Below are 65,825 nucleotides of genomic sequence, written 5' to 3'. Positions count from 1 at the left end.
ACAAAGTTCTGTGTCCCAGTCCTCATCTACGACACCTAGAAGCTGACAATGTTCTGTGTTCCAGTCCTCATCTACGGATGTTCTGACCTAGAAGCTGACAAAGTTCTGCGTTCCAGTCCTCATCTCACGGACCACCTAGAAACTGATGAAGTTCTGTGTTTTGGTCCTCATCTACGGACCACCTAGAAGCTGACGAAGTTCTGTGTTCCAGTCTAATCTATGGACCACCAAGAAGCTGACGAAGTTCTGTGTTCCAGTCCTCATCTACGGACCACCTAGAAGTTGACAAAGTTCTGTATTCTAGTCCTCATCTACGGACCACCTAGAACCCGACGATGTTCCAGTCCTAATCTACGGACCACCTAGAAACCGATGATGTTCCAGTCCTCATCTACGGAACACCTAGAAGCTGACGAAGTTCTGTGTCCCAGTCCTCATCTACGGACCACCTAGAAGCTGACGATGTTCTGTGTTCCAGTCCTCATCTACGGACGACCTAGAAGCTGACGAAGTTCTGCGTTCCAGTCCTCATCTACGGACGACCTAGAAGCTGACGAAGTTCTGCGTTCCAGTCCTAATCTACGGACGACCTAGAAGCTGACAAAGTTCTGTGTTCCAGTCCTCATCTACGGACCACCTAGAAGCTGATGATGTTCTGTGTTCCAGTCCTCATCTACGGACCACCTAGAAGCTGACAAAGTTCTGTGTCCCAGTCCTCATCTACGAACCACCTAGAAGCTGACGATGTTCTGTGTTCCAGTCCTCATCTAAGGACGAACTAGAAGCTGACGAAGTTCTGTGTTCCAGTCCTCATCTACGGACGACCTAGAAGCTGGCCAATGTTCTCGTTCCAGTCCTCATCTACGGACCACCTAGAAACTGACGATTCTGTGTTCCAGTCCTCATCTACGGACCACCTAGAAACCGACGATGTTTCTAGTCCTCATCTACGGACCACCTAGAAACTGACGAAGTTCTGTGTTCCAGTCCTCATCTACGGACCACCTAGAAACCGACGATGTTCTAGTCCTCATCTACGAACCACCTAGAAGCTGACGATGTTCTGTGTTCCAGTCCTCATCTACGGACCACCTAGAAACCGACGATGTTCTAGTCCTCATCTACGAACCACCTAGAAGCTGACGATGTTCTGTGTTCCAGTCCTCATCTACGGACGACCTAGAAGCTGACGAAGTTCTGCGTTCCAGTCCTCATCTACGGACCACCTAGAAACTGACGAAGTTCTGTGTTCCAGTCCTCATCTACGGACCACCTAGAAGCTGACGAAGTTCTGTGTTCCAGTCCTCATCTACGGACCACCTAGAAGCTGACGAAGTTCTGTGTTCCAGTCCTCATCTACGGACCACCTAGAAGCTGACAATGTTCTACGCCTCATCTACGGACCACCTAGAGGCTGACGATGTTCTGTGTTCTTGTCCTCATCTATGGACCACCTAGAAGCTGACGATGTTCTAGTCCTCATCTACGGACCACCTAGAAACCGACGATGTTCCAGTCCTCATCTACGGACCACCTAGAAACCGACGATGTTCTAGTCCTCATCTACGGACCAACTAGAAACCGACAATGTTCCAGTCCTAATCTACGGACCACCTAGAAACCGACGATGTTCCAGTCCTCATCTACGGACCACCTAGAAGCTGACGAAGTTCTGTGTCCCAGTCCTCATCTACGGACCACCTAGAAGCTGACGAAGTTCTGCGTTCCAGTCCTAATCTACGGACGACCTAGAAGCTGACGAAGTTCTAGTCCTCATCTACGGACCAACTAGAAACCGACAATGTTCTAGTCCTCATCTACGGACCACCTAGAAGCTGACGATGTTCCAGTCCTCATCTACGGACCACCTAGAAGCTGACGATGTTCTAGTCCTCATCTATGAACCACCTAGAAACCGACGATGTTCTAGTCCTCATCTACGGACCACCTAGAAGCTGACGATTTTCCCGTCCTCATCTACGGACCACCTAGAAGCTGACGATGTTCTAGTCCTCATCTACGGACCACCTAGAGGCTGACGATGTTCTGTGCCTCATCTACGGACCACCTAGAAGCTGACAATGTTCTAGTCCTCATCTACGGACCACCTAGAAGCTGACGATGTTCTAGTCCTCATCTACGGACCACCTAGAAACCGACGATGTTCCAGTCCTCATCTACGGACCACCTAGAAACGGACAAAGTTCTGTGTTCCAGTCCTCATCTACGGACCACCTAGAAACCGACGATGTTCTAGTCCTCATCTACGGACCACCTAGAAACTGACAATGTTCTGTGTTCTTGTACTCATCTATGAACCACCTAGAAACCCTCAATGTTCCAGTCCTCATCTACGGACCACCTAGAAGCTGACGATGTTCCAGTCCTCATCTATGGACCACCTAGAAGCTGACGATGTTCCAGTCCTCATCTATGGACCACCTAGAAACCGACGATGTTCCAGTCCTCATCTATGGACCACCTAGAAGCTGACGATGTTCCAGTCCTCATCTATGGACAACCTAGAAACCAGCGATGTTCCAGTCCTCATCTACGGACCACCTAGAAACTGACGATGTTCCAGTCCTCATCTATGGACAACCTAGAAACCGACGATGTTCCAGTCCTCATCTATGGACCACCTAGAAGCTGACAATGTTCTGTTTTCTAGTCCTCATCTACGGACCACCTAGAAGCTGACAATGTTCTGTTTTCTAGTCCTCATCTATGGACCACCTAGAAACTGACAATGTTCTGTTTTCTAGTCCTCATCTACTTGGACCACCTGAGGCTGACGATGTTCTGTGTTCTTGTCCTCATCTATGGACCACCTAGAAACCGACAGATGTTCCAGTCCTCATCTAAAGGACCACCTAGAAACCGAGATGTTCTGAGTCCTCATCTACATAAGAGACCAACTAGAAACCGACAATGTTCTAGTCCTCATCTACGGACCACCTAGAAGCTGACGATGTTCCAGTCCTCATCTACGGACCACCTAGAAGCTGACGATGTTCCAGTCCTCATCTACGGACCACCTAGAAGCTGACGATGTTCTAGTCCTCATCTACGGACCACCTAGAGGCTGACGATGTTCTGTGCCTCATCTACGGACCACCTAGAAGCTGACGATGTTCTAGTCCTCATCTACGGACCACCTAGAAATAAAAACTGCAAGAAATCGGTAAATTATAATAAATGATTCAACAGCATGGTAGTGTTAAATGGAACTATTGAATTATATTTTATGTAATGTCTGAATCTGTATTCTCTGCTCTGGAATTGTTTTTGTGACAGGTACATTTTGTTTCAGCGTAGCCTATGCTACATTAATATTAGGACTGAATGCAGGTCTAATTTATTCCTACACATCCCAAATTGGCTTTCAACGTTAACCTTATTTTTTATTGTAAATTGAGGATTATCTTTAAATGGCGGCTGCAGGTTTTAGAAGGAAAAAAACAGAAGAAGAGATGTTCTGCCACTTCTGGTATACACACAGAACAGTGTGCCTGAATGTTCTGCTACTTCCCAATCCAGTATACACCCAGAAGAGAGATGTTCTGCTACTTCTTGAGTATACACACAGAACATAGATGTTCTGCTACTTCTAGTATACACCCAGAACATAGATGTTCTGCTAACCTCTTCAAGGTATAGCACACAGAGCAGAAATCACCCAAGATGTTCTGCTACTTCTATACACACAGAGCCTGTGTGTTTATTTCAGAGATGTTCTGCTGCTTCTGGTATACACACAGAGCAGAGATGTTCTGCTCCTTCTGGTATTAACACAGAACAGAGATGTTCTGCTCTTCCTGGTATTAACACAGAGCAGAGATGTTCTGCTGCTTTTGGTATTAACTGACAGAACAGAGATGTTCTGCTACTTCTGGTATTAACACAGAACAGAGATGTTCTGCTACTTCTGCCCAGTTTATTAACACAGAACAGAGATGTTCTGCTACTTCTGACGTATACACCCAGAACAGAGATGTTCTGCTGCTTCTGGTATACACAACAAACAGAGATGTACTGCTACTTCTGGTATTAACACAGAACAGAGATGTTCCAATCCCTTTTTAAAGGAAAAAAGAAAACGTTTCTTCCAGTTCAAGGTGAGTGATCGCTGTTCTGACGTCCAGAAGCTCTTTTCGGTCATAAGAGACAGTAGCAGCAACATTATATACATAACAAGTGTCACGCCTTGGTCAATATGTTTTGTGTTTTCGTTATATATTTTGGTCAGGCCAGGGTGTGACATGGGTTTATGTGTTGTGTTCGTATTGGGGTTTTATAGCATTGGGATTGTGAATGATTAGGGGTGTGTCTAGTTAGGCTTGGCTGCCTGAGGCGGTTCTCAATCAGAGTCAGGTGATTCTCGTTGTCACGGATTGGGAACCGTATTTAGGTAGCCTGAGTTTCACTTTGTAATTTGTGGGTGATTGTTCCTGTCTTTGTGTAGTATTCACCAGATGTGCTGTAATAGGTTTCACGTTCCGTTTGTTGTTTTTGTATTTATGAGTTATTCGTTCCGTTTTCCTTCATTAAAGTAACATGAGTAACCACCACGCTGCATTTTGTATTTATTACATTCCGTCTCTTTTCAACAACAGACAGAACGCCGTTACAAACAATGCAAAGAAACCGAACAAAAACAGCCACAGCTGGTTAGGAACCTGTAAAAACGTCAGCCGTCCTCTTCGGCACCACAAGAGCCCATGGTAGTGGACTGCAGGTAGCAGGATGCAGGGGTTGCCTTTCACCAACAGGACCCTTGACATTTTAAATGTTAAGAAGGTGGACGTTGTGGCATTGATAGCTATGGTAATTAATTAATGGCACTGCCAAGGTGGAGAGAAGGTCCAGGAAGATAGAGATCATAGTGATGGCAGCGAAGGAGTTCCTGAAAGATTTCTCAGCGAAGGAAGTACCATGGAATATTGGCACACGGTCCTAGAGCCTGAGAAGGGAGATATGGAGAACTACAAGAAGGAATAAGTGGGAGTTTGTACTATTTTAATTAGGGCGGATTAAGTTAGTTTCACTATTACCTGTATGGAGGATTTATTTATTTTATTATTATATTACTTATTTATTTTATTGGGTTATTATTTATTTTTATACCGTCCAGTTGGTGCCGGCAATAAACCTTTTGGACCTGCGTTGTCCGCCATAAAACCCACAGAAGAAGAAGACCATGTGCCACAAACCAACCATTCTGTTTGGATGATTTCCCAGCTGTCTATGATAGTGCACAGCCTTCTGGTTTCAAAACCAGTGTGCCTGAATGCACATTTTGACTCGGACCCTTCCCAATCCAGGTCAGTGTTTTTTAGTTGCACGGAAGAAGAAGATGTAAGTTCTGAGCCTTTTGGCAAGTTGAGTGTGTTTATTACCACACTACTGAAGATTATGTGTTGTGATAGGGTTTATTATCGGCCTGTGGAGTAAATGCTACGTAATGATGATCGACTGCAAACTGTTGACTTTTAGGCTGAATGTACTGTCCAGGCAAACCTCTTCAAGGTTAGGAGCGTTTGATCACAAATTAAGTTAAGACTGTCACCAAATCACCCAAGATTGAGAGTTATTTCAAACAGGACAGTACCTGTGTGTTTATTTCTCTGTCCTGGTCCACCCAGGCCGTAGGCGAGATCAAGGATAGCAGGGTTCAGGTGCCACAAATCCAGGTTCTTGGTAGGTCCATGTCCAAACGCCAACAGGTAAGTCCAAAACAATCCAGCCCATCTCTATTGTCTCTTTCTCTATTGTTCATAGATCCTTCCAGCACTCTCTCTCTTCCTGGTTTTTCTTGCCCCTTTATCTGTGGTCCAGGCTCCACCTTCTGAGGGTTCCCTTTGCTTCTGGGACTTGTAGTTTTGGCGGTCGGCCATTTTGTGATCTGTAGTTCTGACAGGGGTGGCCATTTTAGTGATCGGTAGAGCCCGTTTGATTAGTTCTGCTCTCACATATCTGCCACTTATCACAAAACGACCCCTTCTTTGCCACAGTACAGATTATGTACATTTCAGATACTCCATGTTGATTATAATAGTGCCTGTATTGCATTGAATGCCCAGTTTATTTTACCTTTATTTAACCAGGCAAGTCAAAAAAGAACACATTCTTATTATCAATGACGGCCTGGGAACAGTGGGGCAGTGCCTTGTTCAGGGGCAGACTACGACAGATTTGGTGCCACCTTGTCAGCTCGGGGTTTGAACTTGCAACCTTCCGGTTACTAGTCCAACGCTCTAACCACTAGATAGTGCTGTTAAGACTGCCACACCCAGTGGGGGCAAAACGACAGATTTGATACCTTGTCAGCTCCAGGTTTGAACTCGCAGGACCTTCCGGTTAGTGCTAGACTCCAACGCTCTAACGCAGTCCAGGTGCCATGTTATTGTTTAGAGACTGTTAAGACTGACCAGCCTGTACAGTATGTGCATGTTACCACTGTGTTTTCATAGTTTGCGCTACTGTTAATTAAGCCGTGGCGAGATTCTAGATAGTTTTCAGAGACTGTCCTCAGTTCTCATGCATGCACAGTACAATGTATGATCAGATAAGACCTACACTAGGCCAGAAATAAGACAATAAAAGTGCTAAGACTGTAAAACAAAGTTCTGCCACAAAACTCTCTCTCTCTGGGCGATATGTTTACAGTGCATTCCAGGAAAGTATTCAGACCCCTTGACTTTTCCCACATTTTGTTATGTGCCACAAAACAGCCTTTATTCTAAATATTGATTTCCCCTCATCAAGCTGCACAAAACAATAGGACCCCATAATGACATCACAATACCCCATAATGACATCACAATATCCCATAAAGACATCACAATATCCTGTAATGACATCACAATATCCCATAATGACATCACAATACCCCATAATGACATCACAATACCCCATAATGACAAAGCAAAAACAGTTTTTTTATAGATATTTTAGCAAATGTATAAAAATGTAAAAAACTAGACTGAAAAATGACATTTACATCAGTATTCAGACCCTTTACTCAGTATTTGTTGAAGCACTTTAGGACGACCACACCCTGATCATCGTTCCAGATCTTTCCACAACCACTCAGTGTGAAAGGCTGAAACTGGTCTGATCCAGTGGAAAGGTCATAAAACAGGCCTATCTGATTACTTCTAATCACAAATAGCAACAGGTCTGTCCCTGAGCTCACTGAGAGGGGAAACTGAGGGCCCAGAATATTTTATACGATGTTGTATGTTGATAGTTTATTACATTTTCCAGGTGCCACAAAACTAGAGTCTCTCTTTGATGGCACCTGACCACACTACTGAACAGTAGTCCAGGTGCCACAAAACTAGAGCCTGTAGGACCTGCCTTGATGATAGTGCTGTTAAGACTGACCACACTACTGAACAGTAGTCCAGGTGCCACAAAACTAGAGCCTGTAGGACCTGCCTTGATGATAGTGCTGTTAAGACTGACCACACTACTGAACAGTAGTCCAGGTGCCACAAAACTAGAGCCTGTAGGACCTGCCTTGATGATAGTGCTGTTAAGACTGACCACACTACTGAACAGTAGTCCAGGTGCCACAAAACTAGAGCCTGTAGGACCTGCCTTGATGATAGTGCTGTTAAGACTGACCACACTACTGAACAGTAGTCCAGGTGCCACAAAACTAGAGCCTGTAGGACCTGCCTTGATGATAGTGCTGTTAAGACTGACCACACTACTGAACAGTAGTCCAGGTGCCACAAAACTAGAGCCTGTAGGACCTGCCTTGATGATAGTGCTGTTAAGACTGCAGAGCAACACTTTTTTAATGTATAGACTTCTGCTGTTGTATCAACATGTTTTGACCATGACAGTTTACAGTCCAGGGTTACTCCAAGCAGTTTAGTCACCTCAACCTGTTACATTTTCACGTTATTTATTCCAAGATTTAGTTGAGGTATATGGTTTAGTGAATGTTTTGTCCCAAATACAATGCTTTTAAAATATTTAGGGCTAACTTATTCCTTGCCACCCATTCTGAAACTAACTGCAGTCATTTCAGTCACTGTAGTAGCTGACGTGTACAGTGTTGAGTCATCCGCATACGTAGACACTGGCTTTACTCAATGCCAGTGGCATGTCGTTAGTAAAACATTTAAAAAGTAAGGGACCTAAACAGCTGCCCTGGGGAATTCCTGATTCTACCTGGATTTTGTGTGAGAGGCTTCCATTAAAGAACACCCTCTGCTGTGTTAGACCGGTAACTCTTTATCCACAATATATAAAGTAAAGCCATAAAACATGTGTTTTTCATCGTCAACAGACTATGGTCGATAATGTCAAAAGCCGCACTTAAGTATGACAAAACAGCCTCCATAATCTTTTTATAATCAATTTCTCTCAGCGGATCATCAGTCATTTGTGTAAGTGCCATACATGTTGATCATTGTAAGCCATTTAAGTCTTTCGGATCCATTCAGATCAAGCATTCAGATCCCTTCACATTTTGTTATGTTACAGCCTTATTCTAAAATTGAATAAATTGTTATTTTCCTCGTAAATCTACACACAATACCCCATAATGACAAAGCAAAAACAGGTTTAGATATTTTTTGCAAATTTATTCAAAATAAAAAACCGAATTATCACATTTACATCAGACCCTTTACTCAGTATTTTTTTAAGCACCTTTGGCAGCGATTACAGCCTCGAGTCTTCTTTGGTATGACAATATAAGCTTGGCACACCTGTATTTGGGGAGTTTCTCCCATTCTTCTCTGCAGATCCTCTCCAGCTCTATCAGGTTGGATGGGAGCGTTGCTGCACAGCTATTTTCAGGTCTCTCCAGAGATGTTCGATCGGGTTCAAGTCCAGGCTCTGGCTGGGCCACTCAAGGACATTCAGAGACTTGTTCTGATACCACTCCTGTGTTGTTTTGTCTCTACCATATTGGCCTGATTGGTGGAGTGCTGCAGAGATGGTTGTCCTTCTGGAATGTTCTCCCATCTCCACAGAGGAACTCTGGAGCTCTGTCAGAGTAACCATGGGGCTCTTGGTCAACTCCTGACCAAAGCCCTTCTCCCCGATTGCTAAGTTTAGCTGGGTGGCCAGCTCTAGGAAGAGTCTTGGTGGTTCCAAACATCTTCCATTTAAGAATGATGGAGGCCACTGTGTTCTTGAGGACCTTCAATGCTGCAGAATTGTTTTGGTGCCCTTCCCCAGATCTGTGCCTCGGCACAATCCTGTCTTGGAGCTCTACAGACAATTCCTTAGACCTCATGGCTTGGTTTTTGCTCTGACATGTACTGTCAACTGTGGGACCTTATATAGACAGGTGTGTGCCCTTTCCAAATCATGTCCAATCAACTGAATTTACCACAGGTGGACTCCAATCAAGTTGTCGAAACATCTCAAGGATGATCAATGGAAACCGGACGCACCTGAGCAAAAATGTTGAGTCTTATAGCAAAAGGATCTGAATACTTATGTAAATAAGTTATTTCTGTTTTTTCTAAAAACCTGTTTTCGTTTTGTCATTATGGGGTATTGTGATATCATTATGGGGTAGTGTGATGTCATTATGGGTTATTGTGTGTAGATTGATGAGGAAAACATTATATTTAATTCATTTTAGAATAAGGCTGTAACATAAGAAAATGTGGAGAAAGGGAAGGGGTCTGAATACCTTCAGAATTAATAAAGATTCCATTAAAATACCCTCCCTTTGGAACCCTAGACAGGAGCCATGTGGGACTGTCAGTCGAAATATGTCTGCATCTTCCTCCTGCTGGCTCTGTCAGGCCTCTTCTTCCTGTTCCGTAACATCAACATTCTGGAGGTGAGGACCTTGCTTCTATCACTATCTACCTGCATCAGCCTACACACTCTCCCCTTTAGTGACCTCTAATCTCCTCCATAGTGGAAGCTCAACAGTACATTGGACTTAAGCAGCATCCGCTCCGAGGGCTCTCCTCCTGGCCTCGATCGCAAGCTGAGCTTCTTCTGTAGCCACCTGGTCCAGGAGCCCTCTATCGAGGAGGCTCTGGAAGATAGTTCCCTCCTGGAGTCCATCGCTGGGCCAGAGCCTCTGGCCGTGACGACACCCCTGGACCAGACCAGTGACCCTGCACACAGTCTGTTTGCAATCCTTCCAGCAGGGGAGGGAGAGAGAGGCACGTCGGGGACCAGCTAGAGGCTCTGGTCCTTATGAACGATTTCAGAGGCGTCCCAAGAGCCGTGGCGGGGACTTCCTGCTGGCCCGGCTGCACTCCCCAGAATTGGGTGCGGGCGTTGCAGGACAGGTACTAGACCACTTGAATGGGACCTACTCTGCTATTTTTCCATTACTCTGGGAAGGGTCTGTATGGGTGGAGGTGACACTGGTCCATCCTAGCGAGGCAGTTTATCTTCTACGACGCTTACAAGAGGAACGCTAAACTGGGTGCCTTCCAAGAGCCTGTTCCGTTCTGGATTATTGTCTGAGACCACCGAGTGTAACCTGTGTCTGCCGAACAACCAGCAGCCACTGTGCGATTACACAGACCCCGTGCGGGGAACCTTGGTTCTGCTATAAGCCCAAGCAGCTGGCTTGTGACACGCGGATCAACCACTTCAAGGCAAGCTCCCAGACATATCTGCAACATCTGACCAGCAAAGAAGCGCTGCTCTTCCAGAGGTTAGTAGGAGGTAAAACATAATGTGTGTGTGAATAAGGCCTCTATTCAATCCGTAAGGCTGAAGTTCAGCGTTGTAGCACGATTTGACATTGAAAGGCAATGTTACCGCGGTAGCGAAGACTGCATTCACGGCCAATATGTCGGCTCAATATGTCGGCTCAATGGGAAATTACCTTTTAATTTCACAGCTGTAGTGATGAACTTGGGAGATTGAATCGAGTCCAAAGTGCACTGTCTGTTTCATCTTACTGCTATGCAGTATTTATGCTTTTCTCCCCCCAGATTACACAGTGGTTCAGGTGAATGGTATAGCTTGCTACAGTTTTTTATCTAATCACGTAAAATTATTATTATTTTTTTAGTGGCATCAACATCAACGTGCATAGGGGTCTGACAGCGTCACTGTGCTGCCAAAGGAGAAAGGTGGGAATTTTGCAAAAATTATTGCAGAGTGTGAAGAAAAATGTGATTGTATCTGTAAAGTGATGGTAGCTTTGTGCATCACGGCAACTTCCGCATTTCAGACAAACCAGATGAGGAAAGCAGCAGTGTAGCGGCAGCACCTATCAGGACCCCTCCCTCCCCTCCAGGACCCCTCCCTCTGGGTATTACTACCAAGGGTCATGGCGGGCGCTGGATGGTGTCGTACGCCAGTTTAACGACCCCGCTGCCGTTATCCAGTGTCTGAAGGGCAAGCAGGTGTACATGTACGGAGACTCCACCGTTAGACAGTACTATGACTACCTCACCAGCTTTGTGCCAGGTGAGTGTTGTTTGCCAAACCTGTTACATCTTACACCCGACTTTGTCTCAGGTGTGTAAAAATGATCTCTCTTTCTCTCTCTCCTCTCTCTCTCCCTCTCTCTCTCTCTCTCTCTCTCAGAGCTGAAGAAGTTCAACCTTAGAAGTCATGTGAGAGCGGGGCCATTCATGGCAGTGAATATACCCAACAACATCCTGTTGAAGTACCGCTGCCACGGACCCCCATATTCTGGCCCCCTCTCAGTGTCAGTCAGCTGCACTATGTAGCTAATGAGCTGGACGGCCTGGCCGGTGGTTCAGACACTGTTGTCGTCATCAGCGTTTCGACCCATTTCAGCTTTTTCCCTCTGCAGGCCTACATTCGCCGACTACGACGTATTCGAAGGCGGTGGTTCGCCTTCTGAACCGAGCTCCGGGGACCGTAGTAGTTGTGCGCTCTGCCAACCTGGACCAAAGGAAGGACAACTTCATCAACAGTGACTGGATCTTGACCCAGCTGGACAGGGTGCTCAAGGCCATGTTCAGGGGTCTGGATGTGATGCTGCTGGATGCCTGGGAGATGACCCTTGCCCACCACCTCCCCATGATCTTCACCCAGCCCCCATCATCAAGAACATGATAAACACAATCCTCTCTGGTGTCTGCCCCCTATCATCAAGAACATGATAAATATTGAATAATGTTGTAGCCAACAAAGTGTCCTTCTTAGTTGTCTGTGTCTCTTCGATGACTTGTCATGTAGTCTGGAGCAGAAGGTTCCCTTCGTTCTGGAAGGTTCTGGTCCTTAAACGTTTTTGTATTTCTTCTTCCTGAAAAGTCTGACGAGACAAAATAAAGTTTGGGCTTTTTTTTACGTGATTCTTTGAATGTCTTGAGTGTTTTTAAACTGTGCGGGTCTGACCACAAGGGTTAATAGCATCACAAAACAATCAATCAACCATATGACATTAGTTTTCCATATCTCCGCACTGACCATTCCCATTCACGTTCTTTATGTTAGAATTATTGTTCCATTATCCACTTTTTTGGACGTTAGAGTTTTTGGGCGGGCAAAAGTCTCTGGAGACAAAGGGACAGTCCTTTAGCCAACACTGGAGGGTAGAGAGCGAGTACTCTCAATTTACTGCTTAATTTACGACCTGGTGTGGAGGTGTCAAAACCGGCCCAGTGCCCTCCTGGTCTGGTTGTTATCAGCTATTGTCAAGCTGATCTGACCCATTGTGATCCTCACAGGACAACCATGACACTTGTTAAAGGTACATTTGTGGAATTTCTTTCCTTCTAAATGCTTTTGAGCCAATCAGTTGTGTTGTGAGGGGTGGTATACAGAAGATAGCCATATTATGGCAAGCACAGCTCAAATGAGCAAAGAGAAACGATAGTCCAGAATGACTTTAAGTCATGAAGGTCAATCAATCCGGAAAATGTCAAGAACTTTAAAAGTTTCTTAAAAGTGCAGTTGCAAAAACCATCAAGCGCTATGATGAAACTGGCTCTCATGAGGACCGCCACAGGAAAGAAAAACCCAGAGTTACCTCTGCTGCAGAGGATAAGTTCATTAGAGTTAACTGCACCTCAGATTGCAGCCCAAATAAATGCATCACAGAGTTCAAGTAACAGACACATCTCAACATCAACTGTTCAGATGAGACTGTGTGAATCAGGCCTTCACGGTCGAATTGCTGCAAAGAAACCACTACTAAAGATCACCAATAAGAAGAGACTTGCTGCTTGGACCAAGAAACGCAACCAATGAACATTAGACTGGTGGAAATCTGTCCTTTGGTCTGATGAGTCCAAATTTGAGATTTTTGGTTCCAACCGCCGTGTCTTTGTGAGATGCAGAGTAGGTGAACGGATGTTCTCCGCATGTGTGGTTCCCACCGTGAAGCATGGAGGAGGAGGTGTGATGGTGCTTTGCTGTTGACATTGTCTGTGATTTATTTAGAATTCAAGGCACACTTAACCAGCATGGTTACCACAGCATTCTGCAGCGATACACCATTCCATCTGGTTTGTGCTTAGTGGGACTATCATTTGTTTTTCAACAGGACAATGACCCAAAACAAACCTCCAGGCTGTGTAAGGGCTATTTGACCAAGAAGGAGAGTGAAGGAGTGCTGCATCAGATGACCTGGCCTCCACAATCACCTGACCTCAACCCAATTGAAATGGTTTAGGATGAGTTGGACCGCAGAGTGAAGGAAAAGCAGCCAACAAGTGCTCGGCATATGTGGTAACTCCTTCAAGACCGTTGGAAAAGCATTCCTCATGAAGATGGTTGAGAGAATGCCAAGAGTGTGCAAAGCTGTCATCAAGGCAAAGGGTGAAGAAGAAGATTCTTATTTGAAGAATATAAAATATAAAATCTATTTTGATTTGTGTAACACCTTTTTGGTTACTACGTGATTCCATATGTGTTATTTCATAGTTTTGAATTTTTCACTATTATTCAACAATGTAGATAATAGTACAAATAAAATCAAGAAATGAGTCGGTGTTTCCAAAATGTTGACTGGAACTGTACCCATAAAGACTCACTGCTGTAGTCGCTGCCACATGTGATTCTAACACTCAGGTGTGTGAATACTTATGTAAATTAGATATTTACATTTGACAAACATTTAAAAAATAAAAAAAAATTCACTTTGTCATTATGTGGTATTTTGTGTAGATGTTTTAAATTCAGGCTGTAATACAATCCTTTCTAAAAAGTCACTGAAATCAATTATCTGTGAAATTCCAGAGTCTGGTGTTGTGTCTTTGGTATCATTAAAGGTGAATACTGTTATTGTATCAAATAAATGATGTGTAATTATTATTATTACGTGATTAAACTAATCATGTCAATTTAATTACCTAGGAAGTTGGGGCACCACGGAAAATATTCAGATTACAAAGTTATAATTTTCCAAATATAACTCTTCAAAATGTTTGAATATCTGATCTTCTGTCAATGAATTATTCTTTACCTCACGTCAGTCTCATCTTGTCACGTTCTGACCTTTATTTCTTTTGTTTTGTATTTATTTAGTATGGTCAGGGCGTGAGTTGGGGTGGGCAGTCTATGTTTGTTTTTCTATGATTTTGGGGATTTCTATGTTTCGGCCTAGTATGGTTCTCAATCAGAGGCAGGTGTCATTAGTTGTCTCTGATTGAGAATCATACTTAGGTAGCCTGGGTTTCACTGTTTGTTGGTGGGTGTTTGTTTCCGTGTCTGTGTTTTTCACCACACGTTACTGTTTTGGGTTTCGTTCGTTTTCACGTTTATTGTTTTTGTATTCAGTTGTGTTCATGTTAAGTATTTCTTATTAAAAGAACCATGGACACTTATCACGCCGCATATTGGTCCTCCGATCCTTCTCGCCTCTCCTCTTCAGATGAAGAGGAGAGAAAACCCTACACATCTGAACGTGGGTAAATTGTTGGTTATCTGGTCTGAGAGGTTCATCTCACTCTGGAGATTCGTCCACGTCGATCAGTGTTCTCGTACTAGATTTGCTACCTTTCCAACTGCAGTCTGTTAGGCTGTCAACTACTTCCTCTTAAGTGATCAGTTAGTTCAGAGTTCATACCATTTCACGTGTAGTGCAAGCTCTCACGTTTCCTGGCCTGTAGGGTTGAAATTAGAATTAGCCCTTTTTAAACATGAGGACAAGTCCTCCCGTTATTTGGAACTTAATTGACATTGGGTCATGGGGGCTATTTTAGAAATGTAGAAAAGGGGTTGGTTCATGATTTCCAACCAATGCCTATTCACTTGGGCGTGGCTACTGACAGTTAACCTTTACAATGAAGGCCAATTCCCTCATTTTAAAGGTTAACATCACATTACATAATTTCGCAAATAGTTTCATCTTTACTCATTCATTTGATACAGTAATTAGATGCAAGCCTCATAATTGAGGAGCCTGTATAAACAGAGTTAGGGTAATGGGGTTGGATTGTCTTTCAGGAGGTCATAAACATAAAACAAAATGGACAATGTTGCTTCTCCACCGACCACACATTCTCCAAAATATGAGCATTGTTCTATTCTCAAAATCTGGGATGTAGTAGAATTTGGCTGGAGTTTCTTTGTTCTTCTGTGAAACTCTCTCTCTCTCTCTCCATACTGCATGGCCAGGAGAGTCTCTTTACGGGATTTATGAAGTGGGGATAAGTTGTAAAACGGCCCACCCCTCCCCTCTAACAGGAGAGGGGGTTGTTCACATCTCTGCTAGCCTATTCACTAAAAGGGCCAGCGTCATGACACTGGCAATATGTATTTATTGTCCATTTCAATATCAAAATAGGATGATAGTAGTGTAAATACCAACAGAAATGGATGATAGTAGAGTAAATATCAACAGAAAGGATGATAGTAGAGTAAATATCAACAGAAATGGATGATAGAAGTGTAAATATCAACAGAAAGGATGATAGCAGTGTAAATATCAACAGAAAGGGATGATAGTAGAGTAAATATCAACAGAAAGGGATGATAGAAGTGTAAATATCAACAGAAAGGGATGATAGTAGTGTAAATATCAACAGAAAGGATGATAGCAGTGTAAATATCAACAGAAAGGATGATAGCAGTGTAAATATCAACAGAAAGGATGATAGCAGTGTAAATATCAACAGAAAGGGATGATAGTAGTGTAAATATCAACAGAAAGGATGATAGCAGTGTAAATATCAACAGAAAGGATGATAGCAGTGTAAATATCAACAGAAAGGATGATAGCAGTGTAAATATCAACAGAAAGGGATGATAGTAGAGTAAATATCAACAGAAAGGATGATAGCAGTGTAAATATCAACAGAAAGGGATGATAGTAGTGTAAATATCAACAGAAAGGATGATAGCAGTGTAAATATCAACAGAAAGGATGATAGCAGTGTAAATATCAACAGAAAGGGATGATAGTAGAGTAAATATCAACAGAAAGGATGATAGCAGTGTAAATATCAACAGAAAGGGATGATAGTAGTGTAAATACCAACAGAAATGGATGATAGAAGTGTAAATATCAACAGAAGGGATGATAGTAGAGTAAATATCAACAGAAAGGATGATAGCAGAGTAAATATCAACAGAAAGGATGATAGTAGAGTAAATATCAACAGAAAGGATGATAGTAGAGTAAATATCAACAGAAAGGATGATAGCAGAGTAAATATCAACAGAAAGGATGATAGCAGAGTAAATATCAACAGAAAGGATGATAGCAGAGTAAATATCAACAGAAAGGATGATGTCAGAGTAAATATCAACAGAAAGGATGATAGCAGAGTAAATATCTACGTCTTTTCTATTTCTATTTCCACTCGTTGAACTGGATCATCTCAGACGCGGTCAGACTTCAGCCATTCAGACGTTACCATTCATCCAAGCCACCCAAACCTCTGAACATAACTACATGAAAAAAAGAAACTAAATATTCTGGCAACTAAATGCTGTCCTTGTCTGAAGAGTCTAAATGCTGTCCCTGTCAGGCTGAAGAGTCTAAATGCTGTCCTTGTCAGACTGAAGGGTCTAAAGGCTGTCCTTGTCAGACTGAAGAGTCTACAGGCTGTCCTTGTCAGGCTGAAGAGTCTAAATGCTGTCCTTGTCAGGCTGAAGAGTCTAAATGCTGTCCTTGTCAGAGTGAAGAGTCTAAATGCTGTCCTTGTCAGGCTGAAGAGTCTAAATGCTGTCCTTGTCAGAGTGAAGAGTCTAAATGCTGTCCTTGTCAGGCTGAAGAGTCTAAATGCTGTCCTTGTCAGACTGAAGAGTCTAAATGCTGTCCTTGTCAGACTGAAGAGTCTAAATGCTGTCCTTGTCAGACTGAAGGGTCTAAATGCAGTCCTTGTCAGACTGAAGAGTCTAAATGCTGTCCTTGTCAGACTGAAGAGTCTAAATGCTGTCCTTGTCAGACTGAAGGGTCTAAATGCTGTCCTTGTCAGGCTGAAGAGTCTACAGGCTGTCCTTGTCAGACTGAAGAGTCTAAATGCTATCCTTGACTGAAGAGTCTAAATGCTGTCCTTGTCAGACTGAAGAGTCTAAATGCTGTCCTTGTCAGACTGAAGGGTCTAAATGCTGTCCTTGTCAGGCTGAAGATTCTACAGGCTGTCCTTGTCAGACTGAAGAGTCTAAATGCTATCCTTGTCTGAAGAGTCTAAATGCTGTCCTTGTCAGACTGAAGAGTCTAAATGCTGTCCTTGTCAGACTGAAGGGTCTAAATGCTGTCCTTGTCAGGCTGAAGAGTCTAAATGCTGTCCTTGTCAGACTGAAGGTTCTAAATGCTGTCCTTGTCAGGCTTAAGAGTCTAAATGCTGTCCTTGTCAGGGTCTAAATGCTGTCCTTGTCAGGCTGAAGAGTCTAAATGCTGTCCTTGTCAGGCTGAAGAGTCTAAATGCTGTCCTTGTCAGACTGAAGAGTCTAAATGCTATCCTTGTCTGAAGAGTCTAAATGCTGTCCTTGTCAGACTGAAGAGTCTAAATGCTGTCCTTGTCAGACTGAAGGGTCTAAATGCTGTCCTTGTCAGGCTGAAGAGTTTAAATGCTGTCCTTGTCAGACTGAAGGGTCTAAATGCTGTCCTTGTCAGGCTTAAGAGTCTAAATGCTGTCCTTGTCAGGGTCTAAATGCTGTCCTTGTCAGGCTGAAGATTCTAAATGCTGTTCTTGTCAGACTGAAGAGTCTAAATGCTGTCCTTGTCAGGCTGAAGAGTCTAAATGCTGTCCTTGTCAGGGTCTAAATGCTGTCCTTGTCAGGTTGAAGAGTCTAAATGCTGTCCTTGTCAGGCTGAAGAGCCTAAATGCTGTCCTTGTCAGGCTGAAGAGTCTAAAGGCTGTCCTTGTCAGGCTGAAGAGTCTAAATGCTGTCCTTGTCAGGCTGAAGAGTCTAAATGCTGTCCTTGTCAGGCTGAAGAGTCTAAATGCTGTCCTTGTCAGACTGAAGAGTCTAAATTCTGTCCTTGTCAGACTGAAGAGTCTACAGGCTGTCCTTGTCAGACTGAAGAGTCTAAATGCTGTCCTTGTCAGGGTCTAAATGCTGTCCTTGTCAGGCTGAAGAGTCTAAATGCTGTCCTTGTCAGACTGAAGAGTCTAAATGCTGTCCTTGTCAGGGTCTAAATGCTGTCCTTGTCAGACTGAAGAGTCTACAGGCTGTCCTTGTCAGACTGAAGAGTCTAAATGCTGTCCTTGTCAGGGTCTAAATGCTGTCCTTGTCAGGCTGAAGAGTCTAAATGCTGTCCTTGTCAGACTGAAGAGTCTAAAGGCTGTCCTTGTCAGGGTCTAAATGCTGTCCTTGTCAGACTGAAGAGCTTTGAGTGAAGATAAGCTTCTCATCCAGACCCAGAAGAGCATGGCACACACACACACACACACACACACACACACACACACACAGATCCCCTGTCTGGTGTATTTGTGCTGTAGCCAGTCTTCTGTCTGTGTTATGTGTTTGGTCTGTTATCTCTCTGCCACCGTCCAGTCTTCTGTCTGTGTTATGTGTTTGGTCTGTTATCTCTCTGCCACCGTCCAGTCTTCTGTCTGTGTTATCTGTTTGGTCTGTTATCTCTGCCACCGTCCAGTCTTCTGTCTGTGTTATCTGTTTGGTCTGTTATCTCTCTGCCACCGTCCAGTCTTCTGTCTGTGTTATCCGTTTGGTCTGTTATCTCTCTGCCACCGTCCAGTCTTCTGTCTGTGTTATGTGTTTGGTCTGTTATCTCTCTGCCACCGTCCAGTCTTCTGTATGTGTTATCTGTTTGGTCTGTTATCTCTCTGCCACCGACCAGTCTTCTGTCTGTGTTATCCCTTTGGTCTATTATCTCTCTGCCACCGTCCAGTCTTCTGTATGTGTTATCTGTTTGGTCTGTTATCTCTCTGCCACCGACCAGTCTTCTGTCTGTGTTATCCGTTTGGTCTGTTATCTCTCTGCCACCGTCCAGTCTTCTGTCTGTGTTATCCCTTTGGTCTGTTATCTCTCTGCCACCGTCCAGTCTTCTGTCTGTGTTATGTGTTTGGTCTGTTATCTCTCTGCCACCGTCCAGTCTTCTGTCTGTGTTATCTGTTTGGTCTGTTATCTCTCTGCCACCGTCCAGTCTTCTGTCTGTGTTATCCGTTTGGTCTGTTATCTCTCTGCCACCGTCCAGTCTTCTGTCTGTGTTATGTGTTTGGTCTGTTATCTCTCTGCCACCGTCCAGTCTTCTGTCTGTGTTATCCTTTAGGTCTGTTATCTCTCTGCCACCGTCCAGTCTTCTGTCTGTGTTATCTGTTTGGTCTGTTATCTCTCTGCCACCATCCCCACAGGAGGCCTTGTTCCTCTTGACATCAGTGTAATAATTTGTTCTTATTTTCCTGGTTGAATAAAATGTGATACACACACTTTACTTTCTTCAAAAAATGCTAATTTAATTTTGTGTGCTTCCATCTCTTCCCCATCCTCCTCTCTTGTCTCCCTTGATTCCCCCTCTCTCATCTCCCTTCCCTTCATCCCCACTCTCCCCCTAGCCCCCTGCTCCATCTCCCCTCCCCCCCCTCGTCTCCCCCAGCCCCCTCCCTATCTCCCTCCCCTCTCCTCCCCCATCTCCCCTCCCCTCCTCCCCACCACTCCTCCTCCTCCCCCTCTCTCCCAGCCCCCTCTCCTCCCCTCATCCCCACTCTCCCCAGCCCAGTCCCGCTCCATCTCCCTCCCCCTCTCCTCCCCGTCTCCCCCAGCCCCACCCCATCTCCCCTCCCCACTCACTCCTCCTCCCCCATCTCTCCCAGCCCCCTCCATCTCCCCTCCCCACTCCCCACTGCCAAATGGAATGTCATCAAACACCTAGAAACCATGGAAACCACGTGTTTGATGTGTTTGATACCATTCCACTGATTCCGCTCCATTACCACGAGCCTGTCCTCCCCAATGAAGGTGTCACCAGCCTCCTGTGCTCTCCTCCCCCTCACCCCATATCTCCTACCCCCTCTCTCAGACCCCATATCTCCTCCCCCTCTCCCAGACCCCATATCTCCTAACCCCTCTCTCAGACCCCATATCTCCTCCCCCTCTCTCAGACCCCATATCTCCTACCCCTCTCCCAGACCCCATATCTCCTCCCCTCTCCCAGACCCCATATCTCCTCCCCCTCTCTCAGACCCCATATCTCCTCCCCCTCTCTCAGACCCCATATCTCCTACCCCCTCTCTCAGACCCCATATCTCCTCCCCCTCTCTCAGACCCCATATCTCCTCCCCCTCTCTCAGACCCCATATCTCCTCCCCCTCTCTCAGACCCCATATCAATTCAATTAAATTCAAGTGCTTTATTGGCATGGGAAACATGTGTTAACATTGCCAAAGCAAGTGAGGTAGATAATATATAAAGTGAATATATAAAGTGAAAGACAATAAAAATTGTCTTCCCCTCCCCCAGACCCCATATATCCTACCCCCTCTCTCAGACCCCATATCTCCTACCCCCTCTCTCAGACCCCATATCTCCTACCCCCTCTCTCAGACCCCATATCTCCTACCCCTCTCCCAGACCTCATATCTCCTACCCCCTCTCCCAGACCCCATATCTCCTACCCCTCTCCCAGACCTCATATCTCCTACCCCCTCTCTCAGACCCCATATCTCCTCCCCCTCTCTCAGACCCCATATCTCCTACCCCCTATCTCATACAAAATCTCCCAGTCCAGCACCATCGCCCTCCCCCTCTCCCCCAATCCAGCTCCATCTCTCTCCTCCTCCCCCTCTCCCCCAGCCCAGCTCCAACTCCCTTCCCCCTCTCCCCCTCCCCCAGCTCCAACTCTCCCCCATTAAAATCATCTGCATCTGACTGAGAAGCCATTCACATTTTAATTAGCCTGACCCAAGAGGCTGTGAGGCAGAGAGAGGCTTTCATATCCACAGCTCCAATAACTAGCATGCCAACCAGCCAGCAAGTCAGTCAGCCAGCCAGTTAGCCAGCCAGGCAGCCAGCAAGTCAGTCAGCCACCCAGTCAGTCAGCCTGCAGGCAGCAGCACTTACAACCAGAGGCCAACACACACATGTTATTCCATTAGTTAGATCCATCTCCACAATCTCTCTGTAGCACAAACAATATTTCCTATTTGTCCAAGGTGGACATTGCTAGTTGGGTACAGGGGCTTTCTGGGAGCCTTTTGTCAAGTATTTAATCACTGAAATTACTACACACTTAGGACTCGGGAAACTGCTGATCTCAAAGTGGTACCCAGGCAAAATGCTTTTTTTTGTTTGTTCGTTTTTTGACAAATGAGCTGAAAAATGGGTATCGTTTGCTTTTAGCAGAGATGATGTGATCACGTGAAGAGTTTCCTGCCTCATTATTGAATGAATGTAAGGAATCTCCTGCCTGTGAGGTGATTATTCATATGGGAAGCAAAAAATAATGACATGTAATGAGTTAGTTTGAGCAGCTGCACAGTTCAGTATTCATATTACCTGACAGACAGAATGTCAGCGCTTAACAACGTTGGGGCTGTCGTCGGAACGAGACCAAGATGCAGTTCAGTATTCATATTACCTGAACCACAGACAGAATGTCAGCGCTTAACAACGTTGGGGCTGTCGTCGGAACGAGACCAAGATGCAGTTCAGTATTCATATTACCTGAACCACAGACAGAATGTCAGCGCTTAACAACGTTGGGGCTGTCGTCGAACGAGACCAAGATGCAGTTCAGTATTCATATTACCTGAACCACAGACAGAATGTCAGCGCTTAACAACGTTGGGGCTGTCGTCGAACGAGACCAAGATGCAGTTCAGTATTCATATTACCTGAACCACAGACAGAATGTCAGCGCTTAACAACGTTGGGGCTGTCGTCGGAACGAGACCAAGATGCAGTTCAGTATTCATATTACCTGAACCACAGACAGAATGTCAGCGCTTAACAACGTTGGGGCTGTCGTCAGAACGAGACCAAGATGCAGTTCAGTATTCATATTACCTGAACCACATGTCAGCGCTTAACAACGCGTTGGAACCATCAAAGGCTGTATGCCGTCAGAACGAGACCAAGATGCAGGCTGTCGTCGAACGAGACCAAGATGCAGTTCAGTATTCATATTACCTGAACCACAGACAGAATGTCAGCGCTTAACAACGTTGGGGCTGTCGTCGAACGAGACCAAGATGCAGTTCAGTATTCATATTACCTGAACCACAGACAGAATGTCAGCGCTTAACAACGTTGGGGCTGTCGTCGGAATGCAGTTCAGTATTCAGACCAAGATGCAGTTCAGTATTCATATTACCTGAACCACAGACAGAATGTCAGCGCTTAACAACGTTGGGGCTGTCGTCGGAACGAGACCAAGATGCAGTTCAGTATTCATATTACCTGAACCACAGACAGAATGTCAGCGCTTAACAACGTTGGGGCTGTCGTCGAACGAGACCAAGATGCAGTTCAGTATTCATATTACCTGAACCACAGACAGAATGTCAGCGCTTAACAACGTTGGGGCTGTCGTCGAACGAGACCAAGATGCAGTTCAGTATTCATATTACCTGAACCACAGACAGAATGTCAGCGCTTAACAACGTTGGGGCTGTCGTCGGAACGAGACCAAGATGCAGTTCAGTATTCATATTACCTGAACCACAGACAGAATGTCAGCGCTTAACAACGTTGGGGCTGTCGTCGGAACGAGACCAAGATGCAGTTCAGTATTCATATTACCTGAACCACAGACAGAATGTCAGCGCTTAACAACGTTGGGGCTGTCGTCGGAACGAGACCAAGATGCAGTTCAGTATTCATATTACCTGAACCACAGACAGAATGTCAGCGCTTAACAACGTTGGGGCTGTCGTCGAACGAGACCAAGATGCAGTTCAGTATTCATATTACCTGAACCACAGACAGAATGTCAGCGCTTAACAACGTTGCGGCTGTCGTCGGAACGAGACCAAGATGCAGTTCAGTATTCATATTACCTGAACCACAGACAGAATGTCAGCGCTTAACAACGTTGCGGCTGTCGTCGAACGAGACCAAGATGCAGTTCAGTATTCATATTACCTGAACCACAGACAGAATGTCAGCGCTTAACAACGTTGCGGCTGTCGTCGGAACGACCAAGATGCAGTTCAGTATTCATATTACCTGAACCACAGACAGAATGTCAGCGCTTAACAACGTTGGGGCTGTCGTCGGAACGAGACCAAGATGCAGTTCAGTATTCATATTACCTGAACCACAGACAGAATGTCAGCGCTTAACAACGTCAGCGCTTAACAACGTTGCGGCTGTCGTCGGAACGACCAAGATGCAGTTCAGTATTCATATTACCTGAACCACAGACAGAATGTCAGCGCTTAACAACGTTGGGGCTGTCGTCGTCGTCGAACGAGACCAAGATGCAGTTCAGTATTCATATTACCTGAACCACAGACAGAATGTCAGCGCTTAACAACGTTGGGGCTGTCGTCGGAAGGAGACCAAGATGCAGTTCAGTATTCATATTACCTGAACCACAGACAGAATGTCAGCGCTTAACAACGTTGGGGCTGTCGTCGGAGACCAAGATGCAGTTCAGATTCATACCTGAGACCAAGATGCAGTTCAGTATTCATATTACCTGAACCACAGACAGAATGTCAGCGCTTAACAACGTTGGGGCTGTCGTCAGAACGAGACCAAGATGCAGTTCAGTATTCATATTACCTGAACCACAGACAGAATGTCAGCGCTTAACAACGTTGGGGCTGTCGTCGGAACGAGACCAAGATGCAGTTCAGTATTCATATTACCTGAATCACACCCTGACCTAACCAAATAGAGAAATAAAACGTCTCTCTAAGGTCAGGGCGTGACAAACGGTCTCTGATGTCTCACAGCAGACTGGTCCAGGTCCAACAGCAGGATGGGACCAAACGGTCTCTGATGTCTCACAGCAGACTGGTCCAGGTCCAACAGCAGGATGGGACCAAACGGTCTCTGATGTCTCACAGCAGACTGGTCCAGGTCCAACAGCAGGATGGGACCAAACGGTCTCTGATGTCTCACAGCAGACTGGTCCAGGTCCAACAGCAGGATGGGACCAAACGGTCTCTGATGTCTCACAGCAGACTGGTCCAGGTCCAACAGCAGGATGGGACCAAACGGTCTCTGATGTCTCACAGCAGACTGGTCCAGGTCCAACAGCAGGATGGGACCGAACGGTCTCTGATGTCTCACAGCAGACTGGTCCAGGTCCAACAGCAGGATGGGACCGAACGGTCTCTGATGTCTCACAGCAGACTGGTCCAGGTCCAACAGCAGGATGGGACCAAACGGTCTCTGATGTCTCACAGCAGACTGGTCCAGGTCCAACAGCAGGATGGGACCAAACGGTCTCTGATGTCTCACAGCAGACTGGTCCAGGTCCAACAGCAGGATGGGACCAAACGGTCTCTGATGTCTCACAGCAGACTGGTCCAGGTCCAACAGCAGGATGGGACCAAACGGTCTCTGATGTCTCACAGCAGACTGGTCCAGGTCCAACAGCAGGATGGGACCAAACGGTCTCTGATGTCTCACAGCAGACTGGTCCAGGTCCAACAGCAGGATGGGACCAAACGGTCTCTGATGTCTCACAGCAGACTGGTCCAGGTCCAACAGCAGGATGGGACCAAACGGTCTCTGATGTCTCACAGCAGACTGGTCCAGGTCCAACAGCAGGATGGGACCAAACGGTCTCTGATGTCTCACAGCAGACTGGTCCAGGTCCAACAGCAGGATGGGGGGTAGTGGTTAGAGGGGGGAGGGTAGTGGTTAGAGGGGGGGTAGTGGTTAGAGGGGAGGGTAGTGGTTAGAGGGGGGGAGGGGGGTAGTGGTTAGAGGGAGGGGGTAGTGGTTAGAGGGGGGGGGGAGTGGTTAGAGGGGGGTGTAGTGGTTAGAGGGGGGTAGTGGTTAGAGGGGGGTAGTGGTTAGAGGGGGGTAGTGGTTAGAGGGGGTAGTGGTTAGAGGGGGTAGTGGTTAGAGGGGGTAGTCTAGTGGTTAGAGGGGGGGTAGTCTAGTGGTTAGAGGGGGTGGGTAGTCTAGTGGTTAGAGGGGGGTAGTCTAGTGGTTAGAGGGGGTAGTCTAGTGGTTAGAGGGGGGGGTAGTCTAGTGGTTAGAGGGGGGTAGTCTAGTGGTTAGAGGGGGGTAGTCTAGTGGTTAGAGGGGGGTAGTCTAGTGGTTAGAGGGGGTAGTCTAGTGGTTAGAGGGGGGTAGTCTAGTGGTTAGAGGGGGTAGTCTAGTGGTTAGAGGGGGTAGTCTAGTGGTTAGAGGGGGGTAGTGGTTAGAGGGGGTAGTGGTTAGAGGGGGGTAGTCTAGTGGTTAGAGGGGGGTAGTGGTTAGAGGGGGTAGTAGTGGTTAGAGGGGGTAGTCTAGTGGTTAGAGGGGGGTAGTCTAGTGGTTAGAGGGGGGTAGTCTAGTGGTTAGAGGGGGGTAGTCTAGTGGTTAGAGGGGGTAGTCTAGTGGTTAGAGGGGGGTGGTTAGAGGGGGGTAGTGGTTAGGGGGGTAGTCTAGTGGTTAGAGGGGGGGGGTAGTCTAGTGGTTAGAGGGGGTAGTGGTTAGAGGGGGGTAGTCTAGTGGTTAGAGGGGGGTAGTCTAGTGGTTAGAGGGGGTAGTCTAGTGGTTAGAGGGGGGTAGTCTAGTGGTTAGAGGGGGTAGTCTAGTGGTTAGAGGGGGTAGTCTAGTGGTTAGAGGGGGATAGTCTAGTGGTTAGAGGGGGGATAGTCTAGTGGTTAGAGGGGGTAGTGGTTAGGGGGGTAGTCTAGTGGTTAGGGGGGTAGTCTAGTGGTTAGAGGGGGGTAGTCTAGTGGTTAGAGGGGGGGTAGTCTAGTGGTTAGAGGGGGTAGTGGTTAGAGGGGGTAGTGGTTAGAGGGGGGTAGTCTAGTGGTTAGAGGGGGGTAGTGGTTAGAGGGGGGTAGTGGTTAGAGGGGGTAGTCTAGTGGTTAGAGGGGGGTAGTGGTTAGAGGGGGGTAGGTTGGTTAGAGGGGGTAGTCTAGTGGTTAGAGGGGGTAGTGGTTAGAGGGGGGGGTCTAGTGGTTAGAGGGGGGTAGTCTAGTGGTTAGAGGGGGGTAGTGGTTAGAGGGGGGTAGTCTAGTGGTTAGAGGGGGGTAGTCTAGTGGTTAGAGGGGGGTAGTCTAGTGGTTAGAGGGGGTAGTGGTTAGAGGGGGGTAGTCTAGTGGTTAGAGGGGGGTAGTGGTTAGAGGGGGGTAGTCTAGTGGTTAGAGGGGGGTAGTCTAGTGGTTAGAGGGGGTCTAGGGTTAGAGGGGTAGTCTAGTGGTTAGAGGGGGTAGTCTAGTGGTTAGAGGGGGTAGGTCTAGTGGTTAGAGGGGGGTAGTCTAGTGGTTAGAGGGGGGGTAGTCTAGTGGTTAGAGGGGGTAGTCTAGTGGTTAGAGGGGGTAGTCTAGTGGTTAGAGGGGGGTAGTCTAGTGGTTAGAGGGGGTAGTCTAGTGGTTAGAGGGGGGTAGTCTAGTGGTTAGAGGGGGGTAGTAGTGGTTAGAGGGGGGGGTAGTCTAGTGGTTAGAGGGGAGGGGGGTAGTCTAGTGGTTAGAGGGGGTAGTGGTTAGGGGGGGTAGTCTAGTGGTTAGAGGGGGGTAGTCTAGTGGTTAGAGGGGGGCAGTCTAGTGGTTAGAGGGGGGTAGTCTAGTGGTTAGAGGGGGGTAGTCTAGTGGTTAGAGGGGGGTAGTCTAGTGGTTAGAGGGGGGGTAGTCTAGTGGTTAGAGGGGGTAGTCTAGTGGTTAGAGGGGAGGCAGGTAGTCTAGTGGTTAGAGGGGGAGGCAGGTAGTCTAGTGGTTAGAGGGGGAGGCAGGTAGTCTAGTGGTTAGAGGGGGTGGCAGGTAGCCTAGTGGTTAGAGGGGGAGGCAGGTAGTCTAGTGGTTAGAGGGGGGAGGCAGGTAGCCTAGTGGTTAGAGGGGGAGGCAGGTAGCCTAGTGGTTAGAGGGGGTGGCAGGTAGGCTAGTGGTTAGAGGGGAGGCAGGGTAGTCTAGTGTTTAGAGGGGAGGAGGCAGGGTAGTCTAGTGGTTAGAGGGGGAGGAGGCAGGTAGCCTAGTGGTTAGAGGGCGAGGCAGGTAGCCTAGTGGTTAGAGGGGGAGGCAGGTAGCCTAGTGGTTAGAGGGGAGGCAGGTAGCCTAGTGGTTAGAGGGGAGGCAGGTAGCCTAGTGGATAGAGGGGAGGCAGATAGTCTAGTGGTTAGAGGGGGAGGCAGGTAGCCTAGTGGTTAGAGGGGAGGCAGGTAGCCTAGTGTATAGAGGGGGAGGCAGGTAGCCTAGTGGTTAGAAGGGGAAGGCAGGTAGCCTAGTGGTTAGACGGGGAGGCAGGTAGCCTAGTGGTTAGAAGGGGAAGGCAGGTAGCCTAGTGGTTAGAGGGGAGGCAGGTAGCCTAGTGGATAGAGGGGCGAGGCAGGTAGCCTAGTGGTTAGAGGGGGAGGCAGGTAGCCTAGTGGTTAGTGGGGGAGGCAGGTAGTCTAGTGGTTAGAGGGGGTAAGGTAGCCTAGTGGTTAGAGGGGGAGGCAGGTAGCCTAGTGGATAGAGGGGCGAGGCAGGTAGCCTAGTGGTTAGAGGGGGAGGCAGGTAGCCTAGTGGTTAGGGGGAGGCAGGTAGTCTAGTGGTTAGAGGGGGAGGCAGATAGTCTAGTGGTTAGAGGGGAGGCAGGTAGTCTAGTGGTTAGAGGGGGAGGCAGGTAGCCTACTGGTTAGAGGGGGAGGCAGGTAGCATAGTGGTTAGAGGGGGAGGGCAGATAGCCTAGTGGTTAGAGGGGGAGGCAGGTAGTCTAGTGGTTAGAGGGGAGGCAGGTAGCCTAGTGGTTAGAGGGGGAGGCAGGTAGCCTAGTGGTTAGAGGGGAGGCAGGTAGCCTAGTGGATAGGGGAGGCAGATAGTCTAGTGGTTAGAGGGGGAGGCAGGTAGCCTAGTGGTTAGAGGGGAGGCAGGTAGCCTAGTGGTTAGAGGGGAGGGCAGGTAGCCTAGTGGTTAGAGGGGAGGCAGGTAGCCTAGTGGATAGAGGGGCGAGGCAGGTAGCCTAGTGGTTAGAGGGGGAGGCAGGTAGCCTAGTGGTTAGTGGGGAGGCAGGTAGTCTAGTGGTTAGAGAGGGGGTAAGGTAGCCTAGTGGTTAGAGGGGGAGGCAGGTAGCCTAGTGGATAGAGGGGCGAGGCAGGTAGCCTAGTGGTTAGAGGGGAGGCAGGTAGCCTAGTGGTTAGGGGAGGCAGGTAGTCTAGTGGTTAGAGGGGAGGCAGATAGTCTAGTGGTTAGAGGGGAGGCAGGTAGTCTAGTGGTTAGAGGGGGAGGCAGATAGTCTAGTGGTTAGAGGGGGAGGCAGGTAGCATAGTGGTTAGAGGGGGAGGGCAGATAGCCTAGTGGTTAGAGGGGGAGGCAGGTAGTCTAGTGGTTAGAGGGGGAGGCAGGTAGCCTAGTGGTTAGAGGGGAGGCAGGTAGCCTAGTGGTTAGAGGGGAGGCAGGTAGCCTAGTGGATAGAGGGGCGAGGCAGGTAGCCTAGTGGTTAGAGGGGGAGGCAGGTAGCCTAGTGGTTAGGGGAGGCAGGTAGTCTAGTGGTTAGAGGGGAGGCAGATAGTCTAGTGGTTAGAGGGGAGGCAGGTAGCCTAGTGGTTAGGGGGAGGCAGGTAGCCTAGTGGTTAGAGGGGAGGGCAGGTAGCCTAGTGGTTAGAGGGGGAGGCAGGTAGCCTAGTGGTTAGAGGGGGTAAGGTAGCCTAGTGGTTAAAGGGGAGGCAGGTTACCTAGTGGTTAGAGGGGAGGCAGGTAGTCTAGTGGTTAAAGGGGGAGGCAGGTTACCTAGTGGTTAGAGGGGGAGGCAGGTAGCCTAGTGGTTAGAGGGGGATGCAGGTAGCCTAGTGGTTAGAGGGGGGAGGCAGGTAGCCTAGTGGTTAGAGGGAAGAGGCATAGAAAGTGTTATCAAATTTAAGTTAATCATGTAGCAATTAACTTATTGGGATTTGGGGCACCACGAGAGCAGTTCTTTAAACTCTTGGGTAGGGGGCAGTATTTTCACCTCCGGATGAAAAGCCCAAAGTAAACTGCCTGTTACTCCGGCTCAGAAGCTAAGATATGCATATGCATAGGCGATACCAGCAACCGGCTGGTTGCCCTTGAGCAGGGCACTTTACTAGTACTGAGGTTCCTGGACCATTTCTCTTCAGACTTATTGAGTCTGTAGTCTGCCTCTGAAATACAGCCATCACCATACATATGACCATCAAACCGCAGTCTGCCTCTGATATCTAACCATCACTGTAGTCTGCCTCTGATATCTGACCATCGCTGTAGTCTGCCTCTGATATCTGACCATCACTGTAGTCTGCCTCTGATATCTGACCATCACTATAGTCTGCCTCTGATATCTGACCATCACTGTAGTCTGCCTCCGATATCTGACCATCACTGTAGTCTGCCTCTGATATCTGACCATCACTGTAGTCTGCCTCTGATATCTGACCATCACTGTAGTCTGACCCTGATATCTGACCATCACTGTAGTCTGACCCTGATATCTGACCATCACTGTAGTCTGCCTCTGATATGACCATCACTGTAGTCTGCCTCTGATATCTGACCATCACTGTAGTCTGCCTTTGATATCTACCATCACTATAGTCTGCCTATGATATATGACCACCACTGTAGTCTGCCTATGATATATGACCACCACTGTAGTCTGCCTCTGATATCTGACCATCACTGTAGTCTGCCTCTGATATCTGACCATCACTGTAGCCTGCCTCTGATATCTGACCATCACTGTAGTCTGCCTCTGATATCTGACCATCACTGGTCTGCCTTTGATATCTGACCATCACCGTAGTCTGCCTCTGATATCTGACCATCACCGTAGTCTGCCTCTGATATCTGACCATCACTGTAGTCTGCCTCTGATATCTGACCATGTACTGTAGTCTGCCTCTGCTATCAGCCCATGTACTGTAGTCTGCCCCTGATATCAGCCTATGTACTGTAGTCTGCCTCTGCTATCAGCCCATCACTGTAGTCTGCCTCTGCTATCAGCCCATGTACCGTAGTAGGCCTCTGCTATCAGCCCATGTACCGTAGTCTGACTCTGCTATCAGCCCATGTACTGTACTCTGCCTCTGCTATCAGCCCATGTACTGTAGTCTGCCTATGATATCAGCCCATGTACTGTAGTCTGTCTCTGCTATCAGCCCATGTACTGTAGTCTGCCTCTGCTATCAGCCCATGTACTGTAGTCTGTCTCTGATATCAGCCCAAGTACTGTAGTCTGCCTCTGCTATCAGCCTATGTACTGTAGTCTGCCTCTGCAATCAGCCCATGTACCATAGTCTGCCGCTGCTATCAGCCCATGTACCGTAGTCTGCCTCTGCTATCAGCCCATGTACTGTAGTCTGCCTCTGCTATCAGCCCATGTACTGTAGTCTGCCCCTGCTATCAGCCCATCTACTGTAGTCTGCCTCTGCTATCAGCCCATGTACTGTAGTCTGCCTCTGCTATCAGCCCATGTACTGTAGTCTGCCTCTGCTATCAGCCCATGTACTGTGGTCTGCCTCTGCTATCAGCCCATGTACTGTAGTCTGCCTCTGCTATCAGCCCATGTACTGTAGTCTGCCTCTGCTATCAGCCCATGTACTGAAGTCTGCCTCTGCTATCAGCCCATGTACTGTAGTCTGCCTCGGCTATCAGCCCATGTACCATAGTCTGCCTCGGCTATCAGCCCATGTACTGTAGTCTGCCTCTGCTATCAGCCCATGTACTGTAGTCTGCCTCTGCTATCAGCCCATGTACTGTAGTCTGCCTCTGCTATCAGCCCATGTACTGTAGTCTGCCTCTGCTATCAGTCCATGTACTGTAGTCTGCCTCTGCTATCAGCCCATGTACTGTAGTCTGCCTCTGCTATCAGCCCATGTACTGTAGTCTGCCTCTGCTATCAGCCCATGTACTGTAGTCTGCCTCTGCTATCAGCCCATGTACTGCAGTCTGCCTCTGATATCTGACCATCACTGTAGTCTGCCTCTGATATATGACCATCACTGTAGTCTGCCTCAGACATCTGAACATCACTGTAGTCTGCCTCTGATATCTGACCATTACAATAGTCTGCCTCTGATATCTGACCATCACTGTAGTCTGTCTCTGATATCTGACCATCACTGTAGTCTGCCTCTGATATCTGACCATCACCGTAGTCTGCCTCCGATATCTGACCATCACTGTAGTCTGCCTCTGATATCTGACCATCACTGTAGTCTGACCCTGATATCTGACCATCACTGTAGTCTGTCTCTGATATCTGACCATCACTATAGTCTGCCCCTGATATCTGGCCATCACTGTAGCCTGCCCCTGATATCTGACCATCACTGTAGTCTGCCTCTGATATCTGACCATCACTGTAGTCTGTCTCTGATATCTGACCATCACTGTAGTCTGCCCCTGATATCTGGCCATCACTGTAGCCTGCCCTGATATCTGACCATCACCGTAGTCTGATTCTGATATCTGACCATCACTGTAGTCTATCTCTGATATCTGACCATCACCGTAGTCTGCCTCTGATATCTGACCATCACTGTAGTCTGACCCTGATATCTGACCATCACTGTAGCCTGCCTCTGCTATCAGCCCATGTACTGTAGTCTGCCTCTGCTATCAGCCCATGTACTGTAGTCTGCCCCTGATATCAGCCTATGTACTGTAGTCTGCCTCTGCTATCAGCCCATCCCTGTAGTCTGCCTCTGCTATCAGCCCATGTACCGTAGTAGGCCTCTGCTATCAGCCCATGTACCGTAGTCTGACTCTGCTATCAGCCCATGTACTGTAGTCTGCCTCTGATATCTGACCATCACTGTAGTCTGACCCTGATATCTGACCATCACTGTAGCCTGCCTCTGCTATCAGCCCATGTACTGTAGTCTGCCTCTGCTATCAGCCCATGTACTGTAGTCTGCCCCTGATATCAGCCTATGTACTGTAGTCTGCCTCTGCTATCAGCCCATCACTGTAGTCTGCCTCTGCTATCAGCCCATGTACCGTAGTAGGCCTCTGCTATCAGCCCATGTACCGTAGTCTGACTCTGCTATCAGCCCATGTACTGTAGTCTGCCTCTGCTATCAGCCCATGTACTGTAGTCTGCCTCTGATATCAGCCCATGTACTGTAGTCTGCCTCTGCTATCAGCCCATGTACTGTAGTCTGCCTATGATATCAGCCCATGTACTGTAGTCTGTCTCTGCTATCAGCCCATGTACTGTAGTCTGCCTCTGCTATCAGCCCATGTACTGTAGTCTGTCTCTGATATCAGCCCAAGTACTGTAGTCTGCCTCTGCTATCAGCCTATGTACTGTAGTCTGCCTCTGCAATCAGCCCATGTACCATAGTCTGCCGCTGCTATCAGCCCATGTACTGTAGTCTGCCTCTGCTATCAGCCCATGTACTGTATTCTGCCCCTGCTATCAGCCCATCTACTGTAGTCTGCTTCTGCTATCAGCCCATGTACTGTAGTCTGCCTCTGCTATCAGCCCATGTACTGTAGTCTGCCTCTGCTATCAGCCCATGTACTGTAGTCTGCCTCTGCTATCAGCCCATGTACTGTAGTCTGCCTCTGCTATCAGCCCATCACTGTAGTCTGCCTCTGCTATCAGCCCATGTACCGTAGTAGGCCTCTGCTATCAGCCCATGTACCGTAGTCTGACTCTGCTATCAGCCCATGTACTGTAGTCTGCCTCTGATATCTGACCATCACTGTAGTCTGACCCTGATATCTGACCATCACTGTAGCCTGCCTCTGCTATCAGCCCATGTACTGTAGTCTGCCTCTGCCATCAGCCCATGTACTGTAGTCTGCCCCTGATATCAGCCTATGTACTGTAGTCTGCCTCTGCTATCAGCCCATGTACCATAGTCTGCCGCTGCTATCAGCCCATGTACCGTAGTCTGCCTATGCTATCAGCCCATGTACTGTAGTCTGCCTCTGCTATCAGCCCATGTACTGTAGTCTGCCTCTGCTATCTGCTATCAGCCCATGTATCTGTAGTCTGCCTCTGCTATCAGCCCATCTACTGTAGTCTGCCTCTGCTATCAGCCCATGTACTGTAGTCTGCCTCTGCTATCAGCCCATGTACTGTAGTCTGCCTCTGCTATCAGCCCATGTACTGTAGTCTGCCTCTGCTATCAGCCCATGTGTACTGCCTCTGTAGCCCATCTGCCTGCCTCTGCTATCAGCCCATGTACTGTAGTCTGCCTCTGCTATCAGCCCATGTACTGTAGTCTGCCTCTGCTATCAGCCCATGTACTGTAGTCTGCCTCTGCTATCAGCCCATGTACTGTAGTCTGCCTCTGCTATCAGCCCATGTACTGTAGTCTGCCTCTGCTATCAGCCCATGTACTGTAGTCTGCCTCTGCTATCAGCCCATGTACTGTAGTCTGCCTCTGCTATCAGCCCATGTACTGTAGTCTGCCTCTGCTATCAGCCCATGTACTGTAGTCTGCCTCTGCTATCAGCCCATGTACTGTAGTCTGCCTCTGCTATCAGCCCATGTACTGTAGTCTGCCTCTGCTATCAGCCCATGTACTGTAGTCTGCCTCTGATATCTGACCATCACCTGCCTCTGATATCACCATCACTGTAGTCTGCCTCTGTAGTCTGCCTCTGATCTGACCATCACTGTAGTCTGCCTCTGATATCTGACCATCACTGTAGTCTGCCTCAGACCATCTGAGTCTGCCTCTGATATCATCACTGTAGTCTGCCTCTGATATCTGACCATCACTGTAGTCTGCCTCTGATATATGACCATCACTATAGTCTGCCCCTGATATCTGACCATCACTGTAGTCTGACCCTGATATCTGACCATCACTGTAGTCTGCCTCTGATATCTGACCATCACTGTAGTCTGCCTCTGATATCTGACCATCACTGTAGTCTGCCTCTGATATCTGACCATCACTGTAGTCTGCCTCTGATATCTGACCATCACTGTAGTCTGCCTCTGATATCTGACCATCACTGTAGTCTGCCCCTGATATCTGACCATCACTGTAGCCTGCCTCTGATATCTGACCATCACTGTAGTCTGCCTCTGATATCTGACCATCACTGTAGTCTGCCTCTGATATCTGACCATCACCGTAGTCTGCCTCTGATATCTGACCATCACTGTAGTCTGATATCTGACCATCACTGTAGTCTGCCTCTGATATCAGACCATCACTGTAGTCTGCCTCTGATATCTGACCATCACTGTAGTCTGCCTCTGATATCTGCCATCACTGTAGTCTGCCTCTGATATCAGCCCATCACTGTAGTCTGCCTCTGCTATCAGCCCATGTACTGTAGTCTGCCTCTGCTATCAGCCCATCTACTGTAGTCTGCCTCTGCTATCAGCCCATGTACTGTAGTCTGCCTCTGCTATCAGCCCATGTACTGTAGTCTGCCTCTGCTATCAGCCCATGTACTGTAGTCTGCCTCTGCTATCAGCCCATGTACTGTAGTCTGCCTCTGCTATCAGCCCATGTACTGTAGTCTGCCTCTGCTATCAGCCCATGTACTGTAGTCTGCCTCTGCTATCAGCCCATGTACTGTAGTCTGCCTCTGCTATCAGCCCATGTACTGTAGTCTGCCTCTGCTATCAGCCCATGTACTGTAGTCTGCCTCTGCTATCAGCCCATGTACTGTAGTCTGCCTCTGCTATCAGCCCATGTACTGTAGTCTGCCTCTGCTATCAGCCATGTACTGTAGTCTGCCTCTGACCATCACTATCAGCCCATGTACTGTAGTCTGCCTCTGCTATCAGCCCATGTACTGTAGTCTGCCTCTGCTATCAGCCCATGTACTGTAGTCTGCCTCTGATATCAGCCCATGTACTGTAGTCTGCCTCTGCTATCAGCCCATCACTGTAGTCTGCCTCTGCTATCAGCCCATGTACTGTAGTCTGCCTCTGCTATCAGCCCATGTACTGTAGTCTGCCTCTGCTATCAGCCCATGTACTGTAGTCTGCCTCTGATATCTGACCATCACTGTAGTCTGCCTCTGATATCAGACCATCACTGTAGTCTGCCTCTGCTATCAGCCCATGTACTGTAGTCTGCCTCTGCTATCAGCCCATGTACTGTAGTCTGCCTCTGATATCAGCCCATGTACTGTAGTCTGCCTCTGCTATCAGCCCATCACTGTAGTCTGCCTCTGCTATCAGCCCATGTACTGTAGTCTGCCTCTGCTATCTGCCATCACTGTAGTAGTCTGCCTCTGCTATCAGCCCATGTACTGTAGTCTGCCTCTGCTATCAGCCCATGTACTGTAGTCTGCCTCTGATATCAGCCCATGTACTGTAGTCTGCCTCTGCTATCAGCCCATGTACTGTAGTCTGCCTCTGATATCAGCCCATGTACTGTAGTCTGCCTCTGCTATCAGCCCATGTACTGTAGTCTGCCTCTGATATCAGCCCATGTACTGTAGTCTGCCTCTGCTATCAGCCCATGTACTGTAGTCTGCCTCTGCTATCAGCCCATGTACTGTAGTCTGCCTCTGCTATCAGCCCATGTACTGTAGTCTGCCTCTGCTATCAGCCCATGTACTGTAGTCTGCCTCTGCTATCAGCCCATGTACTGTAGTCTGCCTCTGCTATCAGCCCATGTACTGTAGTCTGCCTCTGCTATCAGCCCATGTACTGTAGTCTGCCTCTGCTATCAGCCCATGTACTGTAGTCTGCCTCTGCTATCAGCCCATGTACTGTAGTCTGCCTCTGATATCAGCCCATGTACTGTAGTCTGCCTCTGCTATCAGCCCATCACTGTAGTCTGCCTCTGCTATCAGCCCATGTACTGTAGTCTGCCTCTGCTATCAGCCCATGTACTGTAGTCTGCCTCTGCTATCAGCCCATGTACTGTAGTCTGCCTCTGATATCAGCCCATCACTGTAGTCTGCCCTGATATCAGACCATCACTGTAGTCTGCCTCTGCTATCAGCCCATGTACTGTAGTCTGCCTCTGCCATCAGCCCATGTACTGTAGTCTGCCCCTGATATCAGCCATGTACTGTAGTCTGCCTCTGCTATCAGCCCATGTACTGTAGTCTGCCTCTGCTATCAGCCCATGTACTGTAGTCTGCCTCTGCTATCAGCCCATGTACTGTAGTCTGCCTCTGCTATCAGCCCATCACTGTAGTCTGCCTCTGCTATCAGCCCATGTACTGTAGTCTGCCTCTGCTATCAGCCCATGTACTGTAGTCTGCCTCTGCTATCAGCCCATGTACTGTAGTCTGCCTCTGCTATCAGCCCATGTACTGTAGTCTGCCTCTGCTATCAGCCCATGTACTGTAGTCTGCCTCTGCTATCAGCCCATCACTGTAGTCTGCCTCTGCTATCAGCCCATCACTGTAGTCTGCCTCTGCTATCAGCCCATGTACTGTAGTCTGCCTCTGCTATCAGCCCATGTACTGTAGTCTGCCTCTGCTATCAGCCCATGTACTGTAGTCTGCCTCTGCTATCAGCCCATCACTGTAGTCTGCCTCTGCTATCAGCCCATGTACTGTAGTCTGCCTCTGCTATCAGCCCATGTACTGCCCCTGTAGTCTGCCTCTGCTATCAGCCCATGTACTGTAGTCTGCCTCTGCTATCAGCCCATGTACTGTAGTCTGCCTCTGCTATCAGCCCATGTACTGTAGTCTGCCTCTGCTATCAGCCCATGTACTGTAGTCTGCCTCTGATATCAGCCCATGTACTGTAGTCTGCCTCTGCTATCAGCCCATGTACTGTAGTCTGCCTCTGATATCAGCCCATGTACTGTAGTCTGCCTCTGCTATCAGCCCATGTACTGTAGTCTGCCTCTGCTATCAGCCCATGTACCATGTAGTCTGCCTCTGCTATCAGCCCATGTACTGTAGTCTGCCTCTGCTATCAGCCCATGTACTGTAGTCTGCCTCTGCTATCAGCCCATGTACTGTATCTGCCTCTGCTATCAGCCCATGTACTGTAGTCTGCCTCTGCTATCAGCCCATGTACTGTAGTCTGCCTCTGCTATCAGCCCATGTACTGTAGTCTGCCTCTGCTATCAGCCCATGTACTGTAGTCTGCCTCTGATATCAGCCCATGTACTGTAGTCTGCCTCTGCTATCAGCCCATCACTGTAGTCTGCCTCTGCTATCAGCCCATGTACCGTAGTCTGCCTCTGCTATCAGCCCATGTACTGTAGTCTGCCTCTGCTATCAGCCCATGTACTGTAGTCTGCCTCTGATATCTGACCATCACTGTAGTCTGCCCTGATATCTGACCATCACTGTAGCCTGCCTCTGCTATCAGCCCATGTACTGTAGTCTGCCTCTGCTATCAGCCCATGTACTGTAGTCTGCCTCTGATATCAGCCCATGTACTGTAGTCTGCCTCTGCTATCAGCCCATGTACTGTAGTCTGCCTCTGCTATCAGCCCATGTACTGTAGTCTGCCTCTGCTATCAGCCCATGTACTGTAGTCTGCCTCTGCTATCAGCCCATGTACTGTAGTCTGCCTCTGCTATCAGCCCATGTACTGTAGTCTGCCCCTGCTATCAGCCCATCTACTGTAGTCTGCCTCTGCTATCAGCCCATGTACTGTAGTCTGCCTCTGCTATCAGCCCATGTACTGTAGTCTGCCTCTGCTATCAGCCCATGTACTGTGGTCTGCCTCTGCTATCAGCCCATCACTGTAGTCTGCCTCTGCTATCAGCCCATGTACCGTAGTCTGCCTCTGCTATCAGCCCATGTACCGTAGTCTGCCTCTGCTATCAGCCCATGTACTGTAGTCTGCCTCTGCTATCAGCCCATGTACTGTAGTCTGCCTCTGATATCTGACCATCACTGTAGTCTGCCTCTGCTATCAGCCCATGTACTGTAGTCTGCCTCTGCTATCAGCCCATGTACTGTAGTCTGCCTCTGCTATCAGCCCATGTACTGTAGTCTGCCTCTGCTATCAGCCCATGTACTGTAGTCTGCCTCTGCTATCAGCCCATGTACTGTAGTCTGCCTCTGCTATCAGCCCATCACTGTAGTCTGCCTCTGATATCAGCCCATGTACTGTAGTCTGCCTCTGCTATCAGCCCATGTACTGTAGTCTGCCTCTGCTATCAGCCCATGTACTGTAGTCTGCCTCTGCTATCAGTCCATGTACTGTAGTCTGCCTCTGCTATCAGCCCATGTACTGTAGTCTGCCTCTGCTATCAGCCCATGTACTGCAGTCTGCCTCTGATATCTGACCATCACTGTAGTCTGCCTCTGATATATGACCATCACTGTAGTCTGCCTCAGACATCTGAACATCACTGTAGTCTGCCTCTGATATCTGACCATCACTGTAGTCTGCCTCTGATATCTGACCATCACCGTAGTCTGCCTCCGTTAACTGACCATCACTGTAGTCTGCCTCTGATATATGACCATCACTATAGTCTGCCCCTGACCATCAAGTCCCCTGATATCTGACCATATTTTAGCTGCCCTGATATCACCCATCACTGTAGTCTGCCTCTGATATCAGACCATCACAATAGTCTGCCTCTGATATCAGACCATGTACTGTAGTCTGCCTCTGATATCTGACCATCACTGTAGTCTGTCTCTGATATCTGACCATCACTGTAGCCTGCCTCTGATATCTGACCATCACTGTAGTCTGCCTCTGCTATCAGCCCATGTACTGTAGTCTGCCTCTGCTATCAGCCCATGTACTGTAGTCTGCCTCTGCTATCAGCCCACCGTAGTCTGCCTCTGCTATCAGCCCATGTACTGAAGTCTGCCTCTGCATCAGCCCATGTACTGTAGTCTGCCTCTGCTATCAGCCATGTACTGTAGTCTGCCTCTGCTATCAGCCCATGTACTGTAGTCTGCCTCTGCTATCAGCCCATGTACTGTAGTCTGCCTCTGCTATCAGCCCATGTTACTGTAGTCTGCCTCTGCTATCAGCCCATGTACCGTAGTCTGCCTCTGCTATCAGCCCATGTACTGTAGTCTGCCTCTGCTATCAGCCCATGTACTGTAGTCTGCCTCTGCTATCAGCCCATGTACCGTAGTCTGCCTCTGCTATCAGCCCATGTACTGTAGTCTGCCTCTGCTATCAGCCCATGTACTGTAGTCTGCCTCTGCTATCAGCCCATGTACCGTAGTCTGCCTCTGCTATCAGCCCATGTACTGTACATGCCATCAGACAATATGGAGGAACCCAGGAGTGACCAGAGATGGAGATGCATCATGGTAGAGAGGAGTAGGAAGGAAACAGAGTGTTCCTAACATTAGTGTGTGTCTGTCATACCGTTTCACTCCATCCACCTTGGCTACAGTAGATTGTCTCTCCTCTGAGGGCCGGCCTCTCCCTGCACCATGTGGAGACAATGGCGCGTTGCCAGGATACAAGCCCCCCAAGTCTGTACTGGCAAGAAGACATGAAGACCAAAGATGTTTTATATTTACAAGAAGACCCCCTGCACCCTGCTGGCTTGACACCGCTCCACCATCTAATGTCACTCTCTATGAAGACAGCACTTTATAACTCATTTGAGAAAGATATCCAATCCATCTTGTTCGCTTCTTGTATAAAATCCCCAATTTAGTGCTGTGGATGCAGGATTTCTTTACTTGATTTATTGTTAAACAAATTATGATTGAAATATATTATATTTAGTATAGACATATTATTCAAAAATAATTACGAATTACGATTATATTTTGAAAAAAAAAACAGCTTAGCTAACATAGTTTAATTATATAATAAAACGGATTGTATTCTTTATGGAATGGGAGCTGTTACTGACGACGGGGTCTCTGGCCAGTTTCACCAGTCTCCTGTTACTGACGACGGGGTCTCTGGCCAGTTTCACCAGTCTCCTGTTACTGACGACGGGGTCTCTGGCCAGTTTCACCAGTCTCCTGTTACTGTTACTGACGACGGGGTCTCTGGCCAGTTTCACCAGTCTCCTGTTACTGACGACGGGGTCTCTGGCCAGTTTCACCAGTCTCCTGTTACTGACGACGGGGTCTCTGGCCAGTTTCACCAGTCTCCTGTTACTGACGACGGGGTCTCTGGCCAGTTTCACCAGTCTCCTGTTACTGACGGGGTCGGGGTCTCTGGCCAGTTTCACCAGTCTCCTGTTACTGACGACGGGGTCTCTGGCCAGTTTCACCAGTCTCCTGTTACTGAGTCTCCTGTTACTGACGACGGGGTCTCTGGCCAGTTTCACCAGTCTCCTGTTACTGACGACGGGGTCTCTGGCCAGTTTCACCAGTCTCCTGTTACTGACGACGGGGGTCTCTGGCCAGTTTCACCAGTCTCCTGTTACTGACGACGGGGTCTCTGGCCAGTTTCACCAGTCTCCTGTTACTGACGACGGGGTCTCTGGCCAGTTTCACCAGTCTCCTGTTACTGACGACGGGGTCTCTGGCCAGTTTCACCAGTCTCCTGTTACTGACGACGGGGTCTCTGGCCAGTTTCACCAGTCTCCTGTTACTGACGACGGGGTCTCTGGCCAGTTTCACCAGTCTCCTGTTACTGACGTCTCCTGTTACTGACGGGGTCTCTGGCCAGTTTCACCAGTCTCCTGTTACTGACGACGGGGTCTCTGGCCAGTTTCACCAGTCTCCTGTTACTGACGACGGGTCTCTGGCCAGTTTCACCAGTCTCCTGTTACTGACGACGGGGTCTCTGGCCAGTTTCACCAGTCTCCTGTTACTGACGACGGGGTCTCTGGCCAGTTTCACCAGTCTCCTGTTACTGACGACGGGGTCTCTGGCCAGTTTCACCAGTCTCCTGTTACTGACGACGGGGTCTCTGGCCAGTTTCACCAGTCTCCTGTTACGGGGGTCTCTGGCCAGTTTCACCAGTCTCCTGTTACTGACGACGGGGTCTCTGGCCAGTTTCACCAGTCTCCTGTTACTGACGACGGGGTCTCTGGCCAGTTTCACCAGTCTCCTGTTACTGACGACGGGGTCTCTGGCCAGTTTCACCAGTCTCCTGTTACTGACGACGGGGTCTCTGGCCAGTTTCACCAGTCTCCTGTTACTGACGACGGGGTCTCTGGCCAGTTTCACCAGTCTCCTGTTACTGTTCTCTGGCCAGTTTCACCAGTCTCCTGTTACTGACGACGGGGTCTCTGGCCAGTTTCACCAGTCTCCTGTTACTGACGACGGGGTCTCTGGCCAGTTTCACCAGTCTCCTGTTACTGACGACGGGGTCTCTGGCCAGTTTCACCAGTCTCCTGTTACTGACGACGGGTCTCTGGCCAGTTTCACCAGTCTCCTGTTACTGTTCCTCGACGGGGTCTCTGGCCAGTTTCACCAGTCTCCTGTTACTGACGACGGGGTCTCTGGCCAGTTTCACCAGTCTCCTGTTACTGACGACGGGGTCTCTGGCCAGTTTCACCAGTCTCCTGTTACTGACGACGGGGTCTCTGGCCAGTTTCACCAGTCTCCTGTTACTGACGACGGGGTCTCTGGCCAGTTTCACCAGTCTCCTGTTACTGACGACGGGGTCTCTGGCCAGTTTCACCAGTCTCCTGTTACTGACGTCTCTGGCCAGTTTCACCAGTCTCCTGTTACTGACGACGGGGTCTCTGGCCAGTTTCACCAGTCTCCTGTTACTGACGACGGGGTCTCTGGCCAGTTTCACCAGTCTCCTGTTACTGACGACGGGGTCTCTGGCCAGTTTCACCAGTCTCCTGTTACTGACGACGGGGTCTCTGGCCAGTTTCACCAGTCTCCTGTTACTGACGACGGGGTCTCTGGCCAGTTTCACCAGTCTCCTGTTACTGACGACGGGGTCTCTGGCCAGTTTCACCAGTCTCCTGTTACTGACGACGGGGTCTCTGGCCAGTTTCACCAGTCTCCTGTTACTGACAGTTTCACCAGTCTCCTGTTACTGACGACGGGTCTCTGGCCAGTTTCACCAGTCTCCTGTTACTGACGACTGGGTCTCTGGCCAGTTTCACCAGTCTCCTGTTACTGTCTCCTGTTGACGACGGGGTCTCTGGCCAGTTTCACCAGTCTCCTGTTACTGACGACGTCTCTGGCCAGTTTCTCTCCTGTTACTGACGGGGGTCTCTGGCCAGTTTCACACCAGTCTCCTGTTACTGACGACGGGGTCTCTGGCCAGTTTCACCAGTCTCCTGTTACTGACGACGGGGTCTCTGGCCAGTTTCACCAGTCTCCTGTTACTGACGACGGGGTCTCTGGCCAGTTTCACCAGTCTCCTGTTACTGACGACGGGGTCTCTGGCCAGTTTCACCAGTCTCCTGTTACTGACGGGGGTCTCTGGCCAGTTTCACCAGTCTCCTGTTACTGACGACGGGGTCTCTGGCCAGTTTCACCAGTCTCCTGTTACTGACGGGGTCTCTGGCCAGTTTCACCAGTCTCCTGTTACTGACGACGGGGTCTCTGGCCAGTTTCACCAGTCTCCTGTTACTGACGACGGGGTCTCTGGCCAGTTTCACCAGTCTCCTGTTACTGACGACGGGGTCTCTGGCCAGTTTCACCAGTCTCCTGTCTGTAGGGTGTTCCTCTGACGACGGGGTCTCTGGCCAGTTTCACCAGTCTCCTGTTACTGACGACGGGGTCTCTGGCCAGTTTCACCAGTCTCCTGTTACTGACGACGGGGTCTCTGGCCAGTTTCACCAGTCTCCTGTTACTGACGACGGGGTCTCTGGCCAGTTTCACCAGTCTCCTGTTACTGACGACGGGGTCTCTGGCCAGTTTCACCAGTCTCCTGTCTGTAGGGTGTTCCTCTGACGACGGGGTCTCTGGCCAGTTTCACCAGTCTCCTGTTACTGACGACGGGGTCTCTGGCCAGTTTCACCAGTCTCCTGTTACTGAGGGTCTCTGTTTCACCAGTCTCCCAGTTTCACCAGTCTCTGTTACTGACGACGGGGTCTCTGGCCAGTTTCACCAGTCTCCTGTTACTGACGAGGGTCTCTGGCCAGTTTCACCAGTCTCCTGTCTGACGACGGGGTCTCTGGCCAGTTTCACCAGTCTCCTGTTACTGACGGGGTCTCTGGCCAGTTTCACCAGTCTCCTGTTACTGACGACGGGGTCTCTGGCCAGTTTCACCAGTCTCCTGTTACTGACGACGGGGTCTCTGGCCAGTTTCACCAGTCTCCTGTTACTGACGTCTCGGGGTCTCTGGCCAGTTTCACCAGTCTCCTGTTACTGACGACGGGGTCTCTGGCCAGTTTCACCAGTCTCCTGTTACTGACGACGGGGTCTCTGGCCAGTTTCACCAGTCTCCTGTTACTGACGGTGTTCGGGGTCTCTGGCCAGTTTCACCAGTCTCCTGTTACTGACGGGGGTCTCTGGCCAGTTTCACCAGTCTCCTGTTACTGACGGGGGTCTCTGGCCAGTTTCACCAGTCTCCTGTTACTGACGACGGGGTCTCTGGCCAGTTTCACCAGTCTCCTGTTACTGACGACGGGGTCTCTGGCCAGTTTCACCAGTCTCCTGGACCAGTCTCTGGCTGTCTCCTGTTACTGACGACGGTCTCCTGTCTGTCTCTGGCCAGTTTCACCAGTCTCCTGTCTGACGACGGGGTCTCTGGCCAGTTTCACCAGTCTCCTGTTACTGACGACGGGGTCTCTGGCCAGTTTCACCAGTCTCCTGTTACTGACGACGGGGTCTCTGGCCAGTTTCACCAGTCTCCTGTTACTACTCTCTGAGTTTCACCAGTCTCCTGTCTGTACGGGGTCTCTGGCCAGTTTCACCAGTCTCCTGTCTGTAGGGTCTCTGTTCCTCTCCTGACTGACGGGGTCTCTGGCCAGTTTCACCAGTCTCCTGTCTGACGGGGGTCTCTGGCCAGTTTCACCAGTCTCCTGTTACTGACGACGGGTCTCTGGCCAGTTTCACCAGTCTCCTGTCTGACGACGGGGTCTCTGGCCAGTTTCACCAGTCTCCTGTCTGACGACGGGGTCTCTGGCCAGTTTCACCAGTCTCCTGTTACTGACGACGGGGTCTCTGGCCAGTTTCACCAGTCTCCTGTTACTGACGACGGGGTCTCTGGCCAGTTTCACCAGTCTCATGTTACTGACGACGGGGTCTCTGGCCAGTTTCACCAGTCTCCTGTCTGTAGGGTGTTCCTCTGACGACGGGGTCTCTGGCCAGTTTCACCAGTCTCCTGTTACTGACGACGGGGTCTCTGGCCAGTTTCACCAGTCTCCTGTTGACGACTGGGTCTCTGGCCAGTTTCACCCAGGTTACTGATCTCTGGCCAGTTTCACCAGTCTCCTGTTACTGACGACGGGGTCTCTGGCCAGTTTCACCAGTCTCCTGTTACTGACGACGGGGTCTCTGGCCAGTTTCACCAGTCTCCTGTTACTGACGACGGGGTCTCTGGCCAGTTTCACCAGTCTCCTGTCTGTAGGGTGTTCCTCTGACGACGGGGTCTCTGGCCAGTTTCACCAGTCTCCTGTCTGTAGGGTGTTCCTCTGACGACGGGGTCTCTGGCCAGTTTCACCAGTCTCCTGTCTGTAGGGTGTTCCTCTGACGACGGGGTCTCTGGCCAGTTTCACCAGTCTCCTGTCTGTAGGGTGTTCCACTGACGACGGGGTCTCTGGCCAGTTTCACCAGTCTCCTGTCTGACGACGGGGTCTCTGGCCAGTTTCACCAGTCTCCTGTCTGTAGGGTGTTCCTCTGACGACGGGGTCTCTGGCCAGTTTCACCAGTCTCCTGTCTGTAGGTTGTTCCTCTGACGACGGGGTCTCTGGCCAGTTTCACCAGTCTCCTGTCTGTAGGGTGTTCCTCTGACGACGGGGTCTCTGGCCAGTTTCACCAGTCTCCTGTCTGTAGGGTGTTCCTCTGACGACGGGGTCTCTGGTCAGTTTCACCAGTCTCCTGTCTGACGACGGGGTCTCTGGCCAGTTTCACCAGTCTCCTGTCTGTAGGGTGTTCCTCTGACGACGGGGTCTCTGGCCAGTTTCACCAGTCTCCTGTCTGACGACGGGGTCTCTGGCCAGTTTCACCAGTCTCCTGTCTGACGACGGGGTCTCTGGCCAGTTTCACCAGTCTCCTGTCTGTAGGGTGTTCCTCTGACGACGGGGTCTCTGGCCAGTTTCACCAGTCTCCTGTCTGACGACGGGGTCTCTGGCCAGTTTCACCAGTCTCCTGTCTGTAGGGTGTTCCTCTGACGACGGGGTCTCTGGCCAGTTTCACCAGTCTCCTGTCTGTAGGGTGTTCCTCTGACGACGGGGTCTCTGGTCAGTTTCACCAGTCTCCTGTCTGACGACGGGGTCTCTGGCCAGTTTCACCAGTCTCCTGTCTGACGACGGGGTCTCTGGCCAGTTTCACCAGTCTCCTGTCTGTAGGGTGTTTCTCTGACGACGGGGTCTCTGGCCAGTTTCACCAGTCTCCTGTCTGTAGGGTGTTCCTCTGACGACGGGGTCTCTGGTCAGTTTCACCAGTCTCCTGTCTAACGACGGGGTCTCTGGCCAGTTTCACCAGTCTCCTGTCTGTAGGGTGTTCCTCTGACGACGGGGTCTCTGGCCAGTTTCACCAGTCTCCTGTCTGACGACGGGGTCTCTGGCCAGTTTCACCAGTCTCCTGTCTAACGACGGGGTCTCTGGCCAGTTTCACCAGTCTCCTGTCTAACGACGGGGTCTCTGGCCAGTTTCACCAGTCTCCTGTCTGTAGGGTGTTCCCTTGCTTCATTTAATATTGATGGGGTCTCTGCCCCTGAGGAGGAGAAGCTGTTTCCAGAGCACCACTATTTACTGAAAGGAATGCATCATACCGGCACGCATCCTCTTCTCTACTCTCCTGTCTGGGGTTTTTTTAAATGGGAGATTCGGTGTATTTTACAGGCTCTGAGGGTTTTTATCCAGAGAGATTATGGCCCTCCTGATGTGTTGTGGTGCACAGCAGGAAATGCAAACTTGTAGTGTATTTGAGTTTTTTTTTAAAGGCTTCTAAAGTAATTTCCACTTTGAAACTTGCCTTAAAGAAAAATATATATCAACCCCTTCAAGAATGTCCATTAATTATAATCCACATAATGATTCACATGTTCTGTTGCTGCAGGATTATTTTTTATTTTTAGAAAGGAAGGGCCCACAGTGCTCTATAAAGGAAGGGCCCACAATGCTCTAGAAAGTAGGGGCCCACAGTGCTCTATAAAGGAAGGGCCCACAGTGCTCTATAAAGGAAGGGCCCATAGTGCTCTATAAAGGAAAGGCCCACAGTGCTCTATAAAGGAAGGGCCCACAGTGCTCTAGAAAGTAGGGGCCCACAGTGCTCTATAAAGGAAGGACCCACAGTGCTCTAGAAAGTAGGGGCCCACAGTGCTCTATAAAGGAAGGGCCCACAGTGCTCTAGAAAGTAGGGGCCCACAGTGCTCTATAAAGGAAGGACCCACAGTGCTCTAGAAAGTAGGGGCCCACAGTGCTCTATAAAGGAAGGGCCCACAGTGCTCTAGAAAGTAGGGGCCCACAGTGCTCTATAAAGGAAGGGTCCACAGTGCTCTAGAAAGGAAGGGCCCACAGTGCTCTATAAAGGAAGGGCCCACAGTGCTTTAGAAAGGAAGGGCCCACAATGCTCTAGAAAATAAGGGCCCACAGTGCTCTATAAAGGAAGGGCCCATAGTGCTCTATAAAGGAAAGGCCCGCAGTGCTCTATAAAGGAAGGGCCCACAGTGCTCTATAAAGGAAGGGCCCACAATGCTCTAGAAAGTAGGGGCCCACAGTGCTCATTAAAGGAAGGGCCCATAGTGCTCTATAAAGGAAAGGCCCACAGTGCTCTATAAAGGAAGGGCCCACAGTGCTCAAGAAAGTAGGGGCCCACAGTGCTCTATAAAGGAAGGGCCCACAGTGCTCTAGAAAGGAAGGGCCCACAATGCTCTAGAAAGTAGCGGCCCACAGTGCTCTATAAAGGAAGGGCCCATAGTGCTCTATAAAGGAAAGGCCCACAGTGCTCTATAAAGGAAGGGCCCACAATGCTCTAGAAAGTAGGGGCCCATAGTGCTCTATAAAGGAAGGGCCCACAATGCTCTAGAAAGTAGGGGCCCACAGTGCTCTATAAAGGAAGGGCCCATAGTGCTCTATAAAGGAAAGGCCCACAGTGCTCTATAAAGGAAAGGCCCAGAGTGCTCTATAAAGGAAGGGCCTACAGTGCTCTAGAAAGTAAGGGCCCACAGTGCTCTATAAAGGAAGAGCCCATAGTGCTCTATAAAGGAAAGGCCCACAGTGCTCTATAAAGGAAGGGCCCATAGTGCTCTATAAAGGAAAGGCCCACAGTGCTCTATAAAGGAAGGGCCCACAGTGCTCTAGAAAGTAAGGGCCCACAGTGCTCTATAAAGGAAGAGCCCACAGTGCTCTATAAAGGAAGGGCCCACAGTGCTCTATAAAGGAAGGGCCCACAGTGCTCTATAAAGGAAGAGCAGACAGTGCTCTATAAAGGAAGGGCCCACAGTGCTCTATAAAGGAAGGGCCCGCAGTGCTCTATAAAGGAAGGGCCCACAGTGCTCTACAAAGGAAGGGCCCATAGTGCTCTACAAAGGAAGGGCCCACAGTGCTCTAGAAAGGAAGGGCCCATAGTGCTCTAGAAAGGAAGGGCCCACAGTGTTCTAGAAAGGAAGGGCCCATAGTGCTCTAGAAAGGAAGGGCCCACAGTGCTCTAGAAAGGAAGGGCCCATAGTGCTCTACAAAGGAAAGGCCCACAGTGCTCTAGAAAGGAAGGGCCCACAGTGCTCTAGAAAGGAAGGGCCCATAGTGCTCTACAAAGGAAGGACTCACAGTGCTCTAGAAAGGAAGGGCCCATAGTGCTCTATAAAGGAAGGGCCCATAGTGCTCTAGAAAGGAAGGGCCCATAGTGCTCTACAAAGGAAGGGCCCACAGTGCTCTAGAAAGGAAGGGCCCATAGTGCTCTACAAAGGAAGGGCCCACAGTGCTCTATAAAGGAAGAGCCCACAGTGCTCTATAAAGGAATGGCCCATAGTGCTCTATAAAGGAAGGGCCCACAGTGCTCTATAAAGGAAGGGCCCACAGTGCTCTATAAAGGAAGGGCCCATAGTGCTCTATAAAGGAAGGGCCCATAGTGCTCTATAAAGGAAAGGCCCACAGTGCTCTATAAAGGAAGGGCCCACAGTGCTCTAGAAAGTAAGGGCCCACAGTGCTCTATAAAGGAAGAGCCCACAGTGCTCTATAAAGGAAGGGCCCACAGTGCTCTATAAAGGAAGGGCCCACAGTGCTCTATAAAGGAAGAGCAGACAGTGCTCTATAAAGGAAGGGCCCACAGTGCTCTATAAAGGAAGGGCCCGCAGTGCTCTATAAAGGAAGGGCCCACAGTGCTCTACAAAGGAAGGGCCCATAGTGCTCTACAAAGGAAGGGCCCACAGTGCTCTAGAAAGGAAGGGCCCATAGTGCTCTAGAAAGGAAGGGCCCACAGTGTTCTAGAAAGGAAGGGCCCATAGTGCTCTAGAAAGGAAGGGCCCACAGTGCTCTAGAAAGGAAGGGCCCATAGTGCTCTACAAAGGAAAGGCCCACAGTGCTCTAGAAAGGAAGGGCCCACAGTGCTCTAGAAAGGAAGGGCCCATAGTGCTCTACAAAGGAAGGACTCACAGTGCTCTAGAAAGGAAGGGCCCATAGTGCTCTATAAAGGAAGGGCCCATAGTGCTCTAGAAAGGAAGGGCCCATAGTGCTCTACAAAGGAAGGGCCCACAGTGCTCTAGAAAGGAAGGGCCCATAGTGCTCTACAAAGGAAGGGCCCACAGTGCTCTATAAAGGAAGAGCCCACAGTGCTCTATAAAGGAAGGGCCCACAGTGCTCTATAAAGGAAGGGCCCATAGTGCTCTATAAAGGAAGGGCCCATAGTGCTCTATAAAGGAAAGGCCCACAGTGCTCTATAAAGGAAGGGCCCACAGTGCTCTAGAAAGTAAGGGCCCACAGTGCTCTATAAAGGAAGAGCCCACAGTGCTCTATAAAGGAAGGGCCCACAGTGCTCTATAAAGGAAGGGCCCACAGTTCTCTATAAAGGAAGAGCAGACAGTGCTCTATAAAGGAAGGGCCCACAGTGCTCTATAAAGGAAGGGCCCGCAGTGCTCTATAAAGGAAGGGCCCACAGTGCTCTACAAAGGAAGGGCCCATAGTGCTCTACAAAGGAAGGGCCCACAGTGCTCTAGAAAGGAAGGGCCCATAGTGCTCTAGAAAGGAAGGGCCCACAGTGCTCTAGAAAGGAAGGGCCCATAGTGCTCTACAAAGGAAGGGCCCACAGTGCTCTAGAAAGGAAGGGCCCACAGTGCTCCAGAAAGGAAGGGCCCATAGTGCTCTACAAAGGAAGGGCTCACAGTGCTCTAGAAAGGAAGGGCCCATAGTGCTCTATAAAGGAAGGGCCCACAGTGCTCTATAAAGGAAGGGCCCACAATGCTCTAGAAAGTAGGGGCCCACAGTGCTCTATAAAGGAAGGGCCCATAGTGCTCTATAAAGGAAAGGCCCACAGTGCTCTATAAAGGAAAGCCCACAGTGCTCTATAAAGGAAGGGCCCACAGTGCTCTAGAAAGTAAGGGCCCACAGTGCTCTATAAAGGAAGAGCCCATAGTGCTCTATAAAGGAAAGGCCCACAGTGCTCTATAAAGGAAGGGCCCATAGTGCTCTATAAAGGAAAGGCCCACAGTGCTCTATAAAGGAAGGGCCCACAGTGCTCTAGAAAGTAAGGGCCCACAGTGCTCTATAAAGGAAGAGCCCATAGTGCTCTATAAAGGAAAGGCCCACAGTGCTCTATAAAGGAAGGGCCCATAGTGCTCTATAAAGGAAAGGCCCACAGTGCTCTATAAAGGAAGGGCCCACAGTGCTCTAGAAAGTAAGGGCCCACAGTGCTCTATAAAGGAAGAGCCCACAGTGCTCTATAAAGGAAGGGCCCACAGTGCTCTATAAAGGAAGGGCCCACAGTGCTCTATAAAGGAAGAGCAGACAGTGCTCTATAAAGGAAGGGCCCACAGTGCTCTATAAAGGAAGGGCCCGCAGTGCTCTATAAAGGAAGGGCCCACAGTGCTCTACAAAGGAAGGGCCCATAGTGCTCTACAAAGGAAGGGCCCACAGTGCTCTAGAAAGGAAGGGCCCATAGTGCTCTAGAAAGGAAGGGCCCACAGTGCTCTAGAAAGGAAGGGCCCATAGTGCTCTAGAAAGGAAGGGCCCATAGTGCTCTACAAAGGAAGGGCCCACAGTGCTCTAGAAAGGAAGGGCCCATAGTGCTCTAGAAAGGAAGGGAGCACAGTGCTCTAGAAAGGAAGGGCCCATAGTGCTCTAGAAAGGAAGGGCCCACAGTGCTCTAGAAAGGAAGGGCCCATAGTGCTCTACAAAGGAAGGGCCCACAGTGCTCTAGAAAGGAAGGGCCCACAGTGCTCTAGAAAGGAAGGGCCCATAGTGCTCTACAAAGGAAGGGCCCACAGTGCTCTAGAAAGGAAGGGCCCATAGTGCTCTAGAAAGGAAGGGCCCATAGTGCTCTAGAAAGGAAGGGCCCACAGTGCTCTATAAAGGAAAGGCCCACAGTGCTCTATAAAGGAAGGGCCCATAGTGCTCTATAAAGGAAGGGCCCACAGTGCTCTATAAAGGAAGGGCCCACAGTGCTCTATAAAGGAAGGGCCCATAGTGCTCTATAAAGGAAGGGCCCATAGTGCTCTATAAAGGAAAGGCCCACAGTGCTCTATAAAGGAAGGGCCCACAGTGCTCTAGAAAGTAAGGGCCCACAGTGCTCTATAAAGGAAGAGCCCACAGTGCTCTATAAAGGAAGGGCCCACAGTGCTCTATAAAGGAAGGGCCAACAGTGCTCTATAAAGGAAGAGCAGACAGTGCTCTATAAAGGAAGGGCCCACAGTGCTCTATAAAGGAAGGGCCCGCAGTGCTCTATAAAGGAAGGGCCCACAGTGCTCTACAAAGGAAGGGCCCATAGTGCTCTACAAAGGAAGGGCCCACAGTGCTCTAGAAAGGAAGGGCCCATAGTGCTCTATAAAGGAAGGGCCCACAGTGCTCTAGAAAGGAAGGGCCCATAGTGCTCTAGAAAGGAAGGGCCCACAGTGCTCTAGAAAGGAAGGGCCCATAGTGCTCTACAAAGGAAGGGCCCACAGTGCTCTAGAAAGGAAGGGCCCACAGTGCTCTAGAAAGGAAGGGCCCATAGTGCTCTACAAAGGAAGGGCTCACAGTGCTCTAGAAAGGAAGGGCCCATAGTGCTCTATAAAGGAAGAGCCCATAGTGCTCTAGAAAGGAAGGGCCCATAGTGCTCTACAAAGGAAGGGCCCACAGTGCTCTAGAAAGGAAGGGCCCATAGTGCTCTAGAAAGGAAGGGCCCACAGTGCTCTAGAAAGGAAGGGCCCATAGTGCTCTAGAAAGGAAGGGCCCACAGTGCTCTAGAAAGGAAGGGCCCATAGTGCTCTACAAAGGAAGGGCCCACAGTGCTCTAGAAAGGAAGGGCCCACAGTGCTCTAGAAAGGAAGGGCCCATAGTGCTCTACAAAGGAAGGGCTCACAGTGCTCTAGAAAGGAAGGGCCCATAGTGCTCTATAAAGGAAGGGCCCATAGTGCTCTAGAAAGGAAGGGCCCACAGTGCTCTATAAAGGAAAGGCCCACAGTGCTCTATAAAGGAAGGGCCCACAGTGCTCTATAAAGGAAGGGCCCATAGTGCTCTATAAAGGAAGGGCCCACAGTGCTCTATAAAGGAAGGGCCCACAGTGCTCTATAAAGGAAGGGCCCACAGTGCTCTATAAAGGAAGGGCCCATAGTGCTCTATAAAGGAAGGGCCCACAGTGCTCTATAAAGGAAGGGCCCACAGTGCTCTATAAAGGAAGGGCCCACAGTGCTCTATAAAGGAAGGGCCCACAGTGCTCTATGAAGGAAGGGCCCACAGTGCTCTATGAAGGAAGGGCCCACAGTGCTCTATGAAGGAAGGGCCCACAGTGCTCTATGAAGGAAGGGCCCACAGTGCTCTATAAAGGAAGGGCCCACAGTGCTCTATAAAGGAAGGGCCCACAGTGCTCTAGAAAGGAAGGGCCCACAGTGCTCTATAAAGGAAGGACCCACAGTGCTCTAGAAAGGAAGGGCCCACAGTGCTCTATAAAGGAAGGGCCCACAGTGCTCTAGAAAGGAGATAGGGTATCATTTCAGACTCAACCTCTGTCCTCTCAGTGTGATGGTGTTAGATCTGATGCCATCCGTGTTGGTTCTCCTTCAGAAGTGAGGAAAGGAGAGGAGAGTAGAGGAGGGGAGAGGAGGGGAGGAGTGGGGAGTAGTGGGGAGGAGGCAGAGGGAAGACAGGAGGGAAGGGGCCGAGGAGAGGAGAGTAGAGGAGGGGAGAGGAGGGGGAGGAGGCAGAGGGAAGACAGGAGGGAAGGGGCTGAGGAGAGGAGAGTAAGGAGGGGAGAGGAGGGGGGAGGAGGCAGAGGGAAGACAGGGGGAAGGGGCTGAGGAGAGGAAAGGAGAGGGGGAGGAGGCACAAGGAAGACATGAGGGAAGGGGCTGAGGAGGGGCCAGGAGAGGAAAGGAGAGGTAAGGAGAGGAGAGGAAAGGAGAGAGGAGGCAGAGGGAAGACAGGGGGAAGGGGCTGAGGAGAGGAAAGGAGGAGGGTAGGTGAGGAGGAGGAGAGGGAGGAGGAGGCAGAGGGAAGACAGGAGAGGAGAGGAGAGGGAAGACAGGAGGGAAGGAGCTGTCCCAGGAAAGGAGAGGAAAGGAGAGGAGAGGAGGAGAGGGGGAGGAGGCAGAGGGAAGACAGGAGGGAAGGGGCTGAGGAGAGGAAAGGAGAGGAAAGGAGAGGAAAGGAGGAGAGTGGGGAGGAGGCAGAGGGAAGACAGGAGGGAAGGGGCTGAGGAGAGGAAAGGAGAGGAAAGGAGAGGAAAGGAGGAGAGTGGGGAGGAGCTCAGTCCCAGTACTATAAATACTGGAGGGTAGGTGATGGTTCTATCAGTACTCAGTCCCAGAACTATAAATACTGGAGGGTAGGTGATGGTTCTATCAGTACTCAGTCCCAGTACTATAAATACTGGAGGGTAGGTGATGGTTCCCAGTACTATAAACTATAAATACTGGAGGGTAGGTGATGGTTCTATCAGTACTCAGTCCCAGAACTATAAATACTGGAGGGTAGGTGATGGTTCTATCAGTACTCAGTCCCAGAACTATAAATACTGGAGGGTAGGTGATGGTTCTATCAGTACTCAGTCCCAGTACTATAAATACTGGAGGGTAGGTGATGGTTCTATCAGTACTCAGTCCCAGTACTATAAATACTGGAGGGTAGGTGATGGTTCTATCAGTACTCAGTCCCAGAACTATAAATGGACTGGAGGAGGGTAGGTGATGGTTCTATCAGTACTCAGTCCCAGTACTATAAATACTGGAGGGTAGGTGATGGTTCTATCAGATGTCCCAGTTAAATACTATCAGTACTCAGTCCCAGTACTATAAATACTGGAGGGTAGGTGATGGTTCTATCAGTACTCAGTCCCAGACTATAAATACTGGAGGGTAGGTGATGGTTCTATCAAAGTCCCAGAACTATAAATAGAGGGTAGGTGATGGTTCTATCAGTACTCAGTCCCAGAACTATAAATACTGGAGGGTAGGTGATGGTTCTATCAGTACTCAGTCCCAGTAACTATAAATACTGGAGGGTAGGTGATGGTTCTATCAGTACTCAGTCCCAGTACTATAAATACTGGAGGGTAGGTGATGGTTCTATCAGTACTCCCAGTCCCAGTAACTATAAATACTGGAGGGTAGGTGATGGTTCTATCAGTACTCAGTCCCAGAACTATAAATACTGGAGGGTAGGTGATGGTTCTATCAGTACTCCCAGTAACTATAAATACTGGAGTAGGTGATGGTTCTATCAGTACTCAGTCCCAGAACTATAAATACTGGAGGGTAGGTGATGGTTCTATCAGTACTCAGTCCCAGTACTATAAATACTGGAGGGTAGGTGATGGTTCTATCAGTACTCAGTCCCAGAACTATAAATACTGGAGGGTAGGTGATGGTTCTATCAGTACTGTCCCAGAACTATAAATACTGGAGGGTAGGTGATGGTTCTATCAGTACTCAGTCCCAGTACTATAAATACTGGAGGGTAGGTGATGGTTCTATCAGTACTCAGTCCCAGTACTATAAATACTGGAGGGTAGGTGATGGTTCTATCAGTACTCAGTCCCAGTACTATAAATACTGGAGGGTAGGTGATGGTTCTATCAGTACTCAGTCCCAGTACTATAAATACTGGAGGGTAGGTGATGGTTCTATCAGTACTCAGTCCCAGAACTATAAATACTGGAGGGTAGGTGATGGTTCTATCAGTACTCAGTCCCAGAACTATAAATACTGGAGGGTAGGTGATGGTTCTATCAGTACTCAGTCCCAGTACTATAAATACTGGAGGGTAGGTGATGGTTCTATCAGTACTCAGTCCCAGAACTATAAATACTGGAGGGTAGGTGATGGTTATATCAGTACTCAGTCCCAGAACTTTAAATACTGGAGGGTAGGTGATGCTTCTATCAGTACTGTCCCAGAACTATAAATACTTAAGGGTAGGTGATGGTGATGAAATAGACAGGCAGGGGCTTCAAGAAGAATACTTGCTCCTGGTGGGGCTTGAACTCATAACCTTGTCATCTAATTGCTGTATACTGCTGTATAAGTACAACACGCTAACAACATGCACAACATGCACCACAAGATCCATCACCAACACTACATAACCACCATATTTGGCAGAAACTGGGATGTATGATATTCGAACCAAGTCAAAATTACTATGAGGTACCTGGCTAGCTCAGTCGGTAGAGCATGAGACTCTTAATCTCAGGAAATCGTGGGTTCAGCCCCACGTTAGGTGATTATTTTCTCTGCCAGAAACTGGGATGTACGATATTCGAAGCACCAACTCACTTCGCAAACAACCATCTGCTTGGAATTTCGAGCAGGCTTGCCACCCTGCATAGCTGGTGATACAGAAGGCTATGAATTTGTATTGTATCTCTACCTGCACTCTGACCTGTCATCTCAATGACATACCTATTACCGATGAATTGTACTCCTAAATGGATTGAATAAATTATCATTTTCCGGACAAGAAATAGACAGGCAGAGGCTTCAAGAAGAATACTTGCTCCTGGTGGGGCTTGAACTCATAACCTTGTCTTCTAATTGCTGTATACTGCTGTATAAGTACACCACGCGAACAGATTGCACCACAGGATCCATCAACAACACTCACTGATCACCATATTTTGCAGAAACTGGGATGTACGATATTCGAACCAAGTCAAAATCACTATTGAGGTACCTGGCTAGCTCAGTCGGTATAGCATGAGACTCTTAATCTCAGGGTCGTGGGTTCGAGCCCCACGTTAGGTGACTATTTTCTCTGCCGAAGCACCAACTCACTTCGCAAACAACCATCTGCTTGGAATTTCGAGCAGGCTTGCCACCCTGCATAGCTGGTGATACAGAAGGCTATGAATTTGTATTCTATCTCTGCCTGCACTCTGACCTGTCATCTCAATGACATCCCTATTACCGATGAATTGTACTCCTAAATGGATTGAATAAATTATCATTTTCCGGACAAGAAATAGACAGGCAGGGGCTTCAAGAAGAATACTTGCTCCTGGTGGGGCTTGAACTCATAACCTTCGCATCGAATTACTGTATACTGCTGTATAAGTACAACACGCTAACAGATTGCACCACAGGATCCATCAACAACACTCACTGATCACCATATTTTGCAGAAACTGGGATGTACGATATTCGAACCAAGTCAAAATCACTAGTGAGGTACCTGGCTAGCTCAGTCGGTAGAGCATGAGACTCTTAATCTCAGGGTCGTGGGTTCGAGCCCCACGTTGGGTGTTTATTTTCTCTGCCGAAGCACCAACTCACTTCGCAAACAACCATCTGCTTGGAATTTCGAGCAGGCTTGCCACCCTGCATAGCTGGTGATACAGAAGGCTATGAATTTGTATTTTATCTCTGCCTGCACTCTGACCTGTCATCTCAATGACATCCCTATTACCGATGAATTGTACTCCTAAATGGATTGAATAAATTATCATTTTCCGGACAAGAAATAGACAGGCAGGGGCTTCAAGAAGAATACTTGCTCCTGGTGGGGCTTGAACTCATAACCTTGTCATCTAATTACTGTATACTGCTGTATAAGTACAACACGCTAACAGATTGCACCACAGGATCCATCAACAACACTCACTGATCACCATATTTTGCAGAAACTGGGATGTACGATATTCGAACCAAGTCAAAATCACTAGTGAGGTACCTGGCTAGCTCAGTCGGTAGAGCATGAGACTCTTAATCTCAGGGTCGTGGGTTCGAGCCCCACGTTGGGTGTTTATTTTCTCTGCCGAAGCACCAACTCACTTCGCAAACAACCATCTGCTTGGAATTTCGAGCAGGCTTGCCACCCTGCATAGCTGGTGATACAGAAGGCTATGAATTTGTACTCTGACCTGTCATCTCAATGACATACCTATTACCGATGAATTGTACTCCTAAATGGATTGAATAAATTATCATTTTCCGGACAAGAAATAGACAGGCAGGGGCTTCAAGAAGAATACTTGCTCCTGGTGGGGCTTGAACTCATAACCTTCGCATCAAATTACTGTATACTGCTGTATAAGTACAACACGCTAACAGATTGCACCACAGGATCCATCAACAACACTCACTGATCACCATATTTTGCAGAAACTGGGATGTACGATATTCGAACCAAGTCAAAATCACTAGTGAGGTACCTGGCTAGCTCAGTCGGTAGAGCATGAGACTCTTAATCTCAGGGTCGTGGGTTCGAGCCCCACGTTGGGTGTTTATTTTCTCTGCCGAAGCACCAACTCACTTCGCAAACAACCATCTGCTTGGAATTTCGAGCAGGCTTGCCACCCTGCATAGCTGGTGATACAGAAGGCTATGAATTTGTATTTTATCTCTGCCTGCACTCTGACCTGTCATCTCAATGACATCCCTATTACCGATGAATTGTACTCCTAAATGGATTGAATAAATTATCATTTTCCGGACAAGAAATAGACAGGCAGGGGCTTCAAGAAGAATACTTGCTCCTGGTGGGGCTTGAACTCATAACTTTCGCATCAAATTACTGTATACTGCTGTATAAGTACAACACGCTAACAGATTGCACCACAGGATCCATCAACAACACTCACTGATCACCATATTTTGCAGAAACTGGGATGTACGATATTCGAACCAAGTCAAAATCACTAGTGAGGTACCTGGCTAGCTCAGTCGGTAGAGCATGAGACTCTTAATCTCAGGGTCGTGGGTTCGAGCCCCACGTTGGGTGTTTATTTTCTCTGCCGAAGCACCAACTCACTTCGCAAACAACCATCTGCTTGGAATTTCGAGCAGGCTTGCCACCCTGCATAGCTGGTGATACAGAAGGCTATGAATTTGTATTTTATCTCTGCCTGCACTCTGACCTGTCATCTCAATGACATCCCTATTACCGATGAATTGTACTCCTAAATGGATTGAATAAATTATCATTTTCCGGACAAGAAATAGACAGGCAGGGGCTTCAAGAAGAATACTTGCTCCTGGTGGGGCTTGAACTCATAACCTTCGCATCGAATTACTGTATACTGCTGTATAAGTACAACACGCTAACAGATTGCACCACAGGATCCATCAACAACACTCACTGATCACCATATTTTGCAGAAACTGGGATGTACGATATTCGAACCAAGTCAAAATCACTAGTGAGGTACCTGGCTAGCTCAGTCGGTAGAGCATGAGACTCTTAATCTCAGGGTCGTGGGTTCGAGCCCCACGTTGGGTGTTTATTTTCTCTGCCGAAGCACCAACTCACTTCGCAAACAACCATCTGCTTGGAATTTCGAGCAGGCTTGCCACCCTGCATAGCTGGTGATACAGAAGGCTATGAATTTGTATTTTATCTCTGCCTGCACTCTGACCTGTCATCTCAATGACATCCCTATTACCGATGAATTGTACTCCTAAATGGATTGAATAAATTATCATTTTCCGGACAAGAAATAGACAGGCAGGGGCTTCAAGAAGAATACTTGCTCCTGGTGGGGCTTGAACTCATAACCTTCGCATCGAATTACTGTATACTGCTGTATAAGTACAACACGCTAACAGATTGCACCACAGGATCCATCAACAACACTCACTGATCACCATACTATCCATATTTTGCAGAAACTGGGATGTACGATATTCGAACCAAGTCAAAATCACTAGTGAGGTACCTGGCTAGCTCAGTCGGTAGAGCATGAGACTCTTAATCTCAGGGTCGTGGGTTCGAGCCCCACGTTGGGTGTTTATTTTCTCTGCCGAAGCACCAACTCACTTCGCAAACAACCATCTGCTTGGAATTTCGAGCAGGCTTGCCACCCTGCATAGCTGGTGATACAGAAGGCTATGAATTTGTATTTTATCTCTGCCTGCACTCTGACCTGTCATCTCAATGACATCCCTATTACCGATGAATTGTACTCCTAAATGGATTGAATAAATTATCATTTTCCGGACAAGAAATAGACAGGCAGGGGCTTCAAGAAGAATACTTGCTCCTGGTGGGGCTTGAACTCATAACCTTCGCATCGAATTACTGTATACTGCTGTATAAGTACAACACGCTAACAGATTGCACCACAGGATCCATCAACAACACTCACTGATCACCATATTGATCACCATATTTTGCAGAAACTGGGATGTACGATATTCGAACCAAGTCAAAATCACTAGTGAGGTACCTGGCTAGCTCAGTCGGTAGAGCATGAGACTCTTAATCTCAGGGTCGTGGGTTCGAGCCCCACGTTGGGTGTTTATTTTCTCTGCCGAAGCACCAACTCACTTCGCAAACAACCATCTGCTTGGAATTTCGAGCAGGCTTGCCACCCTGCATAGCTGGTGATACAGAAGGCTATGAATTTGTATTTTATCTCTGCCTGCACTCTGACCTGTCATCTCAATGACATCCCTATTACCGATGAATTGTACTCCTAAATGGATTGAATAAATTATCATTTTCCGGACAAGAAATAGACAGGCAGGGGCTTCAAGAAGAATACTTGCTCCTGGTGGGGCTTGAACTCATAACCTTCGCATCGAATTACTGTATACTGCTGTATAAGTACAACACGCTAACAGATTGCACCACAGGATCCATCAACAACACTCACTGATCACCATATTTTGCAGAAACTGGGATGTACGATATTCGAACCAAGTCAAAATCACTAGTGAGGTACCTGGCTAGCTCAGTCGGTAGAGCATGAGACTCTTAATCTCAGGGTCGTGGGTTCGAGCCCCACGTTGGGTGTTTATTTTCTCTGCCGAAGCACCAACTCACTTCGCAAACAACCATCTGCTTGGAATTTCGAGCAGGCTTGCCACCCTGCATAGCTGGTGATACAGAAGGCTATGAATTTGTATTTTATCTCTGCCTGCACTCTGACCTGTCATCTCAATGACATCCCTATTACCGATGAATTGTACTCCTAAATGGATTGAATAAATTATCATTTTCCGGACAAGAAATAGACAGGCAGGGGCTTCAAGAAGAATACTTGCTCCTGGTGGGGCTTGAACTCATAACCTTCGCATCGAATTACTGTATACTGCTGTATAAGTACAACACGCTAACAGATTGCACCACAGGATCCATCAACAACACTCACTGATCACCATATTTTGCAGAAACTGGGATGTACGATATTCGAACCAAGTCAAAATCACTAGTGAGGTACCTGGCTAGCTCAGTCGGTAGAGCATGAGACTCTTAATCTCAGGGTCGTGGGTTCGAGCCCCACGTTGGGTGTTTATTTTCTCTGCCGAAGCACCAACTCACTTCGCAAACAACCATCTGCTTGGAATTTCGAGCAGGCTTGCCACCCTGCATAGCTGGTGATACAGAAGGCTATGAATTTGTATTTTATCTCTGCCTGCACTCTGACCTGTCATCTCAATGACATCCCTATTACCGATGAATTGTACTCCTAAATGGATTGAATAAATTATCATTTTCCGGACAAGAAATAGACAGGCAGGGGCTTCAAGAAGAATACTTGCTCCTGGTGGGGCTTGAACTCATAACCTTCGCATCGAATTACTGTATACTGCTGTATAAGTACAACACGCTAACAGATTGCACCACAGGATCCATCAACAACACTCACTGATCACCATATTTTGCAGAAACTGGGATGTACGATATTCGAACCAAGTCAAAATCACTAGTGAGGTACCTGGCTAGCTCAGTCGGTAGAGCATGAGACTCTTAATCTCAGGGTCGTGGGTTCGAGCCCCACGTTGGGTGTTTATTTTCTCTGCCGAAGCACCAACTCACTTCGCAAACAACCATCTGCTTGGAATTTCGAGCAGGCTTGCCACCCTGCATAGCTGGTGATACAGAAGGCTATGAATTTGTATTTTATCTCTGCCTGCACTCTGACCTGTCATCTCAATGACATCCCTATTACCGATGAATTGTACTCCTAAATGGATTGAATAAATTATCATTTTCCGGACAAGAAATAGACAGGCAGGGGCTTCAAGAAGAATACTTGCTCCTGGTGGGGCTTGAACTCATAACCTTCGCATCGAATTACTGTATACTGCTGTATAAGTACAACACGCTAACAGATTGCACCACAGGATCCATCAACAACACTCACTGATCACCATATTTTGCAGAAACTGGGATGTACGATATTCGAACCAAGTCAAAATCACTAGTGAGGTACCTGGCTAGCTCAGTCGGTAGAGCATGAGACTCTTAATCTCAGGGTCGTGGGTTCGAGCCCCACGTTGGGTGTTTATTTTCTCTGCCGAAGCACCAACTCACTTCGCAAACAACCATCTGCTTGGAATTTCGAGCAGGCTTGCCACCCTGCATAGCTGGTGATACAGAAGGCTATGAATTTGTATTTTATCTCTGCCTGCACTCTGACCTGTCATCTCAATGACATCCCTATTACCGATGAATTGTACTCCTAAATGGATTGAATAAATTATCATTTTCCGGACAAGAAATAGACAGGCAGGGGCTTCAAGAAGAATACTTGCTCCTGGTGGGGCTTGAACTCATAACCTTCGCATCGAATTACTGTATACTGCTGTATAAGTACAACACGCTAACAGATTGCACCACAGGATCCATCAACAACACTCACTGATCACCATATTTTGCAGAAACTGGGATGTACGATATTCGAACCAAGTCAAAATCACTAGTGAGGTACCTGGCTAGCTCAGTCGGTAGAGCATGAGACTCTTAATCTCAGGGTCGTGGGTTCGAGCCCCACGTTGGGTGTTTATTTTCTCTGCCGAAGCACCAACTCACTTCGCAAACAACCATCTGCTTGGAATTTCGAGCAGGCTTGCCACCCTGCATAGCTGGTGATACAGAAGGCTATGAATTTGTATTTTATCTCTGCCTGCACTCTGACCTGTCATCTCAATGACATCCCTATTACCGATGAATTGTACTCCTAAATGGATTGAATAAATTATCATTTTCCGGACAAGAAATAGACAGGCAGGGGCTTCAAGAAGAATACTTGCTCCTGGTGGGGCTTGAACTCATAACCTTCGCATCGAATTACTGTATACTGCTGTATAAGTACAACACGCTAACAGATTGCACCACAGGATCCATCAACAACACTCACTGATCACCATATTTTGCAGAAACTGGGATGTACGATATTCGAACCAAGTCAAAATCACTAGTGAGGTACCTGGCTAGCTCAGTCGGTAGAGCATGAGACTCTTAATCTCAGGGTCGTGGGTTCGAGCCCCACGTTGGGTGTTTATTTTCTCTGCCGAAGCACCAACTCACTTCGCAAACAACCATCTGCTTGGAATTTCGAGCAGGCTTGCCACCCTGCATAGCTGGTGATACAGAAGGCTATGAATTTGTATTTTATCTCTGCCTGCACTCTGACCTGTCATCTCAATGACATCCCTATTACCGATGAATTGTACTCCTAAATGGATTGAATAAATTATCATTTTCCGGACAAGAAATAGACAGGCAGGGGCTTCAAGAAGAATACTTGCTCCTGGTGGGGCTTGAACTCATAACCTTCGCATCGAATTACTGTATACTGCTGTATAAGTACAACACGCTAACAGATTGCACCACAGGATCCATCAACAACACTCACTGATCACCATATTTTGCAGAAACTGGGATGTACGATATTCGAACCAAGTCAAAATCACTAGTGAGGTACCTGGCTAGCTCAGTCGGTAGAGCATGAGACTCTTAATCTCAGGGTCGTGGGTTCGAGCCCCACGTTGGGTGTTTATTTTCTCTGCCGAAGCACCAACTCACTTCGCAAACAACCATCTGCTTGGAATTTCGAGCAGGCTTGCCACCCTGCATAGCTGGTGATACAGAAGGCTATGAATTTGTATTTTATCTCTGCCTGCACTCTGACCTGTCATCTCAATGACATCCCTATTACCGATGAATTGTACTCCTAAATGGATTGAATAAATTATCATTTTCCGGACAAGAAATAGACAGGCAGGGGCTTCAAGAAGAATACTTGCTCCTGGTGGGGCTTGAACTCATAACCTTCGCATCGAATTACTGTATACTGCTGTATAAGTACAACACGCTAACAGATTGCACCACAGGATCCATCAACAACACTCACTGATCACCATATTTTGCAGAAACTGGGATGTACGATATTCGAACCAAGTCAAAATCACTAGTGAGGTACCTGGCTAGCTCAGTCGGTAGAGCATGAGACTCTTAATCTCAGGGTCGTGGGTTCGAGCCCCACGTTGGGTGTTTATTTTCTCTGCCGAAGCACCAACTCACTTCGCAAACAACCATCTGCTTGGAATTTCGAGCAGGCTTGCCACCCTGCATAGCTGGTGATACAGAAGGCTATGAATTTGTATTTTATCTCTGCCTGCACTCTGACCTGTCATCTCAATGACATCCCTATTACCGATGAATTGTACTCCTAAATGGATTGAATAAATTATCATTTTCCGGACAAGAAATAGACAGGCAGGGGCTTCAAGAAGAATACTTGCTCCTGGTGGGGCTTGAACTCATAACCTTCGCATCGAATTACTGTATACTGCTGTATAAGTACAACACGCTAACAGATTGCACCACAGGATCCATCAACAACACTCACTGATCACCATATTTTGCAGAAACTGGGATGTACGATATTCGAACCAAGTCAAAATCACTAGTGAGGTACCTGGCTAGCTCAGTCGGTAGAGCATGAGACTCTTAATCTCAGGGTCGTGGGTTCGAGCCCCACGTTGGGTGTTTATTTTCTCTGCCGAAGCACCAACTCACTTCGCAAACAACCATCTGCTTGGAATTTCGAGCAGGCTTGCCACCCTGCATAGCTGGTGATACAGAAGGCTATGAATTTGTATTTTATCTCTGCCTGCACTCTGACCTGTCATCTCAATGACATCCCTATTACCGATGAATTGTACTCCTAAATGGATTGAATAAATTATCATTTTCCGGACAAGAAATAGACAGGCAGGGGCTTCAAGAAGAATACTTGCTCCTGGTGGGGCTTGAACTCATAACCTTCGCATCGAATTACTGTATACTGCTGTATAAGTACAACACGCTAACAGATTGCACCACAGGATCCATCAACAACACTCACTGATCACCATATTTTGCAGAAACTGGGATGTACGATATTCGAACCAAGTCAAAATCACTAGTGAGGTACCTGGCTAGCTCAGTCGGTAGAGCATGAGACTCTTAATCTCAGGGTCGTGGGTTCGAGCCCCACGTTGGGTGTTTATTTTCTCTGCCGAAGCACCAACTCACTTCGCAAACAACCATCTGCTTGGAATTTCGAGCAGGCTTGCCACCCTGCATAGCTGGTGATACAGAAGGCTATGAATTTGTATTCTATCTCTGCCTGCACTCTGACCTGTCATCTCAATGACATCCCTATTACCGATGAATTGTACTCCTAAATGGATTGAATAAATTATCATTTTCCGGACAAGAAATAGACAGGCAGGGGCTTCAAGAAGAATACTTGCTCCTGGTGGGGCTTGAACTCATAACCTTCGCATCGAATTACTGTATACTGCTGTATAAGTACAACACGCTAACAGATTGCACCACAGGATCCATCAACAACACTCACTGATCACCATATTTTGCAGAAACTGGGATGTACGATATTCGAACCAAGTCAAAATCACTAGTGAGGTACCTGGCTAGCTCAGTCGGTAGAGCATGAGACTCTTAATCTCAGGGTCGTGGGTTCGAGCCCCACGTTGGGTGTTTATTTTCTCTGCCGAAGCACCAACTCACTTCGCAAACAACCATCTGCTTGGAATTTCGAGCAGGCTTGCCACCCTGCATAGCTGGTGATACAGAAGGCTATGAATTTGTATTTTATCTCTGCCTGCACTCTGACCTGTCATCTCAATGACATCCCTATTACCGATGAATTGTACTCCTAAATGGATTGAATAAATTATCATTTTCCGGACAAGAAATAGACAGGCAGGGGCTTCAAGAAGAATACTTGCTCCTGGTGGGGCTTGAACTCATAACCTTCGCATCGAATTACTGTATACTGCTGTATAAGTACAACACGCTAACAGATTGCACCACAGGATCCATCAACAACACTCACTGATCACCATATTTTGCAGAAACTGGGATGTACGATATTCGAACCAAGTCAAAATCACTAGTGAGGTACCTGGCTAGCTCAGTCGGTAGAGCATGAGACTCTTAATCTCAGGGTCGTGGGTTCGAGCCCCACGTTGGGTGTTTATTTTCTCTGCCGAAGCACCAACTCACTTCGCAAACAACCATCTGCTTGGAATTTCGAGCAGGCTTGCCACCCTGCATAGCTGGTGATACAGAAGGCTATGAATTTGTATTTTATCTCTGCCTGCACTCTGACCTGTCATCTCAATGACATCCCTATTACCGATGAATTGTACTCCTAAATGGATTGAATAAATTATCATTTTCCGGACAAGAAATAGACAGGCAGGGGCTTCAAGAAGAATACTTGCTCCTGGTGGGGCTTGAACTCATAACCTTCGCATCGAATTACTGTATACTGCTGTATAAGTACAACACGCTAACAGATTGCACCACAGGATCCATCAACAACACTCACTGATCACCATATTTTGCAGAAACTGGGATGTACGATATTCGAACCAAGTCAAAATCACTAGTGAGGTACCTGGCTAGCTCAGTCGGTAGAGCATGAGACTCTTAATCTCAGGGTCGTGGGTTCGAGCCCCACGTTGGGTGTTTATTTTCTCTGCCGAAGCACCAACTCACTTCGCAAACAACCATCTGCTTGGAATTTCGAGCAGGCTTGCCACCCTGCATAGCTGGTGATACAGAAGGCTATGAATTTGTATTTTATCTCTGCCTGCACTCTGACCTGTCATCTCAATGACATCCCTATTACCGATGAATTGTACTCCTAAAT

The 65,825-nt window shown here is 48.3% G+C and overlaps 20 non-coding genes and 1 pseudogene across 20 annotated transcripts; all 21 read left to right on the top strand.

Moving 5' to 3' along the window:
- The first annotated feature begins 5,699 nt into the window (after positions 1-5,699).
- Positions 5,700-12,278, top strand: LOC135570330 (NXPE family member 3-like; annotated as a pseudogene).
- A 43,824-nt stretch (positions 12,279-56,102) lies between these two features.
- trnak-cuu (transfer RNA lysine (anticodon CUU)) lies at positions 56,103-56,175 on the top strand. Its single transcript has one exon. It is a non-coding gene; the product is annotated as a tRNA-Lys (tRNA).
- A 425-nt stretch (positions 56,176-56,600) lies between these two features.
- On the top strand, positions 56,601-56,673 carry trnak-cuu (transfer RNA lysine (anticodon CUU)). The gene has a single exon. It is a non-coding gene; the product is annotated as a tRNA-Lys (tRNA).
- A 408-nt stretch (positions 56,674-57,081) lies between these two features.
- Positions 57,082-57,154, top strand: trnak-cuu (transfer RNA lysine (anticodon CUU)). Its single transcript has one exon. It is a non-coding gene; the product is annotated as a tRNA-Lys (tRNA).
- A 425-nt stretch (positions 57,155-57,579) lies between these two features.
- On the top strand, positions 57,580-57,652 carry trnak-cuu (transfer RNA lysine (anticodon CUU)). Its single transcript has one exon. It is a non-coding gene; the product is annotated as a tRNA-Lys (tRNA).
- Positions 57,653-58,077: 425 nt separating this feature from the next.
- Positions 58,078-58,150, top strand: trnak-cuu (transfer RNA lysine (anticodon CUU)). Its single transcript has one exon. It is a non-coding gene; the product is annotated as a tRNA-Lys (tRNA).
- Positions 58,151-58,584: 434 nt separating this feature from the next.
- Positions 58,585-58,657, top strand: trnak-cuu (transfer RNA lysine (anticodon CUU)). Its single transcript has one exon. It is a non-coding gene; the product is annotated as a tRNA-Lys (tRNA).
- A 437-nt stretch (positions 58,658-59,094) lies between these two features.
- On the top strand, positions 59,095-59,167 carry trnak-cuu (transfer RNA lysine (anticodon CUU)). The gene has a single exon. It is a non-coding gene; the product is annotated as a tRNA-Lys (tRNA).
- A 425-nt stretch (positions 59,168-59,592) lies between these two features.
- trnak-cuu (transfer RNA lysine (anticodon CUU)) lies at positions 59,593-59,665 on the top strand. The gene has a single exon. It is a non-coding gene; the product is annotated as a tRNA-Lys (tRNA).
- A 425-nt stretch (positions 59,666-60,090) lies between these two features.
- On the top strand, positions 60,091-60,163 carry trnak-cuu (transfer RNA lysine (anticodon CUU)). Its single transcript has one exon. It is a non-coding gene; the product is annotated as a tRNA-Lys (tRNA).
- A 425-nt stretch (positions 60,164-60,588) lies between these two features.
- trnak-cuu (transfer RNA lysine (anticodon CUU)) lies at positions 60,589-60,661 on the top strand. Its single transcript has one exon. It is a non-coding gene; the product is annotated as a tRNA-Lys (tRNA).
- A 425-nt stretch (positions 60,662-61,086) lies between these two features.
- trnak-cuu (transfer RNA lysine (anticodon CUU)) lies at positions 61,087-61,159 on the top strand. Its single transcript has one exon. It is a non-coding gene; the product is annotated as a tRNA-Lys (tRNA).
- A 425-nt stretch (positions 61,160-61,584) lies between these two features.
- On the top strand, positions 61,585-61,657 carry trnak-cuu (transfer RNA lysine (anticodon CUU)). Its single transcript has one exon. It is a non-coding gene; the product is annotated as a tRNA-Lys (tRNA).
- A 425-nt stretch (positions 61,658-62,082) lies between these two features.
- trnak-cuu (transfer RNA lysine (anticodon CUU)) lies at positions 62,083-62,155 on the top strand. The gene has a single exon. It is a non-coding gene; the product is annotated as a tRNA-Lys (tRNA).
- A 425-nt stretch (positions 62,156-62,580) lies between these two features.
- Positions 62,581-62,653, top strand: trnak-cuu (transfer RNA lysine (anticodon CUU)). Its single transcript has one exon. It is a non-coding gene; the product is annotated as a tRNA-Lys (tRNA).
- Positions 62,654-63,078: 425 nt separating this feature from the next.
- On the top strand, positions 63,079-63,151 carry trnak-cuu (transfer RNA lysine (anticodon CUU)). Its single transcript has one exon. It is a non-coding gene; the product is annotated as a tRNA-Lys (tRNA).
- Positions 63,152-63,576: 425 nt separating this feature from the next.
- trnak-cuu (transfer RNA lysine (anticodon CUU)) lies at positions 63,577-63,649 on the top strand. The gene has a single exon. It is a non-coding gene; the product is annotated as a tRNA-Lys (tRNA).
- A 425-nt stretch (positions 63,650-64,074) lies between these two features.
- On the top strand, positions 64,075-64,147 carry trnak-cuu (transfer RNA lysine (anticodon CUU)). The gene has a single exon. It is a non-coding gene; the product is annotated as a tRNA-Lys (tRNA).
- A 425-nt stretch (positions 64,148-64,572) lies between these two features.
- On the top strand, positions 64,573-64,645 carry trnak-cuu (transfer RNA lysine (anticodon CUU)). Its single transcript has one exon. It is a non-coding gene; the product is annotated as a tRNA-Lys (tRNA).
- A 425-nt stretch (positions 64,646-65,070) lies between these two features.
- Positions 65,071-65,143, top strand: trnak-cuu (transfer RNA lysine (anticodon CUU)). Its single transcript has one exon. It is a non-coding gene; the product is annotated as a tRNA-Lys (tRNA).
- Positions 65,144-65,568: 425 nt separating this feature from the next.
- Positions 65,569-65,641, top strand: trnak-cuu (transfer RNA lysine (anticodon CUU)). Its single transcript has one exon. It is a non-coding gene; the product is annotated as a tRNA-Lys (tRNA).
- Positions 65,642-65,825: the final 184 nt, after the last annotated feature.

The sequence above is a fragment of the Oncorhynchus nerka genome, unplaced genomic scaffold, assembly GCF_034236695.1.
Source record: "Oncorhynchus nerka isolate Pitt River unplaced genomic scaffold, Oner_Uvic_2.0 unplaced_scaffold_977, whole genome shotgun sequence".
In the NCBI taxonomy this organism is placed as follows: domain Eukaryota; kingdom Metazoa; phylum Chordata; class Actinopteri; order Salmoniformes; family Salmonidae; genus Oncorhynchus; species Oncorhynchus nerka.
This window is presented reverse-complemented; position numbering and strand designations above follow the sequence as displayed.